The sequence below is a fragment of the Nelusetta ayraudi genome, unplaced genomic scaffold (assembly GCF_046127955.1).
Source record: "Nelusetta ayraudi isolate G7.1 ecotype Tasmania unplaced genomic scaffold, CSIRO-AGI_Nayr_v1 ptg000011l, whole genome shotgun sequence".
In the NCBI taxonomy this organism is placed as follows: Eukaryota; Metazoa; Chordata; class Actinopteri; order Tetraodontiformes; family Monacanthidae; genus Nelusetta; species Nelusetta ayraudi.
In genome coordinates, this window is record NW_027466061.1 from 18,845,760 (window position 1) to 18,912,494 (window position 66,735).

Here is a 66,735-nt window from a genome sequence, read left to right on the forward strand (position 1 = left end):
TAAGAGATAAGAGAAAACACAATAGGATTTTTCTCGTGGATACTTGCTGGAGTATAATGAATCCAACATGTATTAAGTCCTCTGGCTGCATTTCATTTCATGTAAACGAAAAAAAAAAAAATCTAGTTCAATGGAATTCATTTTGTCTCTAAATTTATATCAGTACTTTGTTGTATATTATCTCAAAGATCAATGATGAGCAATATCTCGTACATTGACATGTTTCCACAGGAACTTCTATCTATCTTCCTCAAAAGTTAAGCAAACGCTCCAGGTCAAAGGTAAAAGAATATTGTTATATTACAGCAATCAAGCCTTCAATGGCTCACCCATTGGCAGTATGTTGAGTCCTTTGTTTACATCTTCCTGGAAAGAATCTCCAGTTGTAGCTTCCTGTTCCTGTTTTGCACATTCCAAACATTTGAAAATGCCCCCCCCCCCCCCAAAAAAAGTGTCAGTTTGGCTGTGTTTGCACCCATAGTGACCCTGACTGTTCAAGTGGTGTCCTCCAGAGGTCAGAGATAAGGATCTCAGGAGTAACAAATTATGTGTGTGAAACCAATTTATGCCTTCTTTCTGTTGTGAAGCATCTGACTGTTGAACACAAAACATGTGACACTTCACATTTCGATCTGTATTCATTTCAATATATCAAAATGAAAAGATCAAATGTGACGTTCACCTCTTGAGGTCAGATAGGGCCTACAATATGTGAGACAAATAAATGCTTTTAACATCAGAAAAGGGTTAAAAGTTCAAATTTGTTGTCATTGCAAAACCAAATAAAGAAACAATTTAAGAAAAAAGGACACGATGGAGGAAAAAAAACATTTTTTTTTTCCAGTCAAAATCCTACTTTATTTCAAGTGATCAATATGATTCTACTGTATTTATTGCATCAAATGCAAACAGTGTCACTGGATTTTTACAGACTGGTGGATTTTGATGAGTGGAACCTACAGTATACTCAATGTAGCATAAATATTAATCAGAAAATGTCTCTCTACCATAAAGTCTTTGCATACCTATCACACCACACAGGATATCTCCTAATCCCTCAGAGCTGGTTCTCAAGAGTCCAAAGAAATAGTTGGAAGGGGAGAAAAAACTTGGCGAACATTGAATATAGTTCACATATGCTTATGTGAACTAAGAATATTGACAAATAACTAACAATTAAAATAAAATAAATGACATAAAATAAAGATTATTATTGATGTCCAAGTAAACAGCAATGGCTAAGTAGAAACGTGCAGTGCCAATTTTTTTGGTTTATTTTGTTATTTGGTTTTTTGGTATATTTTGTTTTTTAAATTCCTGTTAAAGCTCAGCACATCAGCACAGTTCGACTAAAATCTGTGCAATTTACACACCTAACCAAATTCATTACACGACCCATTACTGGGCCTCATGACGACTCCCTTAGTTTGTATAAAAGAGCCCTAAAAAAGATGAAACCTCCATTCTCTGACGGCTTTCATTCCCTGCAGCAAAAGGAATCTGCTCCACTGTCACCATGAGGACTCTACTGCTGGCCACTGTTCTCTTTGCAGGACTGTTTGGCATTCTGACTTCCAGTCCTGTTCCTGTTCCTGCTCCTGTTCCAGCTCCTTTCCCAATTCAATACCATGCCTTTTGCAGAGTAATGTGGTGAGTTATCTTAAGATAGTCTGCAACTAACTTGTGCTTTAACCTGAACTTGCTCTGACAGGGATTCTTTGTCATTATCTCCAAGGCTCTTTGCAACACCGTGTGCTGAAGTCACCACCAAGCTCGTTCAGCAGATTCTAGCCTTCGATCCCCTGAACGGCTGTGCTGACTGTCACTATAAGGTAAAAATAATGTAATGTAAATGAAGTATTTGCTGGAATACAAAGGTATAGGAATTACCTGTTTGTGTGTTCCAGCTGGTGTCAGTCACGCCTCACATGATCAAAGCCAACCACACATCACTGGCCTACCCTCTGGGTGAGAACATCACCCTGTCAGCCTTCCCCACCGCCATGACCGAAAGCTGCCGTCTTTCTGTAAGTATCTTAATTCCATAATTTGATGCACACTTTTATGTAAAATAGAGCATTCATTTGTTTGATATTACCTTTCAGCCATATGCTGAAAGGTAATATTTCCTTTCAGCATATGGATGAAATATTACCTTTCAGCCATATGCTGAATAATTGTTTAAACTCTGCACCATAAACACACAACTAAAAATTTTGGTTATTATGATTTTCAACACCATGAAAACATAAGAAGTTGCTGTTTAATCCGCATCATTGTTACAGTCAACTAATGTATGTATATATTTTGTCTAATGTCGACAGGCTCAGTCCGCTACTGTTGATTTCACCAGCATTTTGGATAACGGTCAAAACTACTGCAACCTCTACAAACTGCTGTCAGGTCAGTTCTTTGTTGTTGTTGTTGTTGTTGTTGTTGTTGTTGTTGTTGTTGTTGTTTTTTTTTTTTGAAGCAATAACCATTCTTCTGAAAAATGTTTATTTCTCTTTCATAAAGTGTATGTACTCTATCTCTGACTTTTTTGACATCTTAACTGAGAAGTGTGCTAAACATGTTGACCTCAGCCTTATTTATGTGTAACTGAGTCTTGGTGTCGTTATTCCACAGCAAGTGGACTCACCTCAGCGCCAGGCTTCATGGAGATGACCAATGAATGGGCTTGTCTTGGTTATGGGATGGGCACATGTAACAAATGATAAACCATCACATGGAAATGTTGGAGCAAACCCTTTCGATTTCCCTCCATTTGATTTGGTTTCAAAATGTGACTTATTCTTCACACTTTAAACAGGATGTCGCTATTGCCTTTTTCTGACTATTGTTAAAGCGGTTTATTCATGCATTCCAAGTATGAATACTAATAAAAGGGTGTGACTCCATCATACTCACTGCATTTGTGTGTTTATTTTTCCCCCCCCAGATCTGTCAGAAACTAATTAAGCATAAAAATGTAACCCCCCCCCCCCCAAAAAAAAAGGGAAAAATGGAAAGAGACATAAGATAATTCTGGATGCATCAAAAATCAACAGAACAGAACTTAAAATTAGGCTGAAATTCAAAAAAAGCTTAACTCACAGAACTGAAACTGAGACATGAAAGAACATATAGCTGATCAGGCCACTGAAAGGCAAAACAGAAAAAACGGCATGTGATAATGCAATGGCCATCATGCAATACTGCCACAAGGGGAGACAAAAGGTGACGTGACGAACTTCCACACTTGGCCCGGCGTGAAATTAGTCGGAAAGGGTTGATTTTGTGTTAAACAAGGAAGCAAAAGATACTAATGGATCTAGAATTTGGAGCTCATTTACAGGAGCATATCTGGAGCAGGGTTGAGCCGAGGTTGTTTGTTTTCTGGTGATGTTTCCCCTAAGGTACAGCAGCTGCTTGTTTTGAAGTGAACTGAAGGTCTCTCCAGCACTCTGCTCTTTTCCCTAAGCAGCACACATGAATATAAAAGACAGCTTTGCAATCTTATTGCTCGATCCCTAAAGATTGTCTTCCAGAAACTTTACTATCAGGGCATGCAGATATGCATGCACGGTAAAACAAAACAAAACAATAGTGCCTAACATCATCTCTGTCACCTCTGTGCATGCGTACCAGAACACAATTAAGTTCCTGCTGTATGTGGTACTGTTAACACGTGGAGTCGAAAAAGAGGACAGCCAGGAGCAAAGCACTGAAGAGCAGTGATTCCCAACCTGTGGGCCGCGGTTCCCTGGTGGACCTTATAAGGTATTGCAAGAGGGTAGATCAATTATTTTCAAAATGGTAGATTCTTTAGGGAAAAATTATCATTAAAAAATTATTATTATTAAAAAAATATATAATTATTAAAAATTATTATTAAAATTAATATTAATACCAGACAAGCAAAATATACATAACTTTTGTTATATAATGGCAGCTGGATCACACCTTTGTGTGTAGGCAGCACCTTGGAGACTCGGTAAAACTGCAGGAGCTGCAACCTGTTTCAGACGATGCTGTGTTTGTGACTGTGGAGCGTCGTGCTTGTTTCCCCTGTTGTCTGCCCCCTTCAGTTCAGTCCTGAATGTTCTATCTCCATCATTGAAATAAAAAAGTGTTCAGAGGATGCATTATTTGTCCTCTGCATTGTTATCTAATGTCATAGTCTTAATGTGACATCGGGAAACCAGCTTGTTTGACCTGAAACACTTGGCAAAAAAGAAAAAATATCAGAGGCTTAAATTTTCTGTTTGTCACAACAACAATGCAAAACCCTTTCACCTTCTTATCTGACATTTTTAGGGAGGCTTTTGTCTGTGTATGAAATTAATTGAATGTGTTTTTGCAATAATAATGATAATCTTTTTTTTTTTTTTTTGGAAATGTTTGACTTCAGGGAGTTGTGTTTTTTCCTGTAGATTTTGAGAGCTTAGTCAAAGTCATACCCAAGAGTCAAAGGTCTTTCAGCACAACAACCACTTCATAAATAAGAGACATTATGGCCACTTTATCTTCTTATTGATTTTATTAAGGTAATATGTCCAACACACCAATTGTAAAGATCCATCACAGTTTTAATTAGAAGATGGCAGAAAAAAGAAAATGTTTTTTATTTTATTTTTTTAAATCACATTGTCTTCAATCTTTTTATTTGAACGTTCGGACCACTATTTGTCCACTAAGATTTGCATTCAGACAGTCCCATTCCAAGGCACAGCCACTCGTTTGTAAACTCTATGAAACCTGGAGCTTTGGTGAGTCCACTTCCTGTGCAGAAAGAAAATAAAGAAGGGAAAATATTTGATCAATTGAGTTTCCAGAAAGTTTAAAACGACTGCACTGTCAGCTTAGGTTCAAGATGACTGGAGTAATTCCTGAAGCACCCACACTTGTCTTCTGTGGGACTGTAAATCTTTTAAAATAAATATAAATAAAAAGGATGTTAGATTAAATTCATTGTTCAGCTGTGACTGAACAATGAAGATAATAAAGATAATAAACACACAGACAGATAGTTTCTAAAATGTGACTGACATGACCAACATGAAGCATTTATGCACCTTGAATGACATTGTGGAGGTTGCAGTAGTTGGTGCCGTTGTCCAGCAGGCTGTACCAGAACTCAGACCTGGACGAACCCTGAGCAGTAAACAAATACAACACAGTCAGGAAACTCTGTCCAAATCACCACTCGGCTAAAACTGCGCACACATCTGACTTGCCTCTATGCGGCAGCCGATGGAGGTGGACGTGGAGATCATGGTGAAGTTAACGCTCTCCTTTTGGCCGAACGCTGAGGTGTGGTTGGCCTGAATGAGGGTCACGTTGAATGGTCCGAGCTGGGTGGCAAGCATACAGAGGTCAGGCTTAACATGATGACTGTTGCCTGAAGACATCAAGTTAAAGTTTTGTTTGAGGATTCTCACCTTGTATGATCCCATAGCTTTAATCTGTGTCACAATGGCAATTTGAGCCTGATCACATGGCACACCAACCAGCCTGGGATTAAACAAAACAAGTGAAATAAAAATACAATTCTATATGTATATATTATTAAATCAACCTTTTCTTACTACTTTGTGTCCCTTTCCTCTTTTGCTGTCATATTTTACATTCTCAACCCCTCCCCGCCCCCCCAGCCCTCTTTTCTTGCAAGAATCAAAACAAATTCAACACAATTTCATGAAATCTTACCAGACAATCTTGCAGAAGGCCTGTGTAATAAAGGGTTTGCCGCTGGTGACCATGCAGAGTCCCAAAAACAAAGCACAGGCCACAACCACAGTCCTAGAAGCCATGATGATGAGTTTGTTTCTTGTTCCAGGCAGCACTGTAAGAAAGGTTTCACAGCCTGTGTTTTTATAGACTACCACAAGAAAGGAAGCCACTTGATGTCCACTGGTTGGTCATGTGGAAGGCGCACGAAAGCGATTAGTGTGACACTTCACGCCATACTTCACGCCAGCAAGCCTACAATTTTATCACGGGTCTCTGGCCATTCAGAACAACAACAACAAAAAGACCTGTGTGTGTGTGTGTGTGTGTGTGTGTGTGTGTGTGTGTGTGTGTGTGTGTGTGTGTGTGTGTGTGTGTGTGTGCATATTCTCAAAGGAGACAAACCTATTCAAATTACCTTCAAAGTGTTTTAGAAGAACATGAGAGGGTTAAAAACAGTGGAACAAGGACATTTCAGGAACCTTTTCTTAAAAACAAAACAAAACAAAAAAATATTTCATGGTATTTCTAGGGGATTTACTTAAAGAAAAAATAATATCTTAATGATTGAGATCGAAAAAAAAAAACGTGTTAATGTATCTATTATTCTTATCTATTATTCATTGTTCATTATGGGAGAGTGCATAGGAGTAATAAAAATGTTAAATAATGCAGATACAATTGCACATTTGAACGTTCAGTTTGAAGAATTAACCAACATCATGATGCATCCGTCAGAATGAGGGGTGTGAATTCAGTGAAAGGAAGAAAGTCAGTGGATCTTACTTGTTGTTCTCTTTTCTTAGAAAAAAAAAACGTACACAAATAAATGTAGCAAAACAACAAACACATGCATGGTGGTTTAATCAGCACTGCCACCCCATGCAAGAAAAGATTGATTCCAATCTTCTCTTTTGTTTGCCCTGATTGCCATTAGCCACTATTGTTTTAAATGTGAAGGATTTGATTTGGAAAAAAAATCCTCCACTTGAAATTTGAAAAAGGAGGCAAATGCACAGGCTGCTTGAGGTAATTTAACTTTAACTTGCAAAGACAAGTACCGAAGAGACTGAAGTGCTAGATTTTGTTTCTGATTTTATGCTCATGAAGCTTGTAATAATAATAATAATAATAATAATAATAATAATAATAATAATAATAATAATAATAACAAAAGAAGAATATAATAGAGTTTCATGTTTCCGCAACCCTGAGTGCAGGAGGAAGCGTATAGAAAATGGATGGATGGAAGTTTCACCTTCATCTGAGGCTGCACCTTTCAGCAACAAGACCTAAAACCTTAAGCACCTTTTTCTGTCAACAGAGGGCAGCAGATCCCAATACTTAGTTTTACTCATCAGACTACCAGAAATGAACTGCAAACACGATCAATCACGATTAATGGCTATTTTGCAGAAGATAGACATCAATTATGCAAATTAACGAAAAGAAGAGGGAAAAAAAACCCTATGATATAAGAGCCCAAGGTTGTGTTTTAGGACATTTTGGCATTTTAGTTTCTTTTGCATGAATTCAAATGGTTGGCACCTGGGAAACTTGTCGAGGGATAATAAGAAAGTTTTATTAGACACAGGCTAAGCATCCAAATCCGATTCTTGTTTATTTCCAAGCTGTGTCTCAGGAATTGGCTCAGAGTGGCTTTAGTTATCCCTCGTCTTGAGAAACTCCCCGTGGACATGTCTGGATGAAACCTGTCAGATACACTGCCTAATGAGAGTGACAATTCTCTTGTCACTGGTGTAGAACCCTGCAGCACTGGCTTTATGAGCTCACGGCAACTTTCTTCTATTTTACCCCCCTCAATTTTGCATCCATTTTATTTTATATATTTTTTTTATTTCCCTCGCCATGCCAACAACTGAACGAGTTCTGCCAGGTTTTATCAGGCGTGTTTAGCATTGATTCGCGTTGAACACCATTCGCACCTCTATTTAATTTCTAAAAAATTATAAATGACACACAGCATATTGAATATACGGTTGGAAGATGCCTCGCACAAATGAGCAGCTTGGCGTAAGCGTGGTTGCTGCTCGGATCTACAGAGAGTAGTCATCGAGCAGACAAATAGATGGCTTAGGCTCCACACCAAGTGATTGGTCATTTTCTCGACCATTTGCAGGGATGGTCCGTGCAACGGTGACAGTGACAAATGCTGCTGTGGAGGCCATCTGCTTCATAGGGACTACAGAGAGAGCGAGGACTCACAGTCTGCCTCTCAAACTCTGCATCATCCTCCAATGTTCTCCAAACTTCTAATGCGATCATTTTTGTTTGCCTATTTCAGGCACATGCAGTGACAAGAGAAGGCAGTTTAGCTGTCAAGGGCATTTTTTATTAAAAAAAATAGTTTCAGGGAAACAGATTGGATTATTTGTTTGAAGTCATTATTACATTTTAGACCAATGCTTGTTGATACCATGATTTAAAAAAAAAGAAGAAAAGACTAAGGGATTTGTAGGCTGCAAAACCTGGTAAGCTTTGTGTGAATCAAGGACCATGTGAGTATAATAAAACGAAGGGCAGCAGCCTCACACACACACACACACACACACACACACACACACACACACACACACACACACACACATTAAATCTAATATTAAATCATGTATTGTGTATTTCATATTTGTTTTTTTTTAATAAACCATGACTATGTCCTTTCCTGACCAACGTTAATCAATAACTACCATGTCCCGGCGCAAATATTATTCAGTAACTTATAAGTCACTGAATCGCTTCACTTATTAACAGAACTCCCGTCAGCAGGACCGTAGTCTCGGAATTTCTCGCGGCATTTTGTGGAGACATGTCGCGGTGCTCATTTGCAAGCTAAGCATTCGGCCCAAATCGACGGGCGAGAAGTGGTCCGAGTTCGGCCAGTGTTGGAAGTGGACCGGTGAAACCACAACCAGGTCAGGCACTCGTGTCAGCGCTTAGGAAACCTGGACGCTACAGACGACAGATTCACATTTCAGCTCGTAGTCTGACGCAACGTGTTATGAGTGAATTCGTATCTTTTTAAGGTCACTTTTTTTTTCTTTTTTTTTTAATGACGCTATATCATAACAGGAATGAGTGCAGTTTTGCAGAACGAGAAAGTCGCGCTAACAAGAACAAGTACACACAAACATGGAATGCAACCTGTAGTTTGTAGGTTTCGATCCGGCTGTTGCAGCCATGGTTCCTGCCGTCCGAAAGCCCCGCCCTCTGCAGGAATAATGACTTATCTGCACTTGCGGATAACTATAATAATAAATAAATCGTGCACATTGCGTAACATTTTCTCAACGATAAAAAAAAAAAAATAAGTCATGCACATCGCGCAAAAATGTATTAATCATAATGATAATAGTGTTCATATAATTTAAAAGTCAAAATACTAAAATAAGACTATTATTTTTATTCTGATACAGCAGTCCACTGTTGGATCATAATATAAAGTTTTCGTAGGTCACCCAAATCGCAAAATGTTTCTGAAGTCGCGCTTGCTCTGTGCTTGATCCTTCCAATTTGTGTGCAGTTCATCTCATCTATAGTTTATTTCACTCCCTGCATGATCAGATTAAAAAAAAACAGTTTTGCCCTGATCAAGGACTTGACTGACTACCATGACAACCTCTTTTAGCAAACTGCAGAATCTCAACCAATAGATATTGCATGTTCTTTCAGCTTGTTGGAAACTGAACGGCGCCATGTCAAAGTTAAGCGGGAAGGTCCAGACGGTCCTGGGTGTGGTGGACCCGGAGCAGCTGGGACGCACCATGACCCACGAGCACCTGACTATGAGCTTCGAGTGCTGCTATTTCCCGCCGCGTGCAGGCGACGAGGCAGTGGCGGAGGACCCCTTCCACATGCGGCACATGCACTGGCTGAGGCAGAACCCCTACAGCAGCCAAGAGAACCTGCTGCTGCTGCAGGAGACGGCTGCCGTGCGGGACGAGCTGCTGGCCTACAGGAAGGCCGGCGGCGGCACCATCGTGGAGAACACCACCACAGGCATCGAGCGTGACCTGCCCGCACTCAAGCAGCTGGCCAAGGACACGGGGGTCCACATCATCGCAGGAGCAGGGTACTATGTGGACTGCACCCACAGTGAGGACACCAAGAGGACGAGTGTGGAGAAGGTGTGATTGTGTGAAGCGTGCGTGACTTTGTCATGAGGCACTAACAACGTCCCGTTTAATCATCTAATTGTGCCTATATTTCTCTGTGTCACCCATTCAACTAGCATTTTCTGTGTTTAAAGGATTTGCACCGGGTGTCTTGGTTAATTTGATTAGAATGGTTGCATGGTCTTTGTCTTTTGCCGCAAGTAACATGCGTACAATTGTCATGGACTCTCAGATCAGTGTCTTTCAACCGCTGTGATTGCGGCACAATAAGTGACTATAGAGTACAAATAAGAGACTATATTGTCTTTGTTAGTCTTAAAAGAGTTAGTTTATAATATTTTTGGTTGGTGATGTGCCATGAGATTTTTTAATGTAAAAAAAAAAAGTGCCGTGGCTCAAAAAAGTTGAAAAACACTGTCTTAGAAAACGTTATTTAATCACATTATGTTTCAAAGAGGCTGGACGAGAAATTATATAATAAAAAAAAAAAAAAAAGCCAAAGTCTTAACTGGCCACCTCTTGCCTGTCAGCTCTCAGACATCATCGTCAACGAGGTGCTCCACGGTGCCGACGGCACGGACATCCACTGTGGCGTGATTGGAGAGATCGGCACCTGCTGGCCCATCACGGAGAGTGAGAAGAAGGTGCTGAAGGCCACCGCCCACGCCCAGGCCCAGCTCGGCTGCCCCGTCATCATCCATCCTGGCAGAAACCCCGCTGCTCCGTTTGAAGTCGTCCGCATTCTTCAGGAGGCTGGCGGTGACATCAGCAAGACTGTCATGTCGCACCTGGACAGGTTTGACAGGACTGGTTTTCTAAAAAGAAATTAAATTTAAAAAAGCGAGCGATTAAATATTGAAGAAACATTTACACGTTCATTTGTCCCACACTGGAAGAACGACACTCCTCTTCCTGTTTAGTGCTCATATGACTCCTTGCATTGGAGAGCGTGCAAAATGGAGGTTAGCTGGAAAGGTTTTTCACTTCAAAAGCCTTTCATTGTCGACAACAATGCATGTAATGTAAGGTTTCACAGTTCTTATCTTGGCAACACTACAAATTACAAAATCAAACAGCAACAAAAACTTAAAATTTAAAACCAGTCAATTTATTGCACACGTGCAAAAATGCAAATCAAAATAATAATGTGTAAAGACATATTTTAATATGCATATATATTATATGGGTATGGGTGTATGTGTGTGTGTTATTTAAGGTTATTTTTTGTTGGATTAATGTTCAACTCAACTCCAGCTAATCTCAGTCTTTATCTCCTGCCGCAAATTTCTTTATTTAAACTGCTCGCTTCAGGGAAGTTACCAGTATTCTGACTCTCTCTGTAGGACTATATTTGATGAAGGACAACTGCTTGATTTTGCGAAGCTGGGGAGTTACCTGGAGTACGACCTGTTTGGAATGGAGACGCTGAACTACGCGTATGACCCTGCCGTGGACATGCCCAGCGACAGCCAGAGAGTCAAGACGTGAGTGGGAAAAAAAACACCCTGATCTTTTTTTTCATACCATATACTCATGAAATTGAATGTCCATTTGAAGTTGTGCAGTTGAAGTTGATCAGATCAATGTTCAGCCAAAAAACATCCATGCATTTGAATCTGAATATATCCGTTTGAGCACAGTGCTGCTTTTGTGCTTTTATTTTTTTATTTTTTTATTTTCGAAAGCACTAGATGTCCTTCAGATTCTTTATCACAGAAACTGTGAGACAGTTTTTTGTTGTTTTTTTTTGCCTGTGATGGGGAATGGAGTGCATGTCAACAGCAGGAGTGACGAATGAATGAGCCTGATTGAAAAACTCTTGCGCTCGCATTTTAAAATAAAGCGCAGACATAAAAACGGGCTGTAGATTGACAATAACGGTGCGTTCTTCACCTGAAATCGCCAGCGCCACTGAGTTTCCTTCTCCGTGTCGCTGCAGCTTGGGGTTTCTCATCAATGAGGGCTACGAGGACAAGATAGTGATCGCCCATGACATCCACACCAAGAACCGCCTCACCAAGTACGGCGGCCACGGCTACTCCCACATCCTGAACAACATCGTGCCGAAGATGCTGGCGAGGGGCATCTCGCAGCACCAGGTGGACAAGATCCTCATCGACAACCCCAAACACTGGCTGACCTTCAAATGAAGCACAGCAGGACATCAAGAAGGAGTCCCGGGACGCCTCGTCATGATAATCGGACTGGGTGAAATTTGGATCTTGTAACTTTGTGCTTCCAAAAGTACACAAGACAAAAAAAAAAATCAGCTTTTGATTAAAACTTGATGTTACGATTATACTTTATTTGTCTTTATAGGCGATGTACATAAATGGAGCATCACGTGTTCCGTTTTGGTCCCATCTCTTTTGGAAAAAAACAAAACAAAAAAACAAAACCCAAACATGCCTTTTTTTTACATTACATTTTACAGGCATTCTTGCTCTCAACGTGTGCCAGACGGTGTTCAGTTCGCCGTAGCCGCGCCACTTGGGTAAAAACAATTCATGCGCACGTTTGATGGGACGAAGGGGCCGAGCGGGATGGTAATCTGTATTCTGCTCGGCTGTTGACACAATAAGGCTGTGTCAGATGGGATCTCTGGGCGGCCCTCGGCGGGTGTTGGGGTGTTAATGGGAGGCTGACGATGAAGGACACCGCCCACCCCCGCTACCCACACCCCACATCCCCCAACCTCACATCTGGGAACAGGTGGCCTCACAGGGTGACTTCGTGATCAATGGTACGGCCGCCGCCGCCGACCGCGCGCCTTGAAAAGCCATATCACTTTGTCTCCTCTCTCCTGGAGGGTCGGACAGCCAGCCGAGGATGTAATTGTACAGTAGGGTAGCATTTTACACGATGGCTGACAGTCTTGTTTGGAGGGGCCGGAACAGCCAGCAGGCCGATCGATGGCCGTCACCGTCGAAGCTCGGAAGAAACATTTGGCACGCTGCGACTGCCCAGTTTTCGAGATGGTGACCAGTTGCCCCAACAAGCTGTCACGCTGAATGAGAGGAATGAGTGACAGCCGTGTCGGCACGAACACCAAAAACTGGACCTTTAACGCATTTTGTCTTCCTTTTGAAGAGTTTAAGTCTCACTTTTTTTTTTTTGGTTATAATCATGCATCTCTACATTGCTCAATCAAAAAATTGCAACAACTGTCAATTATGCTCGGTGAATCCCAGTTTTTTTTCTTTAAAAAAAAAGAAAAAGGGGGGAAAAAAAGGAATAAAGCGCGCGCGCACACAGGGACGAACAACACTGTAAACAGGGTCGTGATTATGTGAGCATATGAGCGTCTAGCATCTACAGCGCCAAGAGTCACAGGCTACACCTCGGTATGTTCACCACAGCAGCTACAGGAGGGTCAACATAGCAAAACTTATTTTATTTTATTTATTTTTTTTAAAGCTACTTGGTTCACTCGGAGGGGTGCAACAGCGACACTAATCGATCTGGACAAGGACAATTCAGTACTGTACACGTTGAATTTAAAGTTACCCTGTAAATTACACGCAGTGCAAAGTGCAAAGTCTTTCCCTCCCCTTCCCTCCCTCCACGTCCCGAGCTCCGTCCCCAGTAATCCAGCTGGCACCCGAGCAGTGGAGCGAGCCGAGGAGGGGGAGCGGATCCATGACGCGGGCAGGCGCCTCAGTCAGCGTATAGCATGAAGCCGGAGAAGGTGCTGTACTTGTTGTTGTTTCCCCCGTGCGCCTTGCCGCCGTCCAGCTTGATGTAAATCTCGTCCCCGGGTTCGAGGTGCAGCACGACGCTGTTGCTGGCGTAGTCGTAGTTCTGGTCGGCGTCCTGGGCGATGGCGCTGGCTCTCACCTGGAGGGGCGAGAGGGGGTAGGGGGATCAGACGTCGAGGCGTTTAATTAAGCAATCAAGGTGGCGCGTGTTAATTAAGGCACCAGACAGCGCCACGTGGGAGCGCATCTGTCGCTCCTCATCTTCACATTTTTAGAGCCGCGCAACCAACTTCGCTCCTGTGCGTAAAAGCCGTGCGTAAAAAATAAAAGCAAGTGGGCAAGAAAACAAAGCGCTCCCATTATCATGCTTAAAAACACACAGAGGAGAGAAAGATATAATGTGTCTCACGAGAGGTCCCACCTGGTTGTTCTTGCAGAGATCAGCCCACATGCTCGTGCCGTCCCCGCCTCGCATCAGCACATGGTAAATAAAGAAGTAGATCCCCGGTATTGAGCAGGTAAATTTCCCCGTGGAAGGGTCATAGTGGTTGCCAAGGTTTGTCACCACGTCGTCGAATTTCAGCACTTCGTAGCCCTCGTGCTGCTTCTTCAGTCCTGCGTAAAAGGCGATCTTTGGCACCGTGTTGTAAGTGGCGGCGCTGATGACACCGTTGGGTCCTATGGCTCCCGGTGCCCCTCGTGGACCTGGAGATCCCGGGGGTCCCGGTAACCCTCTCCCCCCCGGGGGACCAGCAGGTCCCGGTGGCCCGGGCTCCCCTCCCGGACCTCTGGGACCCACCCTCCCGACGCGCCCGGGCTCTCCTGGAGGACCTTGGATGAACGTCGGCAGCGACTGAACGAGGCGGTTGTCTTTCATCGAGTTGGTTACCGGGGCCGTGGCCGCGGTCCCGTGAGAGTCGCACACCATTTGGCACGATCCGAGCATCTCATAGCGGCTCGTCCCGGCGGTGTTTACCATGACCGGGATCAGAACCACCAGCACCAGCACCAGCGCGACGCCACAGACACCAGTTGCAATCATCTGCGCCTTGCGGATACGCCGTGCTCTGTGGAGTGTGTGGTCTTCCAGCCTGCCTGCGGATGACAGTTTCGCCGGGGGAGGAATTTCCACAGGTCTCGCACTGTGCCGCAACGCCGAGAGATCAAGTGGTCCTTTAAATGTTGACGCGCAAAAGTAGGCATGCACAACTTTTTACGCGCCGCGGTGCAACCGATTCATCTCTGCGTTCGCGCCCGAAGAGAACCACTTCAGAGCAACGGAGATAATTAATGTTTTTTTTTTTTTTTTTTGGCAGCGTAAAGTTTCTGCCCACCGCTGTGCAACGGGAGAATTGCTATGGCACAGAGATGGCGCGATGTCCGCGGCCGTGGCTTTGGGGAGTGAGGGGAGGGGTGATGGATGGGATAGAATTCATGCGTTTCTTCTGGGGGAGAAAATGAGATGAAAAAAAAAACACACACACACCATACAAACAAGTGATGCAACTTTGAAGCTCTGAAACGTGACCACGCATTTGTTCAGCAGCCCTCTCAACGCTATTGCTTTCTGTATTGATGGCTGACGTTCCACCCCGCGCCAGAACTTAACCACTCTGATTTAAAGGTCTAATGCATAATTAGACCCCGTTCGAGACTTAAAAAAGAGACAAGAAATGGGCTCCTCTCCTTTGGCACCTGGTCACACCCCACTGGCTCCCATGTCCAATTCATCATTTGGGGGGAAATCTATAGAACCACTGAAAGAAAGCTGGCAGTGAACGATGACTTAACACAAATATTCTGATGAAACTACTAAATGTTGAAGAATTGCAGATAGGTGAGATCACCTGACTTCACCCAATCAGCCAGTGAGCGTATAAAGAAATAAAACATTGGACACACACACATAATTTGACTAACTTCCGTGATATTTGAGTGATGAAGGACTAACACTTTGTGAGGAGGGGCAGATGATGATGTGCTCATGAATGCAGAAGCCATTACTGTGACAGTGACACCCCGGTACCACTGATGCAGAGATAAATGGGCAGGCAGGAAAAACAATGAGAGCATTGGGACAGAGGGCGGCTTTGATTGCAGCCTGGTGTTCGCAAACAAACTCTTCATCATGGAACTGCAATCTGAAGGAAGTGGATTTAAGGACGCGCCTTTGGAATGTGAATTTAAAGGACTAAAATGAACAAATCACATATGAACTCCACAATGTAAAAGATGTATTTTTGTCCAGTGGGAAGTCATGCAAAAACTGAAAACTAACTAATTTTCAGATTTTCAAGACCTCTAACATCTTTCCCAACCAAATACAATATTCATGCTATAGAGTTAGCAGGTACCGCCTCCCATGTTAGGGTCCTTTTAAGTAACATTTAGAAGGTAAAATAAAAATTGAAGTATTGAAGAAAACATTGAAATGGCAAAATAAGGAAATCAAGAAAGTCTGGATTTTGTTACCCCTCTCTCCTCCTGCATCTCCTGCATTTCCTACCCCAGGGAAATGGGTGCAGTGTCTGACTCACTGCATTTTCCTCCACAAATACAAAAGGCTGGTCTTTCATTTCAGCATAAAAATATTTTTTAATCAGATTCAACACAAAAAAAAACGTGACAATGTATTTTGGATGCAAGTGCACCAGGCAGAGGTCAGTGACGGTATCCTCCTCACCCATCTTCCTCTCGCCATGTAAAATGCAAAAGCTGTAGGCTGCAAAAGTAAGCCTCTAATGTTGGATTAATCATGCTGCACATGAATTTCCTAGAAGCACTTTACTATGTGCCCTATTACTACAGAACTCTACCTGAAACTGTATAACTTTTCATACAGTTTTATCACTCATAACCTTTTGACCTGCCTGCAGTGCTAATGGGTGTGATGTCAGCATATCAAGTGTTACTGGGAAATCAAAAGTGCTTAAAAAGACAAAAACACCAATTGTGTTATATCTTCCGGATGTTTCCTTGTTTGCTTGACACATCCCATTATTCGCTTCTTTTATATCACACACTTGACCTTTTTTTTTCTTTTTTTTAGATGTTATTTACTACCGTTGAAGCATGTAAAGATAGGAAAATAACCTCAACAAAGTCATGTGTCTGGTATAAAAGAAGCAAATAGTCGTATATATTTTATGAAGACACAATAAACCTCATTCAGTTAGTTTGCTCGCTGTTCAACCATTTGTTTTTTCTGTTTTGCAAGAGAAAAGGTAGATGCAATCACTGTCTTAATGTACAAGTTAAAAGAAAAATCTCATACATTATTTTTTGCATTACCACCTATTTCAATATCATTTATTTTATTTGTGCGTCGTTATGTGTCTGAGAGCTAAAATACATTATCGCTGTCAACTAAATGGCCACACATTTTCTGTGGGATGGGTGCAAAGTGAGAAATAGAATAGTATGCAATGGAATTATGTACAAAGACACACACGCACACTTTCTCTCCCTCACTTGCACACGCACACACTGAAACACAGTGGGACATACTGTGGCTGCTATGAGTCAGTGAGCACTTGTTAGTGGTCAGACTCTTTCCCTCCAGTTGGCACGAGCCTCTGGTGACTCAAGGAGACTTGTCGACCGGCAGCCAGAGTGAACAGCAGTGTCAAAATCCACCAAAAGCTGCGAGGACGACACACAACCTGTCTTAGAGAGGCTCACACCGCTTGAACCCGAGTGAATGGTTTTCATTTCACTATACAAAGGCACAATAAAGGTGACATAACAAAAAAAAAAGAAGCAAAAAAACAACCACCACGAGCAAACGTGTCCGTTGCTGACGTTAATCACTCTGTTTGGGGGCTGTTAGCCTCTCAGCTCACCTCCGCTGATGAAGTGAAAGAATCGTCTGGTGCCGGAGAATCCTGACAGGTTGTTTTGAGTCTCGACTCCCGAGTTCATTTACAACCAGTCTCGGGCGGGAGTCCTGTGGGAGCCTGATGATTTTTGACATCCGGACAAGCAGATGTTCAGAGGACATGAATAAAACATATGGCCCATCTGACCACAGACTGGAGGCTTTGCAAAGTGTCTAATGAAATATGAGGCGTGATTTCGATGCGCCAAAAAAAGGAGGGAGAAAAAAAAAATCCTTTTTGTCAGATATCTGTGATGCAGCATTAAATATGTATGACATTTGCGTAGCCTGACCTGAGTGGCTAAGCAGGATCCTGTTGTGGTTATGGCAATCAAAGTGGAGACAGGTTTGTCAAAGAATCTCTGCGGTGAATGAGGTGGAAAGTGAATGGGCCGCTCATTACCCGCCAGGAATATCAACAAAAATATTATGTGACCGCTGACAGCCAAGTGTTTACCCACTGATAAAAAACACCATGTGGGCCAGGTGGCAGTAAGATACACGGCCCTCGCTACTTTTTTCGCACCTTCTGCTCTTTCAGAAATTGACCGTTTATTTTTCGTTCTTGCAGCGGAGGGGGGAAAATGTAAATAAATAAATAAATAAATAGATAAAAAGGCTGGGCTCCACAGGGCTGTCAGCAGGAGGATGGAAGGGTGGGGGAGAGCGTTACCACACCACCCACTCAAAGCTGGTCCTGTACTGTATTTAAGACGGCGAAGCAATCACAGGAGTACCGTCATTCACAGCAAAATTATGTTTGATTCTTGTTGTTTGCTTTCATGCTGAGAAAAGAATATTAAGCCCTTTTGTGTGCTCCTTTTGTGTAACACACAGCATTCAAGTTTGATTTGTGAGGGGGTTTACACACACACACACGCGCGCGCGCACACACACACACACACACACACACACACACAGAATGAGAGGGAAGATGAAATTTGACTCAGATTATGGTGAAAGCACTAACTTGTGAAAAACAAGCACAAAAAACAAACAGAGGTCTCAGATAGTGCAAGAAACGCAAATAAAACATAGTTTTGGCTACTGATATTTTAGTGCCTCCTAAAGGAAATAGTGTGAACTTCATTGGAACAGGCTTGAATAATAATAATAATGATAATAATAATAATAATAATAATAATAATAATAATAATAATAATAATAATAATAATACTCACAAAGCTTAAAAAATGTTCTTTTGGAGTATACTTGTGTATTGGATATTTGTAATATCTGTAGTTGGAAATTATATATATGAATATGTATATATGTATATTTATACACACACACACACACACACACACACATATATGTGTACATATATTTATAAGTTGACGTTTTTTTTATAATTTGTTTATTTAGAAATGGGGCTTGACGCAAGTTCTGCACCATCACATTAATGCATTACGCCATCATGTCCTTATCATCCAGCATTTTATTTGATTTGGTGCTACACAGACTTGCAACCCACTTACTCATCTAATTATATTGTGAAAGAAAAACTTGAACAGCGTCTGGCTGGGAGAACATGGTAAAGCCCTCATGTTGTTGTTGAGGGAAAGCAGTTGCCATGCAGGTGCTTCCAGGGTTACTAACATGGAAGGCTGTCTCTTTCTCAATAAAATGCCACATGATGGCTCTTACGGCAGAGGACATGTACATATTTGACCATTCATTTACAATTGTAAGCTATACTTTTCAATGAAATGTGTTGCAGTAATCGGTTACCAAACAATGTTCTAGTTGAAGCCAACAGTGGTACATATGTCTTATGTAACTGGTTTCTACTCAAACTTGTTACATCACTGACACTACTTAAATGCCCAAAAGCACCAGCGGTGTGTAATAGGAAGTGTTAGACGGCATAGACGGTGTTACATGCATTATCATGAGAACAGAATTAACTTCCAAGGTGACACATATGTGATGTATGCTTGCTATGTAACATTTTTTTTCTCCCTCTGGAGCATCTGACCCAACCACTTCGAAGGAGCTTTTCTAGCATCCAGGGATGAAACCCAGATCTTCATCGGTGCCTGTGAACTCAGGACGGGCTTGCAGAGAATTGACAGTGGTGACCAGTAGACCATGGCTCATTTCAGCCTGATGCACAATGATGCAATTACTTATATTTTGTCAAACGACTTGTGATGGAGGATCAGATATTTTCATTTTCACTCTCTTTCTATGAATTTATTATGATAGTACAAACATGATTATAAGTGGATTCTACAACATTTGAATATTTGGAAAGTGTTTGTTAAAGTAAATGACAAAATTATTCTTGCGTGTGTATGTGTGTGTGTGAGAGAGAGAAAGGGAGATTGTCTGTGTGTGTGTGTTTGTGTTTACGATATTTCCTCTTGATCACTTCAGCTAAAATTAAGCAAATGTCCTATTTGTGTAACATTCTCTCAGTTTAATGCTCTCGTCTTCATTCCAAGTGTGTTCTGATGGCGCCAATACACAGTGCACCCTGGAATACCAGATTACAACAGAGGATTAAAACAAAACCAAATCCCTCGTGCCGCAACCAAAACATACAAAAAAAAAAAATTAAGTGGATTGATTTTCATCGAGATGTCAATCGATACACCGTTTCGCTTATGGCATCAGAGGGTGGAGTGTCACATTTTCTGCCGATGAGATTGAGCGTCAGCGAGAGGCTTAGTGGCAAACACAATCGAGGAGTGTAAACACAGCGAGGGCCGTGAGAGGCCGATCAATACCTGCAGTCTGGGATTGATTAATTACCTCAAGAAAGAGACTGAGGTGTGAGGGCACAAGAGAAACCTGATCAGAACAAGATTTATCACCCCATCTCTGCATCCTCAACACCTCCCTGCCTCCCTCCCTCCCCACCTCACACTGTTGTCTCATCTTCTGCCCTTCTCCACTTACTGACCCCACTGTGTGGTGCAAGAGTTCAGCGGATACCTTGACCTCTCACAGGGGTCAGAGAGATGAGATTGGCTCGCATCACCTTTACCCACGATCCAGTAGGATGAGAATTAGATATTTAAGAAGAAATATTACATTTTTTTATGTTCATTTGAGGGCAGAAACTCCCACCGGAGCAACGTGTTGAACGTTTCACTTTTTTATTATTACCCTGTAGTAATTTTTAAGTGATGATTAAGTTGGACCTGAGGTCTTTACAGTAACCAGGGGAGAGCCCATAGATAACATTTGGACAGGGGAGGTCCTTGAAACAAAAAAAGAAAAAACATTCTGCCCATCACATCAATAGCAGACGATCCAATAGCCACAGCAACAATGTGAGGCTTTCCATTGGAGCAGCATCGTACTCATGTGTTCAACCAGACAGCCAGTCTGCCACAGCCAGTCAGTGGTAAACCATAGTAAAGCCTTTTGGTGGTGTTCATTGCTCAGTGATGTATATGGTCTCTTTTTAAGGTACTCAAAGCGCTTCACATTAAAGCCATTATTCATTCACACTGTATTTACACGCTGGTGGTAAACTACATGTGTGTCTGCAGCAGCCATGGGGAAGTCTGAAGGAAGCATGCTGGCCAGTCTGTGCCATACAGTCCCTCCAACCGCCACTGAACAATCTCTCACATTTGTATGAGGCAAGGCAGCTAAAGTGTCTTGCTCAAGGACACAATGACAGACATTAGGATTGAGCAAAGTTAAAACCATCAACTTCTCTGCTTTTAGAAACGTACACCTCAGGTAATTCAAAGTTGCCAAAACAAAAACAAACAAAAAAAAAGTTTTAATGCTGTGGGCCTGAAAAAAGGTAAAGGAATAAATGACAACATAAACTGTTATGTTGCGTATGTTGTATGTGTTGGCAGGGAAAGAAGGCAACTCATGGCAGTACAATGCTTCATTTCATGTTGGTTTTGACACATATCATTGATTTTCTTATTGTCCCCTAACCAGCCCACTAGACGAAATATTCTATCTCAAGTGTGTGGAATGAGTTGGAATAAATTTGATTTCAATGATGTAAACAACAACAAAAAAGAATAGACAGTGATCACGGCCCAGATCACACTCACATTTTCCCCAATGCCCATTGAGCCAGTTAGCAAATGCTTGAGGCTGAATATTGGTGTCAGAGGTGACACTAGAAATGTGTATCCGCCTGTGGCGACCTGTTATGTGCTGCTGCATTTAACTAATCTTGTGGCAAAGCCAATGGGGAGTAAAGTGAAAAGGTCTTTCCACAGAGAAAAGCATTCAGTACCGCTCTTTCTCCTCTGCTAATATGAAAACGCAGTGCAGCAAGATAACTCGGTCAGATGGAGTTGATTCACAGTGAGAATTTGACATTGCAGAGGATGACAGACAGGATTCATCAATAATCAGTTTGTTCGTTTGTTAGTTAGTTAGTTCTCTTGCACCTTGCACGACAGGTCTGACTCAGAGAGCTGAGGAGGTTTTTAGGGCAGGAACAAGGTTACAGTATTGTTTGAGGGGGACTGGGATCATTTACAGGGAGAATTTTGATACTCGCTGAAGTCCACATGCAGACTACTGTATTCTTCATTTGTTTATATATTTCCTTTCTTTAGTGGATATATTAAATGAGGCAATTTGATTCAAACACCACCAAGGCCAAAACCAAGGTTAAAGTGACAGTGGCCGTTTAATCAAACATCAACTAACGCACCCCATGCAGCTCTCACACCTGCTGTTTGAAGCTCAGGCAGTATAGAGGACTCTGTTCTTCATTGCCTTTAAATACAACAAGCCAATACGGTGTTGTAGTTTTCATCCATTTCCACAATATATTGATGGGAACCAGTTTAGGTATAAATCACATTAGTCAGAAGATAAATTGCCCAAAGCCTTGAGTGAGAGACTTTGTGACATTTTCTGCGTAATCACCTTTCATCTCCTCACTAAATGCCGGCCAAATTCAAAAGTGGGTGAAGCCAAAAAGACAGCAACAGTCACCACTGTCCACACACCCAGAATGATAAACACAGTATAATTGTGAATCCGAAAAATGCTTATCATTCTCAGTAAGGCTCTGGTCAGCCGTTTGAATCTCCTCACATGAGACTGCACACAGCGAGGGGAAAGAGAGCGCTCAGGACAGAATCGCCAAATGACATCCCTGCTGTCTGATGCATGACTGTCTCTCCGTCTTCCAGCAGCCTCAACTCAACTAATGATAACCTTTGACTCCCAAAAGATGTCAGGAGATGAGACGAGGGGAAAAAAACCCAATTAATTTGGGGTGAAGAGGACTGGAACGTGCAAGCGCGTCACGCTGCTGGAGTGAATGGTGAAGAGCACCAGGAAAGACAAGGCTCGGTATAATTAGGATTCAGGAAGCTCATTGTCAAAGATAATTAAAGCTGACAGCCACTGTGGAGTAGAGAGGGAAAAGGAGCAGAAAACATCTTCAAACTACACGCTCTTCCTTGAACACACTTCACTCCCGGGATCACGGCGCTGTGCGCGCGCGCGCACGCTCACGCAGGGCCATCCATCACGCCAGCTTGTTCACAAGCTGCATACTCGGCAATAAATCTGATGAGCGATAAATGCAGACAATAAAAGGCAGTCATGGTGACAAGGCATGCATCCACAGTAGCCTGCAATCAACCTGAAAAACGTCATTATGAGACGGTGGCACTTTGGCATTTTGCAGACAAGTGATCATCTGTGGAAGTGACAGTGACAGGGCACTCTGATCTCCCGTCTGCCTCAGTGAAATGAACGGCTGGTTACTGGTTTGAATATTTCTATCTGCATTACACTGCAGGTTCCAGTCTAGGATTTGTGCTGGGAGGGATGCCGAACACAGCTTGTTCTGCTGCCCTCAAGTGGCAACAACAAAATAGGAAAAACAGCACATTTGTTTTTTGATTTTGGTTTGGAAAACTGATTGAACTGATTCAATTTGGTGAATATATTAGAAAGTTGTATAACAGCAGGAATAATTTTATTTAAAAAAATATGAGGCAACTTGGTGATTACAAACATTTTTTTTTTTTTACAATTTGACTTTCTAGCTTTGTTGCTTCGTTTTTGTTTTTTTTTTTAAGTTTTCATGCCAACATATGTCTTTATTACGTGTCAGTATAATAATTATGCCACTAAATTTTAATTTTGATTTGCTGTCATCCTTACTTATAATACATTTCCCACAGCTTTGTATATCACTGACAAAAGAAAACAATTAAATACATATTTTTACTAGTATGTGTTTGTTAGAGTTTACATTCTATATTTCATTGCTGTTGCCAATAAGTCAAATTTAAGAAATGATTGGCGCCATAATGGTGTGGCTGCTATAAAAATAATGAGACACAATTTAGACTGGGACTCTTCAGTTTATTTTGATAAAACAAAGTATTTTCTGAATTAACATTTCATTGGGACGCCTCCCTTCAGGCCCTGCTGATAGAGTTTTCAGGGAAAGTTTTTAGATACAGTATCATCCACAACATTACGCATGCACACACACGCGCGCGCGCGCACACACACACACACACACACACACACACACACACACACACACACCACACACAATTACAGATTTAATAATTATAACTGAGAAATGTCTGGTAAATGATATCTTCATATTCACTTCTTTTTCCTTTTTCTGTCAGCAATCAGCACCTTTTTTACAGTGTAATATTCTGTTAAAGGGACGCGTGTAGAGCCGACGGTGTGTCATCACAGAGACCTCCACAGCTGCAACAGGAAAAAAAAAGGCACTTGCGTTGATGGTAGATCAGTTATGATTGGCTGATGTTGATGATTGAATGGTTTGGGGCTCCTCCAAAATAAGGGCAGTACAAGGTGGAACACTTAAGAATACTGCTTGGTAAATTTTTCGTGGAACTCTTTGACTTTATCCAGCAGGATCTTAAGCTTGTCTCTCGGGGGGAGGATGGTCATCCTGGGAGGCACAGTGGAGGGAAGATGTGATGTAAGTTGATGTAACAACAAGGATGGTTGGGAGTTAAAGGAAATAACTCAGTAACATTACTTGGAACACTTAATTATCAATCTGTGTGACATTATAAAACAGTAACTGACATTACAAAATTCCAGTACAGGAAAGACCTCAGACTGAAAAAAAACCCTAATCTTTCTGGAATATAAGACCAAGTACATTGCACTACTAAACTACACTTTTTATATCAATAATAATAAATGAAGAGTCACTGTGTTACTGCTGTCAACTAATTGAGACGTTGCACCTATTATATTAAGAAATCATACCTGAAGTGGTAGGTTCCATCCCTCTGGCCAAAGCCACTTCCAGGTACAAGGCAGATCCCAGTCTCCTCCAGCATCTTCATGCAGTAGAACATGTCTGGCTGCTGACCCTTGTCCTAACAGGGAAGAGAGGGAAACGATATAGCTTCATCCTGTGATTAATATACTGGCGTAATGGGACCACTTCAAATGGCAGCACAGGAAATAGGAAATAGGATTGATAAAGACTTCCAAGTTGTCCATGATGGCACATGCTTCAGAATAAAAGCAAAGTGTGTGCACTATGTTGCGAATTCTTCCTCAATGATTTTCATGTTTTCCTTTTTTTAAACTACCGTCCTGGTTTTAAAGGTTTCAGCTTGTGCACAGCTGTTTCATTTGAGCAGTTGTCCAGGGTATGAAAAGGTTTTGGCATTGTTTTCTTATGTGCTTTACCTTTAATTTGATAGAGAATCAAAGAGTGAAGTAGATGGACGAGGTCACCATAGTGGAAGACATTCTGTATAGTCAATATGAAGACAGCAGTTACCAGGACCTGGCCAACATCCCGTTGCCGTCATTTTACCATTGTGGTATTTGGCAGGAGTTGAAAGCTGGACTACCAGCAGAGCAGGAGCAGCGAGCAATAACTGCCAGAGCTTTTGTAATGGTATTTTAACAAGCTGGCACCTTGTTTTGGGAGAAAGCAAAGGTTTCAGACCAACTTGCAATTACGTTAATCATCAACCTTTTTCGATAAATTCAGTCAGAGATTACCTAGCTACCTAGCTGTCCGTGTCAATGGCTGTTTGAATAGCATTTTCTGTTGTATGTATATATATACATATGTATATATATATATATATATATATATATATATATATATATATATATATATATATATATATATATATATATATATATATATATATATATATATATATATACATATATATATATATATATATATATATATATATATACATATATATATATATATATACATGGCTGTGCAACACCATAAAATTTGGTATTGAACCATTAATTCAGTTAAAAACACAATCAGTGTGCCTGATTGTGATACCAACACTTCAGATAGCAGCAACATCACCTCCAGTTAAAATGTTATCAGTTCATTCATCATCACAGATGTTGTTCGTTTTGGTTTGGTTTGTCTGTGTTATTATCTATCTATCTATCTATCTATCTATCTATCTATCTATCTATCTATCTATCTATCATAACATAGCAACTCCAGCTAAATTCAAAGCTATCAGCCAATAACTATTAGTGTCACTTTTGTAGTTAATTCCATTTCCTGGAAATGGATTAAGTAGCCGTACACTGGGTGAAGGGGATGTTCTGTGACTGAATAAATTGAAATCGTGCCTCGAGTCAATGAGCCTCTTGAATGTTCAAACAATTTGTCTTGTTAAGTTCCTGTTCTGCACATGCATTCTGTATTGTCTTGTTTTTTTCCACAACCATATTTAGTGTTCAGTAATTTGACTATTTCGTTTTTGTCAACATTGACTGCAGAGCCCGAAGCAGCAACCTGGAAATTTAACCGGTTTAAGGACCTTATGAGCTCCACAGCTGGCACTGGTCATAAGCCACACTCATAGGCCCAAGTTGCCTTTTAAAGTCCATCTGTATTTTCTTTTTTCATGTTTCACTTATTCATATGAATGAAGATAAAGTCTAATGGCATTGAAGTGCACTTTCATATTACCACAAGCAAATAAGGCTTCCTCTACGAGCCTGCAAAAGTGATGGACGGCCTCGCACTAATTAGCCGACAAAGACGGAGAGATACAGAATTGTACAGAATGTGACGTGTTATTGATACATGATAAATATATCTGCAAGAACAGTCTGTATATTTCTGTTATAATCCGAACAACACTTAAAATTAAATTGAATGACTGTATTTATGTATATTGATTTTGCTGTTGATGTTAAGATTTTTCACACTGTATTTTGTGAAAAAAATAGTAATGGAGGTAGAGATAGTTGTCATTAACCTTTTGACAAAATTACCTCTTCAATTGTGCTTGAATCAGGTGCTTTGCAACACCAGGACGAGCAACACTGGCTTAGATATTATAAATGATGCATCTCCTACTACTCCAACTAATACTACTCTAAAGACACTTTGGGTAACTGTATTTTATTCTAAGTATGAGTTATCAAAGTAGTCATAAAAATGAACAACATAAAACTGAATTGGAACTAAATATCAGTTACTGCATTAACCATTCAAAGGCGCACGCAAACAATTTTATATATGTTCAACGTAGGTAACTGGGTAAATTGAAAAGGGCCACGCTGGAAACAATGCAGCTATGAAAAAAACAAAAACAACAACATGGCCCAAAAAATCAAAGCCACAGTGCGAGTGTGTGATCAAGATGGCGAGCAGGGCCGGTTGGATGGATGAGGTGCCAGCAGGGTAAGCTTCACTCTGACCTTATCCTCTGTACGGCTAATCAGATTCTCGGCCCGGCTCATCCGCCCTCACTGAAATTCCGACGGAGCGGTCAACCGCGCAGTGGAATAGAAAGCACAAGCCATTGGAAATCATTTGTTCCACTCAGCAAATGGGGAGGTGGACACACAGCAAGTTGAACCTTGTTAAACAGTTGCACCGGCAGAGATCAGAGCATTAGTTGTGTATTTAATGTTTGCTCGACGCAACATCCCTGAGAGCTCCTGCAAAAAAACAACAACAACACACAGGTATTGCAGATTTGGTGACAGGGATTCACCAGTCTTTGATGTGTCAGGTCAACAGACATTCCATGAGGTCAAGGTTCAAAACAACTTAAATCATTTTAGGATCATCGCCATTATTCCAAGATTTTTACACAGTACTGACCGTGGCCTCTTTGACAGCCTTTTCCGGTATTGTTACGCGAGGGAAGGAGTACATGGCACCTTGCACAGGATTGCAGCTGATTCCCTCCACAGTGTTGAGAACCTGCTCTGTGAGCGTGGCCTTCTCGGCTAAGGCCTTCAAGGTGGCCGTGCGTTCCTGCCCGAGGAACAGAGGACGTGCACAAGGAGAGGAAATTAAAGGAACATGACACATAATTAGGAAACATCTGGCACAATATCTGTGATTTCTGGGATGGTTTTGTGGCAGAATAACACGGTGTCACAAAGTTGTATTGCGTTAAGAAAAATTCTGTGCAAATAGTACATTTTCTGATCCCTTTCTTTCAAAAGAAACAAAACAAAAACAAAAAGGTAGGAGCTGAGCAGTGGCTTTACTCCATGAAGAGCTCAGCGGTTCATACTGCTTAACAAAACAAGAAAAATCTTTAGAACCGCTTCTTGGAAGTAGCTACAAAGAAGGAATAATCAAAAGGGTGAACTGGCTTAATCAATAGCATACTTCCAATACCAATAGCATACAGTAAAAAGCAGTGTGTGATAATTGCGTGGGTGAATTGATAAAGTACAGTGATGCACCAAGTTTCAAGAGTATTGGAGCATTGACCGAAACTCCCACTTGAAATTAATGAGACTCATGGGACGGCTGCTGACGTACCTTGATGAAGTTGTCAAACGAGGGCTCCCCAGGCTGCGGGGGGTTCACCACCAGGTCCATGAGGGCCTGACCGGGAACAGGGGGACACAGACGGACAGACACCAACTTGGTCAGCTGGGCCTTCACCTCGTCATCCATGTTGATGATCTCCATGTAGCCTCCACGAAAGCCACACCTAGTGGAAATGCGATTTTAGGGTGTGAATGAAACACACAACAACAGCAGAAACGTACGGCGGAGACTTGCAAGCACGCCACTCACTCTCCCATGTAACATTTAGAGGTAGAGTGGAAAGACGCCAGCTCCAAAGTGCTGGAGTACTCTGGCCCCATCTCAAACAGGACCTTCTTAAAGGAGTGGAACTTGCAACCGTCAGCATACACATTATCCTGGTACACCTATAGCAGGCAAAATGAATGGACAGACACATGAGACAGGAACACAGAGCATGTGAAGATGTGAGGGGAGATGAAGCACCTCATCCGCCATGAGCAGGAGACGCTCCTTCGCTGCAAATCTGATGACATCCTCGATGCACTGTCGGCTCTGAACCTGGCCTGCAAACAAGGAGGAGACTCCATTTAAACACACAAGACGGTATAGTCACTCGCCCGGGGGTTATGTACATTTGCTGCCATCTAGTGGTGCAAGTCGTGTTTGGTTGTAGACCTTACATTATGACTTTATCAGAGAAAAAGCATTGAATGCTTCCAGTGTGTAAAATTTGGCCTGATTTATGCTTCTAATATTTGTAAAAGCCTGATATACTGCAAACAAATACATTAAGAAAAATGTATACCTGCGGTACAATACAAGTAATTTTGTTTTCCTACCCAAAGAACGGTTCTAACTTATATATAAGAATATACAAAGAGCAAGGGTCTCACTCCCAGTTAGCTGCCATCTTGTACAGCCACATTTCTAAGGAAGCTGGTGTGGACAATCAAGCCCGCCTGGGATCGCATTTCGTATTAATGGTGAACGCTTGCGTATTCAAATAAACCAATAAAGAAGAAGGTGGACGTGGTGTCCAAGTTTGCAAGCGCAGGCCATTATAGTTCACTGGAAAGCTCAGGAGAGGGAGGGTGAGTGAAAGAGCGCTGCAGTCTTAAACGTAGCCACGTGATGTCGCGGCTTCTTTTAAAAATGTCCAAATATTGCACACTCAACCTTTAACGCTATAAAGCTAGACAACAGAGGAACTTAATAGATAGAAAATTGTGTCACTGGTTAAAAAAACAAACAACTTTAAATATGGTGAAAGTCTGCATGACTATGATTTATATGTGCTTTAACTGAAAATTAAGTGCATCAGCAATGTTTTTTTTTGTTTTTTTTTCAACTTCTGAAGCTAAACCAACAGAGACTCGTCACCTGTGGGGTTCCCAGGGTTAATGATGCACAGCGCTCTGGGGCTGCAGTGGCCCCGTGCCTCATCCAAGGCCCGCTGCAGCTCGCTGATGTCCAGACTCCAGCACTTGTCTTCATTCAGATAGTAGTTGATCTGCACTGCCCCGAGTTCAGCCAGCGCGGCAGAGTAGAGAGGGTACTGCGGGATGGAGATCATGACGCCCGTGCGAGTCGCGCCTTCGCCACACACGAGCAGCTTCAGAATTGTCTGAATGCAGAGAGGACAGAGGACAGAGGAAAAATGGTGTTTGTAAGTTTTACTCAAAGCAGATAACATGTTTCATTTGAGATATAAGCTTTTTCTGTTCGACCCCACTTGAAGAGGATGAAAACTACGCAGTAATAACAAGTAAATTGGAAATATGCGTGGTAACAAGTAATATTCATTTTGAAAAACATACAGAATGCAGTTGTTAGATGAGTTAAGGAGACTAAAGTACATAAAAATAAAGATATGACATATATCCCATATATACCATATATAACAAACAATATTAAATATTTGTATGTAAATGTAAATATTTTTGCAAAGCAAGATTTAGAAAGACAGAATTATAAAACTCTAATTGTTAAATTGTCAGTGCCTATAAAATGTGATTTACTATGGATGAACTATGGATATGAACCTCATACATTTTTTTCCAAGCAAACATCAAACATCTAAACAGTCTAACTTGCAAGGAACTTACAGTGCTTTGAGTAACTTCTTTCAGACTCACAAAAGACTTTTAACATTTTAGTAGTAGAAAAACACATGCTTGATGGCAGTGAGACAGTAAGGGACACAGTGATCGTGATGGTAACGGATTAGCTTTGTACCATAATGCCATCGCTGGCCCCTGTGGTGAGGTAAATGTTGTCCGGGTCGCAGGGCACGCCGCCATCCCTTCGCTCAATGTAGCGGGCCACGTCCCGTCGCACAGAGTCGATGCCCTGGCTGGCGCTGTAGGCGCCTGAAGGAGAGTCATGTGGAGACAACATCTGTCCATCACAGCCAAATCACTCCAACTCTTTAACACACAAGGTTAAACTAGAGGTGACACACAGTGGCTTGGCTTATGCAAACCTTGCACAGGAGACCACCGCAGTCGGAACGCTACTACGCACCTATGCTATTCCCCCCACATGACTGCAGTATGTTGCGAGCTCTGCTTTTAGCATCTTCCGGAAATGAGCCATCATTCAGCAGTTCAGGGTAGGAACAGAGAGCCAGGACCTTTAAAACAAAGAGGGGTGTGGGGGATGAGGCGGGGGGGAAAAATGATATCATACATATCAGTGAGAAATCCTGTGCAGATTCCTGCGACAGGCAAAGGAAACACACGACTGGCACCAGCTGAGCTCAACTGACGAATCAGTTGCAAGGGGCTGAGAACTCATGCTGGAAGTGCTATATTTAGGTGACACTTTGGGGCAATGAGTTTGGAGCAGACCTGTCGGAAGAAGGTGATTGGCTGCTGGCCCATGGCATGTGCATCACCGATATTGGCTTTGATGACCTCAGCAAATGGTTTCTTCACTCCCTGCAGAGCAAAAAGACAAAACCGAGAGACTGAGAAATGATTGGGTGGGAGAATTTACACACTTTGCCAGTAGGATATCACGCTATTTTAGCTGCAGTATGATATTTTACATTTGACTGTCTAAAAGTGTGGAGGTTCACATAGAACACCTGCCTTTAACTTAGCACATCACACTGGACTTAAAAGCATAACTCTTCACCCCCTAAAACATGTATCTTGAACATTTACAGTGCAATAGGTGTATAGGAACTAGTATCTACAGAGGTCAAAGTTTGGGTAAATTCAAGTATGTAGAAGAGGATGAAGCCAACTCCAGAGCTTACCTGGTGGTATGATCTACAAAGATTATTGCACTAAAGTCAACTAAAAGATAGCATGTGAAGCTCATATCCAAACCAACTGACTATAAGAGAGAAACTAGAGAGACTATACAGAGAATGAATCCGTCATCATTTTATTGTTACCTTAAACAGCTGTTTAGACACTCCTTTCTGTGAATTGTTCGGAATTTTTGTTGGCTCATAAAATGTTGCAACATAAGAAAACACCAAGTTGAAACATATATATTACATCACACCTTTCCATTTACTTTCACAAAACCAAACCAGTCGACCGTGTCCTCTGTTCTGCACTGTTGTGCTGACCAGAAAAATCAAGTCATGGCACGTACAAGGTCCAAACTGAGCAAAGTCTTCTAATTAAACAGCAGTCAGCATTATATGTCACTCCACCCATCATAGAAAGGATTTCAGTTAGGACAGATAGTGACAGAAATGAGATGCTGACCAGTCAAGTGCCACTAAATTAGCTTGCCGTTAAAGACAAAAAATAGTCGTGTTGATCTTTGAAAAAGAATCTCCTAAGCAGCTGAGACCATGGACACTGGACAAACAGAGATTTGCCCACATGCTCACTTAGACAAACATGCACTCACACGCTGTTAACACCAGATGTTTGGAACAGCGAGGCACTGAGGCCACAAGTGGAACATCATGCTGACACGCAGCAGAAATCAAAGCAGCATGACTGTTTGATTCAACTGATCCAGTTCAGCCCTAATTGGTCAAAATTTAGAGGCGTCTCTGGTTCTGGACCAATAACGTCAAACCAGCAGGGTGACTGTGACCTAGAGTTCCACAGTACCGCCCACGCTAACCTCTGCTCTGAGAACCAACTGGAGAGGCCCTTTGCTTTTTGGTCCATTATAACTGATAACAACAGCGAGCCAAACAATGATGGGGTTAGGAGAGGAGGTGAAACTGTGCTCTTGTTGAACAACCCAGGATGTATTTTTACACCTCTGCATGGCAAATGTTGAAGTGATGAGGTACACTTATTTGGAGGAGCACTTTAACTTTGCACAGTTCAAGCCCAAAGTATTCAGATGTGCTATAGTTCAGCATGGATTCTGAATCAGAAAGCATTTTGGGGGATTTGATACTCTGGGGAATGAGGTGGAAAGAATCTGGCAGTGGGACGTCCTCGCAGCGGATCTCACAAAATGTCCCCCTTCATCACATCTAGCTGCTCATTAGGACAAAGACCACCACGTCATGACGGCAGATCCGCGTTGTTGTTGTTAACCAGCTCACAGTAATTTGAGTCAAAGCCTGTCTTGAAAAGGGGAACGCAGCTGCTAAACAACCACCATTATGCTGTTGTTTTTATGAGGGGAATGTCACAAACAAGGCTTGTTCTGTTCTGAAATCAAGAGCGCGGATCATCATTACAAATGAGTGAACAAGATGTCGGAAACCGGAGGAGACTATCACAATGTGCTCACGAATGTGTTCAATCTATGAACAAGAGTGTGAATACCTCTGTACCTCCCATTTCCCAAAGTAACCCAACGCTGTCCAAACTGCAGCCACAAAGGGAGGCGATTGTGAAAATAAAGAGGAATGGGCATTTAGCAAAGAGGCAGTAGTAAAAGAACAACTGAGGGCTGCAGGAGAGACAGTGGACAATTACTTTGGGTGCATTCCGTTGCTCTCACTCCTGGTGCTGTGCTGCTTTCATAAAGACTGGCAGCGGGACAGCCTGCAGTCAACGAACAAAGACTTTTGCAGGGCTTAGTGCTGGACAGAAAAGTCTCTGCGCTGCCTTGAGCTGGAAATCTGACAGAAGATCTGCTTTTAATGATACATGATACGTCCTTTTATTCAGCCAACATCAGTAACCTGAAATGACCTGCTTCTTTTGACCAACATAGCTGACAGTTATTTTACATATAGACCAACACAGTTCCATGCACAAGGAAAATGGAAAATGAAAAAAGACTGAAGGTATAATACTATTTAGTAAGTCTTGCTGTTTTAAAGCTTTTAGATTTCCCCTCACCCAAAAGTAGTGTGACTCAACCAAATTACAATACTACTATGGATCGCCAGACTATCTTTTTCTTGTTTTGGCACTGGACAATGCAATTGCTAAACCAGGTAAAGCAATAGTTTGGTATAGATAGATAGATAGATAGATAGATAGATAGATAGATAGATAGACAGATAGATAGAAAGTAAGGGTTTTTTATGTTGTTTTTTTTCTACTGAAAAATCTTATTCAAGTCCAATTAAGAGCAGGACTTTTTCCATTTGTCATTTCTAGGCCAGGTAGAAAAATGGCAGCCGCTGTGATAGAGTGCTCACTGGTCACTTTATGTAAATGGTTTAACTTAAGCAAAGAAAAACAACACTAAATGATAACTAAGACAACAATATGTGAAGATGATAAATTATAATAAACAATAACATGTATATTCCATTCAATTTTCCACAGTGGTAAATCTTGCAAAATGGACCTTTAATGACATGATGTTCCAGCGTAGCCAAAATGGGATTTCTTGAGCTTTTGGGAACACATTAACTCAAAAAACACCTGTTATGCAGTTGACCCTAAATTGCAGAGAGGGAGGGTCAGCTGCAGATAATCGGTGGTCAGAGCAAACAGAGTGTAAAAAGTGATAGCAGAGAGCCATCTGGTCATTAGATCACTTGGTGCTTTTCACCTGCGCAAGAACCTGTCTGCAAACTCATCCCTTTAGCATAGCACTCAAGAGAGTTTTTTTCATACCAGACTGCACTAGGTACACTGACAACTCAGCTGGTTGCCACATCACCCTGAACAGCAACAGGAAGAGATCAGACCAGCAGAATAACGGAAAGGGGAAGAGAAACACACCAATCACCTGAAACAGCAGATGAGCAGTCGGTTTAGGCTATGTGGACTGAAAGTGTTGCCTTAAAATGTGGGTCAGCAACTTGAGCAATGAAACACAGGGTGAGATCAGGATATGAAATGAGACGTCTCACCACAAAATGTGCAATGTAAAAGTGAAAGTTTTTATACCCAGATGAATATTTCAGATCGTTAGGTCAATAGAAGCCACGTGACATTCGAATGCAAGTTCTTCAACAGTGACAGTTAGACACACATTAACAGGACAGAAACTCTGGACTTTCAACTTTGACTAGTCATTTTTAGGGGAAACACTTAGGAACACACTATTAAGCACATAGATCACCTACAAAATGTTAGAAATTAACTTTATTTCACAAGAAATACACTGCATCTGCATACTCTGTCTAGACATAGAACAACTGAGTAGCTATGAACTGGACGCTGGACTTTGGTAAAAAGGTGTGTGAGCGATACCACACGTTTTTCCTTCGAGTGAGGGCGTCAGTATTCATACTGATAAAATAACCTGGGGCGGGACTTGTTGATCTGTTGTTTGCTGGCACTGTTCTATATTCAAAGCCAACCCAAATATAAAATCACACATAGTTGGAAAAGTTGAAAAAAAAAAAAAAAAAGGGTCAACAATTCTCGACAAAAATGACCATCAAGTTGGCTTTTTTAATTCCGTGGATTTAGACGATATAAAGTCACTTCAGTCAGTTAAATGAAAGGATTGATTTACAATGACTTTCAAAGGGATGTTGAGCAAACTGGTTGTGCAGGTCTATAGAGGTATCTTGACACTGCATCTGGCATCTGACAAGTTCAGCTCTTTGCTACGGGTTAATGACACGAATCACAGACGCACAAAATGATCATTAAAAATAAAATAAAATAAAATAAAATAAAATAAAAATAAAAATAAAATAAAATAAAAATAAACAGACCCAAAGGAGGCGAAAGCACACAGACCTGCGAGAGCTCCTTCTCCAGCTCCACGGCCCGCTGCACAATGGGGCCCCGCACCGCGTACTCCACCTTCTTCACCGTGGGGTTCATGGTGTCGATGGTCAACACCTTGGCCCGGGACGACACGCCATTCTCGCTCATTTTCTCTTTGGGGAGCCCGCGCCGCGTGGCACTGAGACTGGACAGAGCCCTGCCGGCAGAGGAGGGGGACAGAGGGGGGCATGTCAGTGTTCGGAGCCCCGCCACATCTCCGGCGCCGCGGCCAGCCCGGCTCCACAGCCGGAGGTTCCCGGGCGACAGCGTCCGCGCAGCTGACATGGTGCAGCAAAATCTCGCCGTGACTTTGAACGCGTCTGGCAGTGTGGGACCGTTCGCTTCACTTCGCTTCGCGCACACGAACACACACGAACACACACACACACGCACGCGGAGGCTCGGGAATGGGAGTTGTGTAAGTGAAGGCGCCGGCGCTCCTAAAAATACTGCCGACGCGCGCAGAACTTTGAACCGCGCAGAGATGCGGGAGTTGCGATCTGGCGTTGCATCCAGGACTTTCTCGTTTCCCTTTCACTCTTATTTTCACTGGGTGTTCCCCCCTTTTCTTTTTTTCGTGTTTTTAATTGAACGCACGCATGGCATCAGCACAACTCTCCCACCCCTTTGCGTGACTTCGTGTCTACCGTTATCCCACCCCCTCTGAGCCCCGCATCGCAGTCCTACGCACCATGAGGGTGTCAATCACACTCGGTTTGTCTTCGCTCACCGAGTCCGAACAGCTGACGTGGCTGGAGGAGGATGCGGTGTCTATGTGCGTGCGTGTGGACGGACCGCTGCTCGGAACCTTATGGCCTCCTGAGCAGCACGTCCACTGCGAAGTGTCCCATGCAATTTGGGAGGAGACTTCAAAGTGCACAATTTGGTGAACACAATAGTGATGAAGGCCCCTCCTATTCCCACCTCGAGCCTCAATCAGACGAGGAGGTCTCACGTAAATTAGATGTATCAGATTTAGCACTTCAAATACTTCAAAAAAAAAAGAAAAAGAATTTTCCTAAATGGGTGAAAAAACAAAAACAAATGAATGGAAACAGAATGATTGACTCTGCAATACAGAAATATATTTTTATTTGAGAGTAAAATCACATCAATCACATTTAAAATCATGATCTGAAATGACTACTACTTCCTGTAGGCACGTATTTATCCCACACACGTTTTCGCAGAGGTGAGAGTGGGCATGCTATTCCAGATGGCAACAGGGACAACCTTGAAGCCAGTCAAGTTAGACATAGCTGTCAATAGTTACTTGTCTCTCTGAATGCAAAACAAAGCACACAGCAGGGAGGTGTAGTGAAGCACACAGCTGGGTTTTAGTTTTCCAACTGCCAGGATGGTGTCTCTGGTCAAACAGCACCATGGCAAATGTAAAAAAAAAAGTAATGCATTGTCCAGTGGAGGTTACATTCAGAGTTTCCAAATGAGATAAAATGTCTTCTCTTTAATCCTCTAACCAACCATTCTTTAGGGGGCCATGTAACAGTCCTCAAGATTTAAGATTCTCAATAAATGGAAGGGCTGTATAAGCACTTGCAGAAAATGCAATTAAAATAGACGAGCAAAGAATAGTTGACCACTAAAACCACCTGTTCCTTCTGTCTAAAGTGGGCATAGCAAAGCAGTGTGTGTCAAAGTGTCAAATTACAAAGTAAACATCACTGCCACATAATTTCTTAGATTTCAGATTAGTATGGAATTACTTTACCAATTACTTTAATATTTTTATTTGTCATAAATGACTTCATGACTATGAGTTTTAAAAAGTTTTTTGTACATTCATTTAAAAAAGGGCAGGTTTCACTTTCAGGCTCTATCAAAATTTACAGAACAACATCTAGCATTTAAAGAATGACATTTATCATGCATCTAAATTGGTTGATCAAAATGTATGTATTTTAGTCATCTGAATGAAAGGAGCGGGGTTTACACCTACACACGCCTTTTACAGGAAAAGGACATTTGGGCACTTTAAATCAAAACCCTGTGATTGTTACTATTTTGGAGAGAGTCTGGGAGGCCACTGTGCGCAGTGCAAAGGTGGGCACCGACAGTGGAAGGAGCAGAAATAGCTGGTGTTGTGGCGTCTGAAGTCCATAGCACTTGCATTCTTCAGTGACGAGGTAGCACTGCAGTGGCTGATGGGAGAATCTGAGGGCAAAATCTTCGCTGTGGCCTTCCTGCGATCCTCCCTCCGGTGAGGAACTTGCCGCCTCTTCCCGAGTGAAGTAGCGAGTCACGCTGAAGATGTAGAAGAGCTTCAGTAGCTCCCAGCAGCGGGCCCTGGATGGGAGGGCAGGGTCACTGCCCAAATACTTGGTCTGCACGCAAGAGACAGATTTGCGTGATTCGCGGTTGATGAGAAGAAGTCCAAGCACATCTGGGCGAAGGGACACGGACCCAGGCAAGCAGTGCTCCCCAACAGCTAAGCAGTTCCTCAGGGTCTCCAACAAAGGTGTCCAGTAGCGGATAACAACACTCTCGGCTCTGTACAGGGAAGGCGTTGGGCCGCATAGCACGCACACGTCGGCCCCAGGGAGAAGCTGGAATCTGAGGAGCCGGTGGGCCACAGTGGGGCTGCCCTGAGGAAGGAACACGGGGTAATCGCAGGAGGCGGATCCAGAGGCGGCCAGGGATCGCATCAAGGCGGACAGGAGCACGACCTCCTGTGGAGCCAACCGCCACCACTTCTCCGTGGCGGCGGCGATGCGGCCATGGAAGGCGAGGCAACTGAATTCGCTGTCCAAAGACTGAGCAAACCCGACCACAGCCTCCTGGAGAAGAGCGAGGTTGGGGTGCAGCACCAAGTCAGCGCAGTGTGTCAAGTTACCCAGGATGCCCTCTTGTCCCTCTTCCAACAGCTGATCGATGAGGCCGAAGCAGCAGCGCAAATCCTTCTTCAGTCTCTCCACATTCCTGACATTTGTCAGCTCGTCCTGGCCCAGCACCAGCACCATGCAGTTCCAGATGTTCTCCAGGAGCCGGTGCAGGCGCATCTCCTGCTCTTTGCTGCTGCCCCGTCCACACCCAGCCACAGCAATGAGCATGATGCTCTCCTGGAAGACCCTCCACACCACCTTCCCTCCACCCTCAGTAGTACAGCAGGACAGCACGACTCCCTGACCACCACCGAACATGTGGACGCCATTCAGGGAACCGATGACAGAGAAGGGCAGCTGTCTTTGGGCTCCTCTAGTGAAGAGCGGGACGCCACTGCTGGCTGTGAGGCAGAGAAGCTGAGTGGAGGCGTCCTGGACCATCATTGTTAAGCTCTAGATAACAGCTGTCATCATTAATTTGAAGATATGCATGTATAATGGTCACATTGAAAGAGAGCTGTCAGAAGGTACAGGTGAAATAGCATATATAGGTTTGCTTAGGGTTTATTTTCCATTTTGCAAAGCTGCTCCATGTCTTTTGAAGAGACTCGATTGGAAACACCTGTTTGTAACTATTTTGAGCCAAAATGGCTGTTATGAACGGAGTGTTAAGCATTGCATTCCAACATTGAACCTCATTAGGATTAGCCTCACAGCCACACTCAAAAGGCGTTACTTCTCAGAAAAGGGCTCATCTAGATCAGCTGTGCACAAATAACGAACAATTAATCATACAGCAAACGTATCCGTCATGCGTGGTCTTCACGAGCGTATTTCCATTGTTGGCGAGTCTGGTTAAACATGTCGAAAATGCTAGGCTAACACGCCAGGTCAATAGAGGAAGTTGCCGTCGTTTCCACAGTAACGCTATCCCATGATGCATCACTTCCGCTGACCAAGTACGCATTCATTCTGCTGGCCTGGTATCAGCTTTTTTCAACGAGTTTCCTGTATAATATGAAGTATTTAAGCGGGAGGACTGATCCGAGATCAGTTCTCAAAGTTCATGAAACTGGGTTCTCGCGAGAGCTGAACCAGTTGTTCGGACCTTTAAAAAACGCAAGGGGCGCTCCGGGTAAGTCATGTCTCGTAGCTATTATATGATTAATTCAAATTGAGACGACTGAACTTACTCGTAGTCTCCATCCCTTTCAAACTGCTGGAAATGCGAATGTCTCTAGGAATGTATAAAGTATCTTCCAATATCTAGTTCCAAAACTTCTCCAAGGCAGTTCATACATAGGTGATGTTGTAAAGCTTTTAAAGTTCAACACTAGTAAATTGTGCTGTATTTGTTAACAACAGTTGAACATGTCATTTAACAATGATAAGAGAATGCAATTATGCTAATTTTATTTTGTTGTATTTGTTCACATTGGAATCAACAGCATTCATTACCCGTTTTTCACAACCATACACCAGAAATCAACAGCCAATAAAGCACAGGAATAGGAAAAAAGGTTGTTTTAATATTGATTAAATAAAAAATAAAAAAAAAATAAAGAATGACAACTAAAACATAACGATAGAAAAGGCACACATATTTACTTGAAAAACATACTGTGCCATTAAAAATAGACTTTTATGCTCTATATTACTGTGGCTGAAAATACATGATCATCTTTCTGACAGGAATCCAATGTGTTCCACACAGACATCCCATGGCAGTATAATGGCTTGGCATGAGGAGCAGTGCTGAGGTCAACTTTTCCCTGGGGCATCAAAACAAAGGCCTGTGTGAAGATTGCCTGTAAGAAAAACACACGGGAGACACAGGGTCGTGATTTGATTACAATAGAAATTGATAAAAGGGTTTACTCAAATGAGGAAGTCAGTGTTCTAGACACGTAATGTTTCGATACATTCTGTACAAAAACATGATCTTAAAAGAATGCAAATACAATTGTACAATTTTGCCTGTATTTCATTATATGTGATAAATGAAGGCCATTTCATACAAAAAGTGTATGTTCTCTATTAACATTAAAAACCATACATATGAAATTAAAAGACTTTTCTTGCCTTATTAAGTTCAGACCCAAAGCGTGATTTACACCAAAGCCTTTTTATTTGTTTATTTGCTTGTTTCAACTGAATTCGCCATAATAAGGAGACTGACCGATGGTCGCTGGCTTCACAGGAAAGAGCAGACTTTCTGCGGTCTGAAAGGGTTGGTACTGGACGACAAGCCAGTGACGAGTGGGTCCTGCAGTGCATTTTGCAGACAGAACAACTGAAGGTCTGCTGCAGCCTGGGAGACCTGGGGACACACGGGAAAAAACAAAACAAAATGTGAAACAAATCGGTACATCAAAAAGTATTAACCTACTATTAACCAAATGTATCTAACAAGAAAGCCATTAGGAATTGGATTATATGATCAAAAAACATAGTCAGCGAGGGTACTTAACTGCATCTTCAAAGTTGTGGAACTTCTGAGTTTTGAGAAAATATAGCTACTAAATGTGAAACACGTTGGAAATATGTTCATCGTTATTTAAAAGGGACTTTTTGCTTCGAAGAAATTAGAAACTTGTAGGCGTTTACTTCCCTGTTGCAAGTAAGGTTTCATCAGGACTTTTCTTTGGTTGAAATTTGACTTTTTAATTTTAATTTTTTTTAAACAACGACGTACACCTGCTTGTGTAATGGAAACTTAGCTTAAAATTGATCCAGGCTGAGTTTTAAAACTTCACATTAATTCGGAACAACGCCCTGATGCTAAAAGCTGCTAACCAGCACTGCTAGCGGCGAACAGCAGCTACTAGCCGCGTTAGCACACTGGAGTAACGGCAAAGATTTCCCCAACCGCTATTTGAAAGACATAAAATGGAGCGTAATTACCTTCACTCTGTTTATGCTCGCCTCGAATCTTAGCTGCTGCACCACCTTTCTCATGGCTGTAATGTTAGAAGAACCCGACATTGCGCGGTTTTTAATAGAAAAGCACACTCCGGGCAATCGTTGGGTGGGTGTCGAGGTTGACTGGAGACAAAAGCGCAGATGATCACATCCGGATTCCGGTCAATACTCGTTTGCAATCACAATGTGATAACAATAGGGGGCGCAAAATTCAAGACAGTTCTTCTTCATTAAAAACAAAAATGTCTTTATTACACTGTTAATCCATCAGAGAATATTATCGTCTGCCTTAAATCAAAATATGCTCCTGCAAAAGTTAGATTAATAGAATATGTAAACAACGCAAACAAGGTAAAACAACAACAACAACAAGTACACATAAGTTAAAATCACCAATGGAATGGTATACTCCTTTAAATATAACTTAACATTGCATTTTTGATTGTTGAAAGGATGTAGCCTTGTCAGATTCAATAAAGTGCTTTTTGTTTGATCAACATTTGCAAATGACTAGTGCAACCTCCTTACAAATCATAGTGAAGTGCTGCAATTTAAAATGGTAGTGCTTGTCAGTATAGTGGAATAAAGACCAACATAAAGGAGATCTAATGAAAAATAATTGTTCATTTGCACCATCAAGAATACACCAAAAGACAAAATATTTTAAGTGAGGCTGTTCTCATCTTCATCCAATGAGAAAATGCTCAAGTCTTTGCTTCTAGCTCTGTTTTTTGACTTGATTCGAGTATATTCATCTTCAAGGTTGCAGGAGTCTTGACAAAAGGCTCGATTTGAGTGTCTTGAGGAACTAAAAGAAAAATACATAAAAAGTTACAATATCGCGGTGACAAAAATGAAAACACCACAGCCTATCTGTAAACGCATAACCATGAAAATAAACTCACTGCAGTCCCACGTAAAAACAACAGTAAATGGCTAAGCTGAAATACCTGCCGTCTGGTATTAAGCGGAGCGTCCGGTAAAGTTCTCCTGTTGATGGCACAGTCGGACATAGTGAAGGTTTCGGGGTGGAAAACATACTGCAGTCTGATGACTTGGCCAGCTTGCAGTTTGTAGAGGATATTCTTGTCTCTGGCTCGCTTCCTAAAATGTAATAAAAGTCAAGTAGAAACATAATATGCAGTATTTGCAGCTTGTTTCGTCTCACAACAACACCTCTTTGCAATGACTGAGTAAATACTGCATTAACTAAAACTAAAGGGAACTACTTTGGACTTACTGATTGATAAGGCACTTTGTCCGTCAGAGGAAGAACACCTGCGGTCTGTAAAGGGAGTCATGTTCAAAAACTGGTTCTTGAGCCAAGCAGCACGGTCTTCCTGAAATGCTTTTTTCTGAGGAGTGCAAAAAAAGATTGAAACAAATGTGTTATTACCATGAATGTTGCAATTATAACATTCATGGTATCCGTTGCGTATCCAACACAAAAACAAAAAGTTTTAGTACTTCTCGGCCCAGGCGAATGGCAGCCTCTGTGAAGTTCTTCCTCTCTCTCTCAAAGTTTCTCTTCTGTTCCTCAAACAGCCTCCATTCCTCTTTAAGGCGCTCCTTCTCCTCCAGAGAGTAGCAGTCATGAAGAAGAGCTGCCGTCTCATCGTCAAATGACGTGTTAAGCTGTTGCTGCAGAGGCCAAATTAGATTTTCTTTGTTTTTTACAATATAAGAGCACTCAATGAGATGAATCCTTATCTTGAATTTACAGGAATCTAACATTAACACAAGGACTTACTACACTATCCATTCAAATGATTGAATCTTACCTGAAGGAGCTGTTGCTGCGCATGAATGAACTCTTTACACTGCTGCACTTCACGCCTCATCTGCTCCATCTCATCCTCGTAGGTCTCCCTTGGTATCACATCTTTATTGGCCTCCAGCTGATTCTGCACTTTGGAGGCTTGGAAAACAAATTAGTAGCATTAGGTTTATTTTCATTAACAGCATTATATGATTATCCATTGCAGTTTTTTCTGTAACACGCATCCGCAAATCCTTGAACCCCTGGGTTCACGCCCTTAAAAGATATGCCATTGAATTGCATCACAAGTCTAACTGCTGGAATAGTCATGATGATGTGACAGTGCTACATATACCTTGGCTGTCCAACTTCTCCATGTGGTTTCTCAGTTTCCTCCACTGCTGCCGGATGCTATTGGTGAGCTGCTCCCGAGCATGCTCACATGACTGGTCTAGGTTATCCTTGCTGCTGTCACCTGTCTTTTCCTCTCCATCTGAATCCGCCTGCACAAAGCAAAAGTAGGTAGGTTCAATTTTAGACTAGTTTACCAGATCAAACTCTTTTCTCAAGAACCATAAGAGAAAAAACCTGTTTGCGACAGTCAATTGCAGAGGCTTCTTTAGTGTTAGACTGGCGAGGACTCAGTATGTGAATCATGTCCTTCTTCATTTGTTGGAGGACTTTCTTCAGCTCAGCATTCTCCAGCATCAAGGACCTTTGACTTGCTTCATAATCGCTTAGCAAGGACTTGTACATTTCTCCTTCGTGGCTGCACAGAACAATTTACAAAACTCTCTCTGGTTATCAACTTGATGATGGCATTTGCAACAGACATGGTTAAGGAAGCTTTCAGGGTACCTGGCTGTTGCTTTTGCGGTTTTCCAGTGGCTCCGTTTTCCATCTGCTCGTCCCAAGCAATTCAGTACATCGATAGCTATTTTGAACAGTAGTAGGTGAGAAGATCATTCATTAATTGTTTTTGATGAATTCATTAGCGTATATTGTCAGAGTGTAGAATTACCCAGTTTTTTATCCTTCCTGTCCACCAGGAGTTGACTGAGGCGTTCCTTAAGTTTCGCAGCTTCTCTTTCTTTTCTCTTGGCGTCATGGCTGTACTGAGTGGCCCGGCTGGCAATGATACTCTGGAGCTTCTGCACCTGAAGCCAAACACTCAACTTGTGACATCTGCACACTGTTCAAGTGTCAAACATTTTTTGTTAAACTAAGATGAGTGGGAAATACCTCATCCTTTTCAGTTTTTAAGCAGCTCTGCAAAGTCTTAATTTTGAGTTGCAGCTGCCTCTCAGTCTCATGTAGACCAGATTTCTCTCTCATGGACAGCTCCAGCTGATCCTGGATTGGGAAAGCATGCAGCGGTTATAATAATCAGTACTGCAGCAGGACAGGGATTTTGCAAATGCAAAAGTTCAAACTAAACTAAAACACGTCTTGCATCCCTCGCTACATTTCTTGCTGTGGCAGGACAGCCTTGGCTTTTTCAAGGAGGCACAGCACTTAATACAATTTAATATGAACCGCTGACATTTGATTTAATGTTAAAGTAAGAAGTGACGCAATGTAGTCATATTACTCATATCGGTACAGAAGAAAGTATTTAATCTTGTTTATCTATGTACTGCCCTCTCATTGCCAAAATACGATTCTATTCTATTATTATCTATTATATACATTATATCTGTGTCTTGCAAGAATGATTTTGAGTGCATTGATATGCATGCCCAGCTATACATACCTTGAGTCTTGAATTGTTCATCTGCATGTGTTCCAACAAGCTGGTTTTCCTCAGGTGCTCTTTTTCCAGCTCCTCTAAGGTATTCATGTTCCGCCTGTGAATCTGGAGCAGCTCGTACATGGCATTCAGAGCTGCCACCGTGTTCAGATCACCTCTCCCTGGCAAGTTGGCCTCGATACATGGGGAAAAGCCCAGCGAAGAGAGCTCCTGTGTAGGCGACGCAGACACAGATCACAGTTGTGTTGAGCGAAGATGACGAATAACTGATTTCTTGCATAAATTAGTGAGTAAAAAAAAATTAAAAAAAAACAATCAGGGAAGCAATAACACTTAAAAAATACAATAAGTACTTTAATGGATAAACCCAGAATACAGTTCATACCTGATTGATGTAGGAGATGCAGTGAGGAATGTTATCTTCTGTGCAAAAGGCACTAATCAGACTGTAGGAACTCTTGGACGAGGGCATAGAGGAGAACATGGACACAAGGTTGTTCTGCCTTGAAGGAGACATTGTCACATGTGATATGCTGGAAATCTCATGGTTTCCTAGAACAGATAGCAGAGAGGGTGAGCTCATGGGTGACCGTGAGGCATGCTGCATGTCAGTTAAAAATCTACTGATGGGCTTAAACTGGGCAACTGCTCTGAAATGAGAACAAAAATATGGGTCACCTCTGGCGGATTCCAAAAAAAGCATTCCCCTTTGAGCCATTTCATCCCAGAAATAGTCTAACAATTATGAGCACTGAAGTTTACCCATGGATGTTCCTACTGGCACAGTCCACCACTCTTCCATATCACCGACGCATCCAGGCAAGGTGTTGCTAGATCATGAACTCCCGGTGTGGATCAGAAGCAGGGCGACGGATCAGAAACTTCCGCTGGTGGCGAGCGCTGCAATCAAACATCAAGCCATGAGATGGAGCAGCATCAGATAATCTGGGATGCTGCTTCATCCACACAAGGATTAAGAGTCTGATGTGTTCCAGTGGGGGGTGGCAGATTGGGGTATGAGAAGGGCATCCCATTGGCTCGTGCCCACAGGAAGCGCAGGATGGTCTAAATCTACAGATTTAGCCGCATAAAACGAGACGTCATTTCACAGACTGAATCTCCGTGTGTGTCAGTTTCGTGAGGTTAGGAGCCACTATGTCAATACAACTAAACATGCTGCACACATGAAGTCATTCATTTGGCTTGACAAGCCAAACCAGAAAACTGCACTTGCCACTCCCACAATTTTACTATGTACATTACAAAGTATACAAAGTATTACAACTCGTGGTCTTTTGGTTGATGTGCAGAAAAGAGAGGCGAGTTCTTGACACCCGAGCAGAGCTCTATGACGAGTTTATCTAAAACTGTGACACGCACATGTTTATCAGGTAGCCACAGACAGTGCGTGTGTGCCTTTAGTAAATTGACGTCAGTTATAAACGACGTCACCAACCAACAATTAAGTGGATTTGAATAAGAGCGAGAATCAAGGTTCACATCAATGCGAGCATTTGCCAGTTAGACGGCTAATTCACCTGTAGCCTTCTTTTATTACTTTTGCCCTATTACGTTCAGTTAAACTTGACCGAAACTTCAACTACGCAAGGCAGCTAATTTAAGAAAGTTGAATCTTTGAAACAAATTCAACCTTTGAGATTGAAAACAAGTACCGTGTTCGCAAACGCGTCGTTTCGGAATTTACAATAACAATAATAATTTAAAAAATAAATAAATAAAAAAAAATGCTAATAACCCAACGATTCCTAACCTTGGTAGTAGCTTTATGCTAAGTGAGGAGTACTCACGGGCACAGTGGAAAGGAGGTCACCTCAGATCCGATTGAACTTTTATGGCTCTGACAAAATTAATAAACTGACCCTTCGCTGAAAACACTAGAAATGTAATTTAGATCACTCGCCAACTTCCGGGTCAGATAAAACAAATGTACACCCCACGACTGCGACTGACAGTGAGCGCAGAGATGTCCCGACCTGCAGGTATGTTACGAAGGGGTTGTTTTTTTTTTAAGTCCCGTCCTCCGGCAGCTCTCGTCTAAACGCCCCTGTTATTGGAGGCAGCGTTGCCCAGCAGCCAGTGTCTGGAACGGGTATTGGACGTCGACGCGAGCAGTGGACGATTATGCAAATGTGAAGTGCTGTCAGGTGTCACAAAGCACAGCTGCAGCTCTCCTGTGCTGACTGACCACCAGAGGTAAGAATATCAAAGCAAACCAATTAATGCTTCCCACTGTTCAGAAGATTCGACATACAGATCCATTTCATTTGAGGAAAGTAAAAATAAGGCTTTAATTGAAGAACTAGGACGCCCTTTTCTCAGAATTTTTTTTTTTAATGGTTCCTATATCCCTCACATAATTACTCTAAATGGAAAATGTCATAGATGTTTTGGTTGTTGTTTTTTTTTAGTTATGCACGTATGCATTTCCCCCAGTATCATTAGTCTGTATCCCATAACATTACATAATTCCAGTCATTGTAGTAGTAAAGAGAAAAATAATAATATGAATAACCATTTTATCACAATAATAAAAACACATTACTACAGGTTACTACTTACAAATATTTTCTTAGAATAAACCTACGAAAATTTTTGAAGAAGATACAAAACACACACACACACACACACACACACACACACACACACACACAATGGAGGAACAATTAGGTGAAAATATATCTCTACTTACAGGAACTATGTGCAGTGGTATTCAACACTTGAAATAACTCACGCATTTGATCACAGCTCTTTTGTCTGTTGCGCAATATCTATGCCAGAATGAGATAAAATGAACAGATCTGCTTTCACCTCTGCAGTTTTGTATGTGCAGTGAGCTGAAATGGTGATGCAAAGAGAAACTGTATTTTTAATCTATCCATCTATCTATCTATCTATCTATCTATCTATCTATCTATCTTTCAATCAGTGTGTAGAGCAGTGTTGCTCTCAGGAGGAACAGATGACTAATGACATTGAAATACGTTGTTAGCTAAATATAGTATTTGGAACAGGCAGTTATATATTTGACATCAGTAGTGTCTGTCAATTTATGCAAAAACACAAGAAAATAATTTAGCACAACATCTCATCTTGCACGTTGGCAAATTTGCCAAAATTCTCTCATTGTCCCAGCATTTATCTGAAGCAGCAGCACAGTGAGCAGCAGGAAGGTGCTTCTCCATCAGTCTGGTATCTCCCAGAATCCGGCTGGTCTCTACACTCTGCTATAAATGCCTGAAGTTCGGATGCTGGCTCCTTGTCGTGCTGTTGATGCTATAAAACGAACCAGACAACACCAGGGCACTCAAGGATGATGGAAAACACAATGCTTCTCTGTGTACGTTTTTTCTTTGGTGAAATGCACCAACCTTGATGGTCTCATAGGTGTCGGTGATGAGAGCGATGAAGAGGCTGAGCACCATGTAGATGAAGAGCGAGATGAAGGTGTAGAGATAGAGTCTGCTGAAGAGCCACACCATGTAGCTCTTGTCTCTCATTTGCCGGAAGGTGGTGTACATGTCGTCCCCGTTGATCAGCGAGAAGAGACACTCGCTAACCTTTGCAAGTGACCGGAACTTGAAAAACAAGATGTTTTAATGAACATTCATAACATTCACCATCAACAGACCAAATATCTTCTGTGGATGGATGTTATTACGACAGACTGACACTTGAATGTAATAGTTTTTACCTTGTCATGATATGGGCCAAGGACAATCCACCCGCAGAAACAGTAGCCGAGGTAGATCATCGCAGCACAACAGCAGAATCGAATCACATTAGGGAAGGCCGCCCTGAGTGTTAAGATTAATATCTGCAACAGAGAACACATTTATTTACATGCTGGCTGATGCAGAACTGAAGGCAGCGCCAAGGCTCTCACATTGTACTTCTTGAAGAAGCCGAGGTAGCGAATGACTCCGACCCAGACGAGCAGCGTGGCTGTTCCCAGCAGGATGCTGCAAACATTGTAGTTTGTCAGGTACTGTAAGAGAAAACGTGAAATCTTTTAGATGAGACTTTTAGATGAGGATGTTCATAATCCTGTGTGAAAACCACAGCGCAAGGCAAACCTTTGCTTGTATTCCAATTTTGAAAGCAGAGCCAGCAATCGTCAGGGTGTCGCTCACGATGATGAGGATGTACCAAGCATTGACAAACTCCATGCGGTCAGACCATGTGACCACTTTATTGAAGTAGGCGTGGAAGAATACGGTGAACTCCTGTACGAGACAGGGAGCATATCAACAAATAAAAGTGTTAAAAATTAAAATCAAATGATTTTTTTCCTACTCTGTCATAAAGCATAATACCAAGGCATATTTATACCATTAATCCCTGTTTTCTCAGGTCAAGGTCCATGGATTGTGCAATAATGAAAGATAGTGCACTATGTGCAGAATGTGATGATGATGAATGTGGTATGCATGTTGTGTGGCATGTGTCTTTTTTTTTTTTTTTTTAACTTATTAACTTATTTTTTTAACTGTTTAACTCGTATTTAAGTTATGTTTTGATTATTAATTTAATTTACTCTCTACACCGAAGGAAGACACTTTTAAATTTCGTTGGACTAAATTGCATCATTTACAATAAAATAATTCAATTCAATACAGTTAATTTCAGTTGCACTTGCTCAAATCAAACAGAATTTACTAATGTTTAGTGACTTTAACTAAAACATGCACACTTGTAAAATATCTTGCATTCCATGCAAATACATCTCTTTGAATACTGCAGGTTAGACTTTTACAGGACTAAGCTATTGCATGTGGAGTCTATTAAATAAGAATTTGGTTTGCAAGATGGTTTGTAAGGTGAATCTGGCCTCATGACAACTTACACTTCACATGTTAACATTAGTTTACTATTACCGAATGGATTAAAGATGAGACAAAGTTCTGTGCAATCATAGTCTAGTACCTGAAATCCTTCACTTTGTTGTGGTGATACCAAAGTTTGTTTTTTTTCGCACTTACATATTGAAGCTGGATGCCGCTGATGATAGATCGCAAGCAAAGGATGAGAGAGACGAAACAGGCGAGGATGACCACAGAATCAAATGACAGGAGGAGGTAGTCAACTTTGTCAGCTGCGAAAGGAAAGTCACACATTGCAAATCAGTTGCTGCAATTGTTCTGCATAGTCAGGTCAGGACTGAAAGCACTTTGGGTTAAATCTTACAAGTCCCCTCTACATTCCAATCTTTGCACTCGTAAATCCTCACGTCAGTTCCAACATCGACCGTTATTTTCCCGCTGTGTGCCTGGTTATTAAACAGGATCTGCGCACAGAACAGATGACACTGCGTGATGTGTCAGCACACAGCATGTTTTCATCTACAACATTTCAACTGCAGTATCACAACACACTGTCACCAACCATTATGTGGAAGTCATAACAATCCGGTAGCTCATGGTGGCGCACTGTCTGCAGATTGATGGTTTTCAGGGTGAAGTAGACGCTCACTGATAGCAGCCTGGGCACATAAACACACATTATATGGAAACACTGTGATGACACCATGTGGTGGGCGCCTGCGTTTGTGGTCACCTTTTGAAATCTATGGAAAGGTTGACTTGTACCGGCAAGTCATCCTGAAGCGACTGCATGGGATCGATAGAAACACATTCTGTGAGGAAGAGACAATAGACCAGTCAGATCTGGTAACGCTTTGTCTTCCGTTTGCACTTTGTGGAACAAACTTCCTCTTTTCTCTCACTCAGGCAAATCACACCCTTATTATTTGCCACTCATGTCATGACTCACAAACCATAAATACATTCTGGCACCTAGCTAGCTCTTCACGCTTGAATGAATACACACGATGGCCCCGCACATGATAGAGGCTGATATTTGATGGTAAATGATTAATGAATGAATGTACTGCACCTTTCTCAATGTGTGGATCAATGTTGAAGGTCTCGCTCCCTGGGTCGATACTACTGTTCCTGTAGAACTCTTGACACACAGACAGAGGAGTGTATTCTCCGTTTGTCACCTCGTATGCCAGGTTGCCTACAGTCAGGTTCTGGAGGCTGATGTACTGAAAAATCAATTATTGAATCAGTTTAAATAAAGTAAAAAAAAAAAATAGTTAAAAAAGTCAATAAAGTAGCATGTCCGCACCTTGTTGATGATGTAGAAAATGTGATCATACGTGTCCACTTTTGTATAGAGAGCATAACCTCCCAGCCGGTGATCTTTGTACCCTTTCAGAAACAAATTTCTGAAGGTCATCAGGTTCTCCTCTTTAAAGGTGACCATCATCTCATTACTTAAGCCAAAAGACACCAACTAGAGAAAAGGTGAGAGAAGAAAACGTTTGAGATGTTATGTCTATTGATACAAACCAAAACTTTGCGTAATACCTGAACCGTGATGATTGCGATTTTTAATATCTGTAACATCAGTTTCCACGGTTTGCGACCCCTGGCTCGGTACTTCTCACAGGGGTTCATGAAGAAGTACTTGAGTCTCCGCCTGAAGTCCTCCACCACCTTTGACTGGAGGCTATGAATGTGAACACTCCACCTGCAGTTCAGCCTCCGTTCGTCTAACCTTGCAGCCAGCAGCTGCTCGCGGTCCTCCATTGCTCTGAGGGTCAGGACATAGTGCTGCAATTCATGTTTTTCTTCATTTTGTCAGAGATTAAAACCCGAAGACGTCGCAGGAAACCAGGTCAGCCATTCCAGTCATTCTGATGTTTATCAAACCGGTTCTCCTGTATGTGCGTGCAACTCTTACATATGTCATATTTTACTTTTAAACTCTTTTGCAATTTAAATTAACAAATAGAAAAAAAATACAATTACAGCATCCTTCATTTATATTTACTCAGCTGAAAATTCATTCAGAGACAATAATTACATTTGGAATCTTTGCAAGAACATCTCATTAGAACACAAACCTTTTTTCATATATATCTATATATCACAATGACATATATTTTAGTGATATTTAATGAAACCAAGAATCTATCTACAGCATTGATTAGTTTTTCAAAGTATGCAAGTTTAGAAAGCAGGATATATTATTAAAAATGAATTACCTGACGGCAGTGAGCAAGGGAGCAACTACTCCGACACTGTCCGTGGCTGAGCAGCAGATGTAATCACTGCACCAGCCCTCGCCACAGTGACTGTCAGTCCTCTGTGTCACTTTGAGCTTTTCCAGTTTTTCCAAAACAAAAAATGGAACTCAGTGGTGACAAGCTCAGCACACGCAGACTCCCTCTTCCTTTTTTGCCCGTCTGACTTTGGTTTCGTGAACATTGTTTTGCAAGAGCTGAGCAGACACTATACATTTTCCCCACGTTTACTTTACTAACAACAGAAGACATGACTGGATTCTCAAAAGAAACCTTTCGCATTAAAAAGATGATTGAAAATGAATGAGTCATTAAGCAGTTTATTGAAGGTTTTGTGATTCAATATTGTGTAGTGATGTAAGTTCAAATCAGGATGTGGTTGACTTAATGCTACAAGAATCGCAGCAAAATAAAACTAATAAAAATACAACAAAACATCACCACCAGGAGCTATGAGCCGCATGGCAGAGGTCATGGAACATGGAACTTGTCTTCCTAAGAATACAAGTTCAAGTGGTGATTCCAGTCTATGGAAATGTCCAACAATAGCTGCCTATACAGTTTAACAGAAAAACTTTGGCCGAAAAAGAGAAGGTATGAGTGGTTGCTTACGACACAAAATAGACCAGGAAAAAAAACCTAAATATATTATGCAACTAATTTGATCAATTTGTCACATCAACAAAAAGCAGTTCTTTATAGAAAAAGATTTAATATATGTAGTAGAAACATGTCTTAAAACTAAGGAATGAGTTAGAATTAGCACAAATACAATAACCCAGTTGAAGTTACACAATGGCAGTCAACATAGCCTTGAGTATCCCAGTGATAAGACTTAGTTTTTTTGTTTTTTTTTAGCCTTCTGCCTATAGGCACAGAGAGACACCTGGTCTTGGATTTTATGTTATGTACCTATGTGTGTATATAGTGAACAATATAGCATTTGATTGAGTTTCTGATTACTGTCAAGTTAACAACTATGTTTGTTTTGTTTTTTCCCCAATTTTTGCCACAAACAGAATGCATGATTGCAGCTATCAGAAACTAGGGTAATGGTATCCCATTTTAATTTTCACTTCTCCCTTTAGCAAAATTGGGTTTATCAAAACTGCATTTTTCGAGAATATGATTCCACACAAACCCACAAAAATACCCAAATAAACTGATCAAAGGCAGGATCCTCAACCAAGTAAACGCACCATATGCACCCTTGTCTAAACTTTGATAACAACACATAATTTTGCTTATGACTGGAGTGTCCTAGTACTCTGTTTGTTTGTCGTTTAAAACTGCATGAGAACTGTCTTAGAAGATGCTCCTGGGTGAGGTCGGAGTGAGCGAACGCGACCGAAGTGGCTGGAAGTTCGGGTCTCCTCCAGTGCTTGAGCACCCGATTGCTCCTGCATCAATGTTGGAGGGGGATTCAGCCATGACCTCGTCAGGCAGTGGAGGAGCCCCTGGGTCTCCTGGCTTTGGGAGGCTCGAGGTCGTGGAGGAGACGACACAGACGCTAGCAGCATCGACACCAGAGGGCAAGACACTTCCTCTCTGGAATGACGGCAGATTGAGTGAGGAGGCTACATCTGAATTAGAGGGACTTTTCTCGCCGTCCGGGTGGAATAGCAGCGTGGAGTTGTTTGAAAACGTCGTGGAGAGGCTGGTGGTTGTGGTTGATGAGCTGAGGTTGCTGTCGGATGAGGAAGTGGAAGCCCCGGCTGTGGAGCAACAGGTGAAGGGTGTATTTACAGACCGAGTGTATACATTTTTTAAAATCAATTTTAAACTTGAGGTTTTAGTGTGACCTTGCCAGTTTACCTCTTAGAGACTCAATCTTCTCACTTTTGGCCTTTTGAACCTCATCTGTGATCTTGGCAATGATGAAGTTTTGCGAGCGCATGTCCCTTATGGAATCCGTCAAGGCGTCCAGGCCCCGAGGGTTCTCGGCCAATATGTCTAACAGCATGGCGGTCCTCTTGGTCTGCGTCGTCCTACAGCCGATCTCCTCAGCATCGTCACGTGTCAAAATCCTGCGAGAGCGCAGGTAGTCCAGGTGCCGCTCAGCTCTGATCTTATCGCAGAGGTAGTGACGCATTTTGATGAGCACCTGGGAAACCACAGATGACTGGTTTAATGTTTGGGATGGAAGTTCTGGAGTGTAAATATACACACTCTTAATGGCATTGAGGGTCTGACATTACTGAAAAGTGCACATCCTCCTCTATCTTTATAATGCTTATGAATAACCTACTAAACTTTTTAACGTATGTTTATATTTCTGCACTGTGGGCACGAGAGAAACGCCTTTTCAATTACTCTGTATGTCTTGTACATACAGCTGAAATTGACAAATAAAATTGACTTGACTTGACTTGACTTGAAATAAAGTTTGGGTATGTTAGCGTATCTCAATTTCATTGTTACAGATCTGTGACGAATGATACTGCACTAGGCAACAACTTCCGCTTGCATCATAACTCTGCGTTTTTATTGTTAATATAAAGCCAACTTTTGGTCGCAGTTGTCACTTCTACTCACGTCTTTTTTTATTTCTGCCATTTCATCCTCGGTGAGCTGGGGAACATCCATCCCTCTCACTCGCAAACTGGCAACCAGGTGTTCCAGCAAACAAACGACGACTGAATTCACGAATAATAGCGACCCAAAGAGCCGAAGAAAACATTCGTGTGGATTAAAATAAGCGGTAGCTCATTTTGTTTCGTTTAAAGGCGCGTTTTACTCGTCCATTCTCGTTTAGCGTCCCGACAGCCCCGGACTTCCTGGTTCTGTGTCAGGGCTGTTACGTCGACGCCAGAAGTAGAGAAGTAGAGACAACGGAGGACGAGAAGTAAAAGCGACAAACGTTGGGAAGTAAACCGGCGTACGTTGGGACGACTGCGAATCAAAGTGGAATCAAACGAATTAAGTCAAAAAGACTGTACAACATAAAATTGTAGTAAGCAAACTCAATTAGGGGACGCGGTTTGGGGCAAACTTTCGCGTTGGTAGTAAGTTAACATCAAACGCCCATATTACTCTGAGGTGGTGACGTCATCGTTTTGCACATCTTTGGTATGGCGTAAGTAGAGATATTATGTTTTGCACATAATTGTTCCTCCAGTGTGTGTGTGTGTGTGTGTGTGTGTGTGTGTGTGTGTGTGTGTGTGTGTGTGTGTGTGTGTGTGTGTGTGTGGTTTAGGTCAACTCAAAAGTTCTAGAGATCACATATTGGTATAATATTTTATTTACATTACACCCGAGTTTTAAATCCACCTGGACCCTGGACTGAGAGGTGACGATAGGAAATATTTGGACTGATTCAAGTTACCTGGGCGTCACATCCCCTTTCTTACAGCTAGAGGGCAGCAATGTTGAATTTAGAGCAAAACCTTCAGCTTTGGAAGCCTCCGGGGAGTTTTAGCCATTTAGCCAAGGTGATTTTTTTTTATTTCCTGTTTTTATTTTATTTTTTATTTCATTGCCTCATTGGCGAGCTTTCAAATGCGCTCATTTTCTGGGCTCTGGATTTCAAACTGTGTTTAGAACTATGTACAACCCCCTCCTCCCCTGATTTCTTCAGTATGCAATTGTCCTGTCCCAACATAAGGGAATATAACTCTCCAGATTAACTATCTTAATACATTTGACAGAGTTACAGATACATTGTTATTGAAGTCACAACAGTCTTCTTGTTTGCATGCATGAGAAGAAACAAAAGTATCACTACAGTTAACATTCAATAAATTGCAAAATCCCAAAATATTTTCTTGCCCCCTGTAATCATAAAATGCCACAAACTGTTTGAGAACGAGTTCTCCCCAGGGAGATTGTTGTCAGGCATGTATAATCATGTTCTGCAAAATAATGTGTAGCTAAGAAAACAGTGTTCCTCACTGTGCTAATAGGGAAATGAGGCCATGGGCTTCTTTTTTTGCTTGAAGGGGTTTGTGTGCAACCAACATCTTTGAAAAAGAAAAGGTGAACACAGGCTCTTGTAATTACACTTTGGTAGATGCATCTTATTTTAAAATGAATGAGGAGATAATAAGAATGCTACAATTTGAAGATAAGGTCAACAAGAAAAAAGAAAAAAGAAAAAAAAGATTAGTAAATTAAAATGACCAAGCAGCTCCTGGAAGTGAAGAGAGAGATTCAGATTAAGCCAGAAGCAAAAGGGAAAGCAGTTTATTGAAGTCATGGGATGTCATGACCTGGATTAGCAATTGTTCTGTCCAGGCTTGTGTCATACTTGTATACTAGAGCCAAAATTTACACATTGTAGTTTATGTACACATAGAGGCAAAATATTTCTGCTCCAGTGTTATACTAACCTTTCGATCCTATATTTTTCTCTCAGAGTTGCAATTATTATGTGCAATATGGGGGAAACTCTGCATCTCCACCCGCCAGTAGAGTCCCCTACAGTCTGATTCAATGGACTCTGTGAAGACATAGGGACATGTTATTAAGTCTGAGTGAGAGGAAAATTAACACTATCTAGTATTAGTGGATAGAAAAGGCAGAAGCTTGTCTTCTTGATAATATAATCTCCAGTACACGTTATATAACATGTCATTTAAAATTGGTAAATCCAATTTAGTGAATGGCAACAAAAACTTGACAGGGAGATGAAAGAAAATGTTCCAAATATGGGCATCTTTTTGATCAGTGGAAGGTGAACAAGAAAATTTAATGTCTCTGAGGCTGAACCTTGTGCCACTTTAAAGACCATAAAGAATGCTGTGGTTGGGTGGAAGATGACATTTTAATGCAAATAAGCAGTAGCCTTCAAAGAATGTAAGCACATCATCATTGCAAAACATACTCTCTTTAAAAGCAACCCCTAGTCAATCAAGTAATAGTTTGTTTTAATGTTCTTTTAGAAAGGATTTGGATAAATTAGTAGAAAAAATAGTTCAGAATATGACAATCATACTTGAACTTAATGCGTTGCACTGTGGCTTACATCCCTGACTCATCGTATTTTAATTAAATTAATAGTTCCCTGCCTATTGGGTCACACTTGATATTTCTAAACTTAATAACAAAACTTATTTCAATCAGGACAGACTAAAAATAAGATATTGAATGAAATGGGAAACATTTTTTGTGAGCACCACATGGATTTAAACTTTAGTGCTAAAACAGCCAACAGGAAAAAGGAAACAGCTTGGAGGTTTGAAGGATTTTTATCTGAAGAAATTTACTGGATAGTCTGAATAATGGTGGTGGGTGGGACAACTGCAGGGCTTCTGAAGAAATATTTCACAATTCTTGCACTGGATGACACTAAATGGCAGAGAAAACAACAGTGTTGGACAACATGATAGATGTTATTATACCGTTCACGGTGTGATTTCTTGCCAGCAGAATATTGTTTTTGGATGCATTTTTTGAAACAGCCAATCATTGATCTATCTTTTATGTGACATATACTTTTGACGATCCATTCACACACTCCCGAGTCAGAGTGAAATGACCATTTTAAGGATGATGAGCTGCAGGTTCTACAAAACATAACGGATTAACTGAACATGCGACTGTACTCCTTTCCAAGTTCTGCAGCTCTCTGTTATATATCTGTTACCTAACATGGTTTTGCAAATTATTTGTATTACAGCTTGAGGGAAATGTTTCCACGCTAAAACCACAATGGTCAGCGATTTTCAGGCATCTGTGCCAGTGCGAGGAGTTCATGCACGTTCGTTTTTCATCTGCCCGTGCTGGCATCGAGTCAAACTGGCCCTTGTAACCTCAGTTAGATAAGACTGCGGCTGTGCCAGTCCGCTTTGCACGGCCTCTTGTTCTCACAAGTTATAATGAAAGGAAGGCATACCTCTGATAACTTCCATTGTTCTTTCATGTGGAGAGAAGAGGATGCTTTTTATCCCCGCCGCTATTTCAAAGAAGCCTCCAGTGTTCATCCTGAGTGGAATGTTTGCTTCAAGGCATTGCTCAAGTTTTCCCTTTTTTCTCCTGGTTTCTTTCTCATTTTGGATGTTCTCATTCAGACCGTACAAAGGATTCCAGGGATTCAAGCATTCTGGGAGGCTCTCGTCTCCTTTTTGAAACTCTGAAGTCAACTGCCATCCTAATCCATGCGTGGCCTCACACTTGACTGACGGAGAGTTTCATCTGTGACGGTTTGATGGTACTAACAGCCATCACAGGCAACGTGCTGCAGTCTAAACACTGACTTTGCGTGAGATAGAAAACTCTGCCGGTCATCAGAAAGCATGTGGCTTTTCTTCAATATTTATATCAGAACTTGTGGGGTCCCGATGCCATACACTCTGTGGGGCTGCTGGCACAAGTAACTGATTGAAAAATGGTTCAGGTGTCTGCTAGAAAAGCATCCCTCTTTTGTGATCTTTACATAACCATACTTTTACTTCTTTTACATGCAAACACTGATGCTGGTTACTCAAATAAGGCTAAAGGCAAAGTTGAATTCAAATATTCTAATATAATAGAGAGAAATAGAGTGCATTCAGGCTATAATGTGTGTTATACATATACAGACACATATTCTTGGAGAGAGAGTGCATGTACTAATGTATTATTTTTTTTCAATACCTAGCTTATATCATTAGTGTGTGTGTGTGTGTGTGTGTGTGTGTGTGTGTCCCATTTTGAGGCATACATTCAATGAATTTGTCCTTCATAAGAAAAGTAATACCTTAAACTTGTGTTATTAGAGCAGATGAAAAATAATGAAACTGGGAAGAGAGAGTGGAAATCAAACCGAGGTGTTTCTGGTTGACTGGGGGGGGGTTGGCTCTTCACGGCCCGATGGGAAGACGTGAGGAGAGGAGATGCATTCCTCTCATAGTTCTGAGACACCTCTTCAGCCTGCCCTTACGTCACACCTACGGGAGCGTATAAAAAAGGAGAGGGAACTCCGAAACAGCACAGACCGAGAGCTTGCCAGTTACCGCCAGCTGTGCTGAACAACCACAGGGATTCCTTTTCTGTCACTCTAAACCTCTGAAGATGAGCTCGTGGAAAGTCTCTGCTGTCGCGATCTTCTGCGTCACAGTGGTGAGGACTCGCTGCTTGCTCATTAGCCGCATGTTAAGCTGTTTAGGAGGAGGGCGATGCATGATGTCATGTCTTGTGCCAGGTGTCAGCCTCGTGCCCAAAGGAGTGCCACTGCCCGTCTGGCAACCCTAGGTGTGCCGCAGGGGTCAGCGTCATGTCGGACGACTGCGGTTGCTGCAAAGTTTGCGCGCGGCAGCTCTTCGAGGACTGCAGCAAGTCGCAGCCGTGCGATCGCGCAAATGGACTGGAGTGCAACTACGGAGGGATGCGCGGTGCTGCCAAGGGCATCTGTCGGGGTAGAGTTAACTATTCACTCACTGTCATCACTATTGTTTTAAATACAAAGCTTTCCTTATTTCACGTCTCCATTCCTCTTCTTGGAATCAGCTAAATCAGATGGAAGATCCTGCGAGTACAACAACAAGATCTACCAGAATGGAGAGAACTTCCGTCCGAACTGTAAACACCAGTGCACCTGCATGGACGGAGCTGTTGGTTGCGTCTCCCTCTGCCCCCACGTGGTCATTCTGCCCAAGCTGGGCTGCGCGAATCCAAAGCGGGTCAAGGTACCCGGGGGATGCTGTGACCAGCTTGAGTGCCCCGAGGAGACTCTCGTGGTGAAGAAACAGATGCAAAAGCACAGAAAAGACAGCAGCGTGTTTGAAAACCACCTCGCTGAGAGGAACAAGTTGAGCCCAGAGTGGAGAGGAACATCCAGGTCTCTGTCTGGTGAGCACACTGATTCTGGACACAGCAAGCAAAGCAACCAAATGACACGTGCCATAATCTTGACACCATTTGTCTTGAATGTAGTGTCTCGTGCAGCTTTCAGGAGTCACCCAGTGGAACGTGTGTTGGTGGCAGGAGTGCAGTGTGAGTCCCAAACCACAGCCTGGTCCCCTTGTTCCAAGTCCTGTGGCACTGGGGTGTCCACCAGACTGACCAACAGCAACAGCCAGTGTAAACTGGTGAAAGAGACTCGGCTCTGTCTCATTCGCCCATGCAGCCAAATGGTACTTTTTGCCTTTACTGCAATTTAATGACCTGTACAATTCTCGTGTATAGTGTGCTCACTTAAAACGACTTGAAATGATCTCAAGTCACCATATATCTTTTTGTGTCTTATCTGTAACAGAGTGGCCAGGAATGTAACCACAAAGAAAAGGCCCGGCGTCCTGTTAAAATGTCCTATGCAAGCTGCCGTAGCCTAAGAAGATTCCGGCCAAACTACTGTGGGTCCTGTTCAGATGGACGATGCTGCGAGCCTCAGGAGACTTACACAGCGCCCGTGCGTTTTCAGTGCCGTGATGGCAAGATCACCAGCAGGATGGTGATGATGATCGACTCGTGCAGATGTAATCGAAGATGCCCTAGTGAAAACCATAAGACTGCTTCCCTCCACAGACTTTTAAAGGACACCAGAAACATGAGAATTTAATTTTTTGTATTTATTAAAAGGAAAGGTTTTGCACGCTGGTTGAAAAATGTTCACTGTAAGGTGAAAAATGTTGAAGTTTGAAGATTGAAGATTTTAGCTTCATAGTATTGGAGCCTTGTGGTTTGTTTCGTTTTTTGAAGCAATTTGACTTAATCATCAGATATTCAAATGAAACCATCATGTATTTTCCACTTTGAGGTTTATCCCAGACGTTACATTTAAACTCATGTCAAGACAAGGCACATGACAGCAATGAAAACCAATGGCAGCTAAACTAGTCATGTTGCGCATGTCGCACCCGTTTCTGTTGATATGCTGAACTTGCTCTTATATTATTCCTCACTGATGATTACATTGAACTACTAAACCAGTGATGGATCAGCACTAAAAGACTGTAACCACTGCATCCAAAGTTCATAAATAAACACACACATTTACATTTGCAATCTTGTGTTGTTTTTTTAATTTAAAATATGGATTAAAGAATTTTTATAAAATAAAATGCCCAATCTCAGGTGTGATGTTTTAAATTCGGAAGAGACACATTTTTTTCAACTGAGACCCACTTCTAAAAGTATGATTCAGTACATGCATAAGCACCAGTTGAGAGTGAGTGTAATACAAGCCTCATAATAGTTCTAGTCCTTTCCAGATACTTGGCACAAGATTAGTCCAGGTTTGTGAGTCTTTAAAGGTGCCAGAATCCATTGTCAACAATCCTGGGAAAAACTGCTGCAGGTAGGTCTGTGTTTGTCAAGTGTACGTCCTTTACTTTCTGGAGTTTATTTACAATGACCTTAACGGCTCATATTCAAGCATTACTTTGAATCGCACATGTGAGATCCCGCCGTACCCATAAAGCTTTGTGTTGCGGCGTTTACATCATGGGAAATACCTTGCAATAATTCCTGAGATCAGAGATAAGCTTATTTTCTAAGCAATCTGAGGAGAACCACACATTCCCGAAGCGCGCCGAGAATTGCGTGAAAAGGAGGACGAGCGCAGAGGCAGAGGCAGGCCAGAGAGTCGGTCGCCCCACTGACGCAAGAGGAGATGTAATGGTTCCATCGTCTGACGGACCGCACAATAGAGCTTTGTCTTGGAGAACTTGAGAGAGGAGCGCTGGCTTACTCAGGGTGGATACGAGACCACATCAGACTTTGGATTTGTGAACGTTTTACGACCACAGACACAGCACGGTTCCAAAGCTAACAGCAGAGCGTGGAGATCAGGCAGCAATACAAAAACAAATCGTGCCACAGCAGACACCAGTGTTTCCTCTGTAAAACCTTCCACTACAAAAGCAAACAAAGAGGTTACAGTGTTTTGGAAAAAAAAACAAAAAAACAAAACAGTGTCGACCTCATTTCTTTAATTATATTTGCACTCAAACACACACCCACCGATCAGTTATGGACATCAGTCATCTCAGCACAGTCCATAATTACAGTCTATTTGGAATATTCTCTGTAAGGAACCAACACTTGCCATCTAGAAGATATAAATGATGAACGTTGGAGGTAGTTGAAGTAAGAAAGTAAGAGCAGCATCTTTCAAACAAGAAGGAAAGAATTTTAGTAGATAGCCAAAACCTGTGTTTTTGCTGGAGGCTGTAAACAAAGGGGCACTTTTACTGTTTTTAATAGATCAAAAATTGTTTATAATAATACAGATTATTCGGATAATTACGAATGTGTGGCTACACCACTGGAGTCCACAGTGTACTAAGATCTGGCATTGCACTGACACAACATAATTAAATGACAATAAATCTAATGTGGTTTGTCTTTTTTCTTGATTTTCATAAATATATGCTTGTTATGAATTTGATTGCAACAGGGCAATTAACACAAGTTAGGACTGGGGCAAGATAACAGCCTGGGAACTTTGTACACTCCTCTTAACAGTAAATCAGTAATCACAGGATGACTGGTATACATTGTACGAGATGTACTGAGTCTTCCTTTTATGTTTGAGTGCAATACTGGCACACTGTTGATGTTTTTTGAGTGTATGCGTCTCCATATTAATGCTGTAAATGTGATGCAACAACAGTCAATACCCCAAATTGTGTAATTTGTAGCGCACACAGCAAATTCAAGGCAACAGATGTTTTGAAACAACAAGATTAGTAATTTCAAAATGTGCGTCCAATGTGTGTCAAAAAAGATCAATATAAATAACACCATTCATTCATTCATTCAATGTTAAGAGTATAGGACAAAATATATCCAAACTAAAACTTCTCTCCATAGCAGCAAATCAACAACCAGACAAAAAAGATTGTCAGTAAAGTAAATACTTGTGTACAAAGAAGGCAAAAAAACCCCTGATCCTTTAGCTGATTCAGCAATAAATTACACACGCACACCGACACACACACAAAAAAACAATTAACGAAAATACGATGAACTAAAATATGTTGCTTGCGGTCCTTCATGAAACATTGTTGTGTAAGAGCTTTTGAGAAAATCAACATAGCTCTGGATGCTCTTTTTGTGGCTCTCTGATTGCTCCAAGCTGAGCTGCAGGTCCTTCAGACGCATCTCAAACTGTTTCTCAGCCTGCAAATAAAAATACTTGCGTTAACATCATCAAGGATGAATTTTGCCGGGCGACAGCAGTCCAGGCACTGGCAACTCAGTTTGCCTCTGTGCATTCTCAAAGGAAACCCCACCTTGTGCTTGCTCTGGCGAAGAAGCCTCAGCTCACTCTCCCTCCTGCTCTTCTCCGCCTCCAGCGTCAAGATTTTATTTTGAAGGGCTTCTTCTCGGGAAACGGCCTGGTCTTTCACCCTGTTGACCTGGGCAAGGGGTGGATCCGGTCGGCAAATGATCAGACAAAATTCATCAGGCTCCAAAAACGAAACATCCAGAGATGTGTGTAAAGCTCGAGCTTTGCTGTACCTGCTGCCTGACGTCTACTAGAGCAGCCTCCAGCTGTCTGCTAAAAGCCTGGCACTCCGTCGAGCGCTGATCCAGCTGCCGGTTACTGTAGGCAACAGCTTCCTCCTGAGCTGCGAGCGACCGCACCAGCTCAAGGTTCTCCTGTTGCAGATTTTCTAACTGCCTGCACACAAACACACAGAGAGATAACTGCATTAAAAACACCAGTTTCCAGGATCTGTAATAAGACGACAGACTGTCGACATAAGATGAGCTGATGTCTTACATGTGGAGAGAGTTTACAGTTTCTCGTAGCTTTGAATTGGCCTCCTGCAAGGACTCCTTTAGCTCCACAGACGATCTCTGCAAATTTTGCTGGCTTTCCATCTACAAAAATGAAACTCCTGCTTTATATATATGTATGTGTGTGTGTGTGTATGTATATATACACACACACACACACACACACACACACACACACACACACACACACACATATATATATATGTATATATGTAAGAATTAAGTAACTACAAAAAAGGAGCAAGGGAAAGAAAAGGGAAGGAAAAGCTCACAGAACACACAAACGCAACAAACTAGCACTCACTGCAATGAACCCTTTATAATTTATTCCAACGCCAACATTAAAATTTGCCGCGGCAAACAAGATCACACACTGTGTTGCACTACCACCTAGTGGCCACATCACTGAATTTTACATCCATGGGCAACAATCGGCTCCAATCGCACACCTTGGCCTGCAGCTGAACAATGGACCAGGACTTTTCTGAGCACATCCTTTCAGAGTGCTGCAGCCTCTTCTCGCATTCGACAAGTCTCTGCTCAGCTGCCTTCAGATAAAACTTCAGTTCCTCCACACGGCCCTGTAACTCCTGCCTCACCTTTGCCCAAACATTAGCAAAAACAGGCAAAATGTACAAATGGGTGAAATGCTGAAAGACATGCCCCACAAGATGTGGCTTATCTTTCCTGACCACTGAGGTTTAAAGGGACCATATTTACATGCAGAACTGCATTTCCCTGCTCAGAGATATTGTACATGGTTTGTTTAGTTAGTGGAAGCCTGAGATTACCTTAGCTTCTGTATGCTTCCCCTCTTGTAGCCTCTTTGTTTCCTTTAAGTCACTGGCATGTTTTATCCTCAGATCATCAATCTCAACTTGAAGCTCTGCAACCTGATCATAAAGAAAGAGAATAATTACGATTGCTTGATCATTCTCTACTCAACTGGAAACCTGTCACACAGTTAATTAATAATCTAGCAAGCCTTTTACGTAGACTATAGTGTTATGATTGACACACTGTAAAGTGTAACAATGTGCTCTGATTACAAACTGTGTCGTTAAAGCCTCTCACAAAACAATTTCCTTTTGCCCAATGATCAGACTACATCAAAGTAGGAGGTGTTGATAAAAATCAACACAATTTAAATGAAATGGTATTTAGGTTCACAGACTAATGTCACATTCTGCATCTCGTTCTGCTCAAATACAAGCAGAACCATACGTTCTGTAGTCCTGTACTGTGTTCATGTCAAGATGCCGTAAATCTAATTAGAAAACTTTCATTTTACAGGTTGAAGGCCTAAAAATAAACAAAAAGAAAAAGGTGTGAAAGAAAACTAATGAGCAGATGTTGGCAACCTGATTTTGCCACCGTTCCACTTGATGTTTCCTCTCCTGGGACACAGACATCTCTTCTACAAGGGCAGACTCATATTCAGCCAGCTGCTTCTCCAAATCAGCGACAGATGCCTTCAATTGCACAAAAATACTGACTTTAAGTAAAGTAAGAGCGATTCCAGGCTCAAGTGTTAGAGGAAAGTCTGACATATTCAATTGCTGAATGGTTCTGACAAATTTGACAAATAACTTTCAGCATATTTATACTATAAAAACAAGCTTTGAATACTTATACCTTGAGTGCTTCATTGCTGATGCTGAGGTCTGTGTTTTCAGCGGTCAGTTGTTCAGTCTGTTGCAACAGAGCTGAGTTTGCTGCAGCCAGTTCGTCTTTCTCCTTCTGCAGCCTTGATGTCAAGTCTGCCACTTGACTAAAAAACAAAACATGAAATATTAATGTCCACTGTGTCTCGTCTGTCTCCGCTCAAGTGAGTCATAGTGAAGCCCAAAAGAGAAACAAACCTTTTCAACAACTCAACATGAGCAATGAGAACGTTCTTCTCATCAGCCACCTGCTCTCTTTGCCTTCTCCTTGACTCCCTCTCTGCCTGTGCTTTGGCCACTTCAGCTTCCTGTCACCAGGCAAAAGATAAAAAAAAAAAAAAGTTCACAGTACATGGAACCAAAACATAAAAAAAAAAATCAAAGCAGCAGGGGAGCACAATGCCGATACACATAATACCTTTTGCTTGAGTTGCTCATAGCACTTTTCAACTGCAGCTTCGAAGCGCTCTGCCCTCAGTTTCTGAGCTCGATTTGCTTTCCTGAGTGATTCTTTGTCCGCTTCTGCCTTCTCAGTCAAAGACGAGATGGAGCCTTTCAGATCATTAATCTCCATATTTTGCTTAGCCAGAGTTCGCTCCGAAGTCTGGAAAAGTTGGAACACCAATTAGCGTGTGGAATATTAATATGCCTTGCCTTGAGGCCTACGTACCTGGAGTTGGACAGTCAGACGGTTGTTTTCAACGTCTGTGTTGCGCAACTCGGCCTGAAGTTGAGCGCAGGTTCCCTCCAGAGATTTTGTTAGATTGACAGCACTCTTCACACTCTCCTGCATGGACCATTTGTGACAGAAGTTTCAGAATTCAGCAAGAAAACCACTTCTGCAGAACATGTGGTGCTTACCTGCCCAGCTCTCCGCAGCTCCATCAGTTGCTCTATTCTTCTCTCTGACTCATCCACTTCTCTTTTTAAATTCTTTAGGGATAATAATAATATAGTTACAAAATGTAATTTGTTTTTTTTCCCTCCTGAAAATGTATTTTATTCCCTCACCTCATTTTCACCCTCAGCATGTGCGATCTTATTCAGTAAGGTATCAACTTGATGATGTTTGACGATGGGATCAATTCCAGGAGGCTACAAGGAACAGATAAGAAGCACAACTATTTTCATCCATTTAATTTTGAACTTCCTCTTGGGAATTGCAGTAACACTGATTGTAGATATGTCTATTCTGAGCAATATTTTGGCAACCAACCTCTGAACTTTGAAGCCGTTTCAGTCTCTGTCGAACACACTTGTTCATTTTCTTAAAATTGTCCAACTTCTCCATCAAAAGACATCTTTGCCTTCTAATTTTTTGTTTTCCACAGATAGAAGACCTTGAGTCCTTGATTAGAAATAAACAGCATTGTGATGATTAATCATGGATGCTGAATGTATTTATTTTTTTCAATGTAAAGTAGTACTGATTGACAACATACAGAAAACTCATTTTCCAAAGCTTCTTTGAAAGACACAAGTTGTATGGAAGCTGCATTGGCAGCTGCCTCTGCATCCATAAGTATTTTTAGGAAAGAGCTCTCCCCACTTGCCAGGTCTTCACGACTAAAGGAAAGATTGGAACACAATGATTTAAGCTGCGGCTGTTGATGGGCATGCCTAGCATCACATAGTTGAAGAGGCAGAATCAGGCAATACCATATGCTCTCTACGGCTTTGCTCCGAAGAGCGCTGGGTGCTCTGTGCTGTTTATCCGGGTCATTAGAGCCTGATGGATCACCAGCG

General features: G+C 41.9%; 10 protein-coding genes across 15 annotated transcripts in view; 2 read left to right on the forward strand and 8 right to left on the reverse strand.

Moving 5' to 3' along the window:
- Positions 1-8,505: 8,505 nt before the first annotated feature.
- Positions 8,506-12,146, forward strand: pter (phosphotriesterase related). The gene is made up of 5 exons (XM_076021661.1): positions 8,506-8,645; positions 9,403-9,857; positions 10,376-10,641; positions 11,189-11,329; positions 11,785-12,146. Exons 2-5 carry the CDS (start codon positions 9,426-9,428, stop codon positions 11,993-11,995), a joined length of 1,050 nt encoding a protein of 349 aa, XP_075877776.1. The 5' UTR covers positions 8,506-8,645; positions 9,403-9,425; the 3' UTR covers positions 11,996-12,146.
- Positions 12,147-13,279: 1,133 nt separating this feature from the next.
- Positions 13,280-14,664, reverse strand: c1ql3b (complement component 1, q subcomponent-like 3b). Its single transcript, XM_076021662.1, has 2 exons — positions 13,965-14,664; positions 13,280-13,682 (listed from the first exon to the last, which is right to left on the reverse strand). The coding sequence occupies exons 1-2, from the start codon at positions 14,583-14,585 to the stop codon at positions 13,503-13,505; spliced, it is 801 nt and encodes a 266-aa protein (XP_075877777.1). The 5' UTR covers positions 14,586-14,664; the 3' UTR covers positions 13,280-13,502.
- Positions 14,665-23,720: 9,056 nt separating this feature from the next.
- gpt (glutamic--pyruvic transaminase) lies at positions 23,721-36,134 on the reverse strand. Of its 3 annotated transcripts, none has more exons than XM_076021668.1 (12): positions 36,010-36,134; positions 35,250-35,436; positions 31,011-31,100; positions 30,685-30,793; positions 30,397-30,530; positions 29,542-29,785; positions 28,645-28,724; positions 28,429-28,565; positions 28,168-28,342; positions 27,493-27,648; positions 24,639-24,751; positions 23,721-24,312 (listed from the first exon to the last, which is right to left on the reverse strand). In XM_076021668.1, the coding sequence occupies exons 2-12, from the start codon at positions 35,385-35,387 to the stop codon at positions 24,222-24,224; spliced, it is 1,467 nt and encodes a 488-aa protein (XP_075877783.1). In that variant the 5' UTR covers positions 35,388-35,436; positions 36,010-36,134; the 3' UTR covers positions 23,721-24,221. The 3 variants fall into 3 exon arrangements, with proteins under 3 accessions (XP_075877783.1, XP_075877782.1, XP_075877785.1); XM_076021667.1 differs by having other exon boundaries at positions 35,971-36,123; XM_076021670.1 differs by lacking the exon at positions 36,010-36,134 and having other exon boundaries at positions 35,250-35,781.
- Positions 36,135-37,242: 1,108 nt separating this feature from the next.
- fuz (fuzzy planar cell polarity protein) lies at positions 37,243-39,050 on the reverse strand. The gene has a single exon (XM_076021671.1). It carries the CDS (start codon positions 38,561-38,563, stop codon positions 37,277-37,279), a length of 1,287 nt encoding a protein of 428 aa, XP_075877786.1. The 5' UTR covers positions 38,564-39,050; the 3' UTR covers positions 37,243-37,276.
- A 657-nt stretch (positions 39,051-39,707) lies between these two features.
- LOC142885320 (guanine nucleotide-binding protein G(I)/G(S)/G(O) subunit gamma-5-like) lies at positions 39,708-41,190 on the reverse strand. The gene is made up of 3 exons (XM_076021673.1): positions 41,024-41,190; positions 40,299-40,439; positions 39,708-39,927 (listed from the first exon to the last, which is right to left on the reverse strand). Exons 1-2 carry the CDS (start codon positions 41,102-41,104, stop codon positions 40,314-40,316), a joined length of 207 nt encoding a protein of 68 aa, XP_075877788.1. The 5' UTR covers positions 41,105-41,190; the 3' UTR covers positions 39,708-39,927; positions 40,299-40,313.
- Positions 41,191-41,645: 455 nt separating this feature from the next.
- Positions 41,646-46,663, reverse strand: ssx2ipa (synovial sarcoma, X breakpoint 2 interacting protein a). 3 transcript variants are annotated; one of them, XM_076021665.1, is made up of 14 exons: positions 46,545-46,663; positions 45,313-45,450; positions 44,936-45,102; positions 44,554-44,760; positions 44,043-44,153; positions 43,822-43,957; positions 43,659-43,734; positions 43,389-43,569; positions 43,156-43,303; positions 42,823-42,959; positions 42,509-42,682; positions 42,282-42,396; positions 41,992-42,145; positions 41,646-41,849 (listed from the first exon to the last, which is right to left on the reverse strand). In XM_076021665.1, the coding sequence occupies exons 2-14, from the start codon at positions 45,350-45,352 to the stop codon at positions 41,705-41,707; spliced, it is 1,791 nt and encodes a 596-aa protein (XP_075877780.1). In that variant the 5' UTR covers positions 45,353-45,450; positions 46,545-46,663; the 3' UTR covers positions 41,646-41,704. The 3 variants fall into 3 exon arrangements, with proteins under 3 accessions (XP_075877780.1, XP_075877779.1, XP_075877778.1); XM_076021664.1 differs by having other exon boundaries at positions 46,359-46,591; XM_076021663.1 differs by having other exon boundaries at positions 44,936-45,503; positions 46,359-46,591.
- A 412-nt stretch (positions 46,664-47,075) lies between these two features.
- Positions 47,076-51,814, reverse strand: LOC142885316 (mucolipin-3-like). The gene is made up of 13 exons (XM_076021666.1): positions 51,623-51,814; positions 50,943-51,168; positions 50,701-50,868; positions 50,464-50,617; positions 50,125-50,203; positions 49,954-50,050; positions 49,756-49,855; positions 49,551-49,663; positions 48,645-48,794; positions 48,455-48,556; positions 48,263-48,385; positions 47,940-48,146; positions 47,076-47,844 (listed from the first exon to the last, which is right to left on the reverse strand). Exons 2-13 carry the CDS (start codon positions 51,162-51,164, stop codon positions 47,707-47,709), a joined length of 1,653 nt encoding a protein of 550 aa, XP_075877781.1. The 5' UTR covers positions 51,165-51,168; positions 51,623-51,814; the 3' UTR covers positions 47,076-47,706.
- A 149-nt stretch (positions 51,815-51,963) lies between these two features.
- Positions 51,964-54,674, reverse strand: bcl10 (BCL10 immune signaling adaptor). Its single transcript, XM_076021672.1, has 3 exons — positions 54,197-54,674; positions 53,477-53,765; positions 51,964-53,376 (listed from the first exon to the last, which is right to left on the reverse strand). The coding sequence occupies exons 1-3, from the start codon at positions 54,245-54,247 to the stop codon at positions 52,967-52,969; spliced, it is 750 nt and encodes a 249-aa protein (XP_075877787.1). The 5' UTR covers positions 54,248-54,674; the 3' UTR covers positions 51,964-52,966.
- A 1,888-nt stretch (positions 54,675-56,562) lies between these two features.
- Positions 56,563-60,576, forward strand: LOC142885321 (CCN family member 1-like). The gene is made up of 5 exons (XM_076021674.1): positions 56,563-58,699; positions 58,782-58,995; positions 59,087-59,428; positions 59,513-59,730; positions 59,835-60,576. Exons 1-5 carry the CDS (start codon positions 58,652-58,654, stop codon positions 60,135-60,137), a joined length of 1,125 nt encoding a protein of 374 aa, XP_075877789.1. The 5' UTR covers positions 56,563-58,651; the 3' UTR covers positions 60,138-60,576.
- Positions 60,577-61,494: 918 nt separating this feature from the next.
- Positions 61,495-66,735, reverse strand: part of LOC142885322 (outer dense fiber protein 2-like) — a 5,749-nt gene continuing 508 nt past the window's right edge. The window contains exons 2-17 of one of the 2 annotated variants that reach the window (XM_076021675.1): positions 66,649-66,735; positions 66,432-66,555; positions 66,206-66,337; positions 66,001-66,084; positions 65,851-65,922; positions 65,660-65,776; positions 65,408-65,593; positions 65,188-65,297; positions 64,961-65,096; positions 64,687-64,797; positions 64,117-64,218; positions 63,775-63,924; positions 63,309-63,409; positions 63,044-63,206; positions 62,815-62,940; positions 61,495-62,701 (exon numbers count right to left, since the gene is read on the reverse strand). The exon at positions 66,649-66,735 is cut by the window's right edge and continues 71 nt beyond it. In XM_076021675.1, the coding sequence (XP_075877790.1) occupies positions 62,531-62,701; positions 62,815-62,940; positions 63,044-63,206; positions 63,309-63,409; positions 63,775-63,924; positions 64,117-64,218; positions 64,687-64,797; positions 64,961-65,096; positions 65,188-65,297; positions 65,408-65,593; positions 65,660-65,776; positions 65,851-65,922; positions 66,001-66,084; positions 66,206-66,337; positions 66,432-66,555; positions 66,649-66,735 (1,972 nt within the window). In that variant the 3' untranslated portion in view covers positions 61,495-62,530. The remainder of the gene's footprint in view (positions 62,702-62,814; positions 62,941-63,043; positions 63,207-63,308; positions 63,410-63,774; positions 63,925-64,116; positions 64,219-64,686; positions 64,798-64,960; positions 65,097-65,187; positions 65,298-65,407; positions 65,594-65,659; positions 65,777-65,850; positions 65,923-66,000; positions 66,085-66,205; positions 66,338-66,431; positions 66,556-66,648) is intronic. The other variant, XM_076021676.1, reaches the window with a different exon arrangement.

Excerpts from the sequence above, each read along its gene's own strand:
- LOC142885320 (XM_076021673.1), bottom strand. The coding sequence starts at position 41,104 with ATGTCGGGTTCTTCTAACATTACAGCCATGAGAAAGGTGGTGCAGCAG. Across the intron at positions 40,440-41,023 it reads CGAGCATAAACAGAGTGAAG|GTCTCCCAGGCTGCAGCAGA; the intron begins GTAATTACGCTC and ends GTGTGTCCCCAG.
- c1ql3b (XM_076021662.1), bottom strand. The coding sequence starts at position 14,585 with ATGATTGCAACTGGTGTCTGTGGCGTCGCGCTGGTGCTGGTGCTGGTG. Across the intron at positions 13,683-13,964 it reads ATCTCTGCAAGAACAACCAG|GTGAGAGCCAGCGCCATCGC; the intron begins GTGGGACCTCTC and ends TCGCCCCTCCAG.
- gpt (XM_076021670.1), bottom strand. The coding sequence starts at position 35,564 with ATGTCAGCTGCGCGGACGCTGTCGCCCGGGAACCTCCGGCTGTGGAGC. Across the intron at positions 30,531-30,684 it reads ATGTGGGGGGAATAGCATAG|GCGCCTACAGCGCCAGCCAG; the intron begins GTGCGTAGTAGC and ends ACTCTCCTTCAG. Across the intron at positions 29,786-30,396 it reads GGGCCAGCGATGGCATTATG|ACAATTCTGAAGCTGCTCGT; the intron begins GTACAAAGCTAA and ends CTCTGCATTCAG.
- LOC142885316 (XM_076021666.1), bottom strand. The coding sequence starts at position 51,164 with ATGGAGGACCGCGAGCAGCTGCTGGCTGCAAGGTTAGACGAACGGAGG. Across the intron at positions 50,618-50,700 it reads TTTTCTACATCATCAACAAG|TACATCAGCCTCCAGAACCT; the intron begins GTGCGGACATGC and ends TTGATTTTTCAG. Across the intron at positions 47,845-47,939 it reads ACACCTATGAGACCATCAAG|CATCAACAGCACGACAAGGA; the intron begins GTTGGTGCATTT and ends TTCGTTTTATAG.
- bcl10 (XM_076021672.1), bottom strand. The coding sequence starts at position 54,247 with ATGGATGTTCCCCAGCTCACCGAGGATGAAATGGCAGAAATAAAAAAA. Across the intron at positions 53,766-54,196 it reads TGGCAGAAATAAAAAAAGAC|GTGCTCATCAAAATGCGTCA; the intron begins GTGAGTAGAAGT and ends GTGGTTTCCCAG. Across the intron at positions 53,377-53,476 it reads GAAGATTGAGTCTCTAAGAG|CCGGGGCTTCCACTTCCTCA; the intron begins GTAAACTGGCAA and ends GTTGCTCCACAG.
- fuz (XM_076021671.1), bottom strand. The coding sequence starts at position 38,563 with ATGATGGTCCAGGACGCCTCCACTCAGCTTCTCTGCCTCACAGCCAGC.
- LOC142885321 (XM_076021674.1), top strand. The coding sequence starts at position 58,652 with ATGAGCTCGTGGAAAGTCTCTGCTGTCGCGATCTTCTGCGTCACAGTG. Across the intron at positions 58,996-59,086 it reads TGCCAAGGGCATCTGTCGGG|CTAAATCAGATGGAAGATCC; the intron begins GTAGAGTTAACT and ends TCTTGGAATCAG. Across the intron at positions 59,429-59,512 it reads AACATCCAGGTCTCTGTCTG|TGTCTCGTGCAGCTTTCAGG; the intron begins GTGAGCACACTG and ends TCTTGAATGTAG.
- pter (XM_076021661.1), top strand. The coding sequence starts at position 9,426 with ATGTCAAAGTTAAGCGGGAAGGTCCAGACGGTCCTGGGTGTGGTGGAC. Across the intron at positions 9,858-10,375 it reads AGAGGACGAGTGTGGAGAAG|CTCTCAGACATCATCGTCAA; the intron begins GTGTGATTGTGT and ends CTTGCCTGTCAG. Across the intron at positions 11,330-11,784 it reads GACAGCCAGAGAGTCAAGAC|CTTGGGGTTTCTCATCAATG; the intron begins GTGAGTGGGAAA and ends GTGTCGCTGCAG.
- ssx2ipa (XM_076021663.1), bottom strand. The coding sequence starts at position 45,268 with ATGGCTCAAAGGGGAATGCTTTTTTTGGAATCCGCCAGAGGTGACCCA. Across the intron at positions 43,570-43,658 it reads ACCGCAAAAGCAACAGCCAG|CCACGAAGGAGAAATGTACA; the intron begins GTACCCTGAAAG and ends TGTTCTGTGCAG. Across the intron at positions 43,304-43,388 it reads CAATTGACTGTCGCAAACAG|GCGGATTCAGATGGAGAGGA; the intron begins GTTTTTTCTCTT and ends TGCTTTGTGCAG.